The sequence below is a fragment of the Pagrus pagrus genome, assembly GCF_965226575.1.
Source record: "Pagrus pagrus genome assembly, chromosome: 3".
NCBI lineage: Eukaryota > Metazoa > Chordata > Actinopteri > Spariformes > Sparidae > Pagrus > Pagrus pagrus.
This window is the reverse complement of record NC_140187.1, coordinates 30361645-30433733: the sequence shown is the minus strand read 5'-3', so window position 1 is coordinate 30433733 and position 72089 is coordinate 30361645. Positions and strand designations below refer to the sequence as shown.

At 41.4% G+C, this 72089-nt stretch overlaps 3 protein-coding genes across 4 annotated transcripts in view; 2 read left to right on the top strand and 1 right to left on the bottom strand.

The window, feature by feature from the left end:
• snrpe (small nuclear ribonucleoprotein polypeptide E) overlaps positions 1–4109 on the top strand; it is a 5276-nt gene extending 1167 nt beyond the window's left edge. Inside the window, exons 4-5 of the mRNA XM_084347083.1 lie at positions 3447–3525; positions 3895–4109. Coding sequence (XP_084203209.1) covers positions 3447–3525; positions 3895–3950 — 135 coding nt within the window. The 3' untranslated portion in view covers positions 3951–4109. The remainder of the gene's footprint in view (positions 1–3446; positions 3526–3894) is intronic.
• Positions 4110–4886: 777 nt separating this feature from the next.
• On the top strand, positions 4887–20747 carry cdc42 (cell division cycle 42). 2 transcript variants are annotated; one of them, XM_084349869.1, is made up of 6 exons: positions 4887–4971; positions 13284–13424; positions 14236–14308; positions 14576–14685; positions 14973–15170; positions 18885–20747. In XM_084349869.1, the coding sequence occupies exons 2-6, from the start codon at positions 13320–13322 to the stop codon at positions 18972–18974; spliced, it is 576 nt and encodes a 191-aa protein (XP_084205995.1). In that variant the 5' UTR covers positions 4887–4971; positions 13284–13319; the 3' UTR covers positions 18975–20747. The 2 variants fall into 2 exon arrangements, with proteins under 2 accessions (XP_084205995.1, XP_084205996.1); XM_084349870.1 differs by lacking the exon at positions 18885–20747 and adding an exon at positions 16433–18082.
• Positions 20748–33292: 12545 nt separating this feature from the next.
• Positions 33293–56137, bottom strand: wnt4 (wingless-type MMTV integration site family, member 4). The gene is made up of 6 exons (XM_084347852.1): positions 55518–56137; positions 37506–37587; positions 36283–36436; positions 35736–35867; positions 35341–35483; positions 33293–34198 (listed from the first exon to the last, which is right to left on the bottom strand). The coding sequence occupies exons 1-6, from the start codon at positions 55592–55594 to the stop codon at positions 33728–33730; spliced, it is 1059 nt and encodes a 352-aa protein (XP_084203978.1). The 5' UTR covers positions 55595–56137; the 3' UTR covers positions 33293–33727.
• Between the last annotated feature and the right edge of the window lie 15952 nt (positions 56138–72089).

Genomic DNA, 72089 nt, shown 5'->3' with positions numbered 1-72089 from the left:
ACTGGTTGCAACATGCACCTACAAAAGAGGGTCGGTTACTTCTTACGGTTTGACTTGAGTCCTAATTTTTTACAGTAATTATTACTGCGCTCTTATTAAATCACTATCTTATAGTCTACAAGTTTTCGGACTCCATAAATGTAAATGGAGATCAATGATGAATAGTATTGTAATACCTGACCGATAAATTGGCTGGCAGATATCAGCTACCGAATTTGTAAGAGATCTGTTTTCTCTGTCCATGCGAAAACACCAGCCTGGCATCTTGGATTCATCCACAAAGTAGGGCACTTCTGAAGTGCTCCATATTGGGGCAGGGCTTAATTTTAGGAACACTGGAGAGCTTAATAAAAAATTTTTTTCGACAAAACAATTAATCTCTTTTTGAAAATAAAATATGTTCTGTGTGTATGCAATGCAAAGACAAGCTGATTTAATTAAAAGATAACTAAAGAATATTGAGATATAGGGTGTACATGGGACTTTAGAGGCTGCTAATTCTTGTAAGGAATTGCAGTTATTGTTGGGGTTTGATAGCATTTTATCCATTCTGAATCCACAAATCCACATACAAATTGTTGTGATGAATCGGCTCATTCAGTATGAATTCAGTCAAATCCCCCCCCTTCATTTCTTGAGGTGTTAAAAACACCTCAAGAGATGCAGCTGAAATCTGTAGGATGAGAGGACAGACACAGGTTTGAGTGGCAGCATAATGAATGTTCACAACTTGTACCTACAACTTAAAAATGAGATCAGATTGAACATTTTAATGTATAAAAGTAAAATGTTGATAGCAGGGGTAGGTTGACCCATTATCTGTCTGGCCGATTATCGGGGCCAATATTCAGCATGTTTTGTATCTGTTTTGTGTTAGATTTCCTACAGAATAAATACATTTAAAAATGCAGTACTTTGACTGTATTGCAACAGTCCTCTCTCTGTAAGTGGTCACCACTCTGTGCTCTGTGTCCACAACACTATCTGATGTTATGAGTCAATCAGCACTAAATCAGAATTTGCAAAGTAACTGGTAGCTAAATTTATCAAGTAAATGTAGTGGAGTGAAAGTATTAAGTAGCAGTAAATTAAAATACTGAAGCAAAGAACCTCAAAATTGTACATAAGTACAGTACTTGAGTAAATTGGAGTTGGAAAATGGTGTCCTGATGCTTTTCAACTTTTAGATTTTACTAGTTCAGAATAGTCTTGCCTTGCTGAAAGCCTCAGTGGTTGAAACGGAGGCATGTCCTACTGTTAATGAATCAATAGATATTAAAGACTTTCAACTCATCACCGTCTTGGGTGCCTCAGACTTCAACGTTGATTGAGTATATCTCTGGCACAATGAAATATTATGGCCTTTTGACTTTTGCCCGCCTTATTTTTTTTTTTACAAGCAACTTTATTAAAATACTAGAGTTTCTGATTCAGAAATATGGACCTGATGTGCTGAAAATATTTCTACAATACAAATCTATGAAGGTTTAACTGGAGGAGATGTTACTTAATAGAAGTGGCGATGGCTGAATGTCAGTAAATGCAGGAAGAGGGAGCAGCATCATGTTAAGTTCACTAAATTGACACAATGCCCAGTGAATGACATGGCATGGTGTGCATGGCATTGTTCATGTGGGTGTGTGTGAGAATGATGTGACTCACACACATGTTCACATGCATCATCATGCACGTGCAGCCAGACTGGCTACCAAAACAAAGAACAGAGAAGATCCGATTACAACAGAGACAGTGTGTGTGTGTGTGATGTCATTCTGTTTCAGGACAACATCACTCCACTGTATCTTTTTTACAGAAAATAGCTGTTTGCTGGTATTTTAAGGCTCAAAATAAAATATTTACCCTTTAAGTTGCATGTAAAGACAATCGCCTTCAGGGTCATCGCAGTCCAGGGTAACATCCTCTGTTGTGGGTGACCTGTTAGCCTGTTGGTAAAGACTCATACAACATCCATGGTCCAATTCTAGCTGGGGACCTTTGTTGCATGTCAGACCTCTATCACTCTCCTTCTCTATGTCTACTGTTGCTCTTTGCAAAATCAGCGGGCAAAATGCATAAGCCCCCATATACAGTGTATCAGTACTAGAGGTGTGATGAGATCACGTACTACGAGATCTTGCCATATTAAAACGTGACAATATTTCTCATGGAGGTGAAAAGCCTCAAAAATAGCATTGAAGATGCCCCCGCCATTTGTAAATCCTTTTCTGTGGCAGCATTTTTGGGTGCTCAGTGGAAACGATAAACGATAGAGAGTGACGGACATGACACAAACGGTATGTAAGTAAAAAATAAAAAATAGTGCTGTACACCGCAACACAATCACTATGCAAAGACACCTACAGAACCACCACAGCTCTCTACTGTGAAGAAAACACTGAAAGGCCAGACAACACTGATGAATGCCTTTGTATCTCAACTTCCACAGTGCTAGAGCCACGGCAATAAGGAAAGACGTGTTTTCATTGTAGCTGATATGAGGCAGTTTCCCGTGGTGGAAAATCAGTGACTCCTCCATACATTAGAACTGAAGTACACAATTCCATCACGCGCTCATTTTTAATCGCACAGTGGTCCCGAACCTCCACAAAAATAGCATACCTTTCCATCCCTGCTACCTCTGTTCCAAGTGAGCGTGTCTTTTCAACTGCAGGAGACATGGATAGTGGCCAAAGATGTCAACTGCTGCCAGAAAACGTAGACATGCTTATATTCTTGAAAAAGAACATGGCCATATCTTAGGCTGGGCAGTGTAGTTGTAGCCAGCTTTCAGCTTTGTATCATGCGTGAATAAAAATTTGGTCAGTCTGTTTGCACTGTAAGTATTGAGAGGGTACTACTTTAATAATGGTTGTACTTGCCTAAAATAAGACTAAGAAAAATGTTGTCGTATTCATTCTCAGTCAGAAAGTAGAACTGAAGTGACATTCATTGAAAGATGATTACTAGTTAAAACCTTTCATAATGGACCTGCATTGTTGTTTTCTTAAAAATAATGTTAAAATATTGCCATGTCTTGTTCTCGTGAACCCTGTATCATGTATTGTCTGGTCTCGTGAGCTGACTGTATTGTCAGAGCCCTAATAGGTACATAGTAAATATTGATAATGGGCTTAATTTGAGCATTAAAAGTTTTAATATAATTCAAACATTAAAATAACAAATAATGGCATTCGAATGGGATTATAAAGGAAGATTGAAAGCATTATTATACAGTGTATCACCATATCTTTCAAGTTTCCAGTCCAGCCCATACATGTTATGTTGTCTGTTGAAAGACCTGTGTAGACAGCAAATTTATTACTTGATTTTAAAAACAAACAAAAAAAAGAGAATTGTGATCACAACAGAAATCTTGGAGCCCGTGTATGTGGTTGACAGACATTTCTATAAATGAAACTTACAGCTCTGTTCCCTCTCTGTCTTAGGGTTTTGATGAGTACATGAACCTGGTTCTAGATGATGCTGAGGAGGTCCACATGAAGACCAAGAACAGAAAGCCGCTGGGTAGGAGCACAATGCATTAGAACACCTGTTTTTTGGAGCCTTATCTCGGTTTAGCTTTGCTTAGCAGTGATTTGGACACATGCATGTCAGCACACTTGACACTTTCACTCGGACATTTACTGACCTATGATGCTGCACAAATCATTTCCAAAGCAGACACATCACACCTGAGCTGTGAGGGGAAGGACTAATGGCGAGAAACCAAACATGTTACTGATCCTTCACGTATCCTCTGTAGCCAACATGCTGGGTTCTCAATGCTTTGTCCAAAAGTGAACTGACACTATGTATCTCTTTCCATCTATCATCCTGCTATTCTGATCCACCTCCACTTGGGTTTCTCCCTCTTTCTTCCTCTGTGTCTCCCAGGGAGGATCATGTTGAAAGGAGACAACATTACCTTGCTGCAGAGTGTGTCCAACTAGGACATGAAGACACCTACACATTTTACCTTTCCTAGAAAGACACATTTCCCCTCTTTTGTTTTTGTTAATGGTGTTGAGTATGTTTGTGTTTCTATAACATGAATATTGTTTCTTTCTATCACATGTTTTGATTTTGAGAATAAAGTTTCTTTTCTTACAGTTGTCTGTATTTGAACTCTTACTAAATGTTTCTAACTAGTCGTTTGCATGAGTATGTGGGTCATTGGGCTGAAGTGCCATCTAGTGGCAGACAACACTATTGCAATGCACGTATGTAGGTCAAACTTGCAGCTCCTAATACAGTTTACAGAAGCTGTAACCAGTACATCTACAAAGTACATCTACTTGAAAGGTAAATACAATTAACCTGTTTGTGTATTTTCTACTGGAATCATTTCCTATACTGTAAAATGTAGTGTTCTATAACAGAAGGGGCATTGTACTTCTCAGCACAGTGTAATGCAAGTAAAAAGGTTAAAAAGATGATTACTGAAAGAAACATGAAATCAGCTGAAATACAACAAAATGTGGCTCACAATTGAAGCACATGTCCAGATTGTTAATTCTCTGTACAGGCTACCATGTGTTAAATATATGTATGTGTGTATATAAACAATTGCCCAGTTTCGACAACTGATCCATTTTTGTGGATAATTATAGATTAATGTTACATTTTAGAATAATATTTCATCAAAGTGGGCGGAACAAGTTTATTACTATGTTTAAATCAAATATTGTAGTGTCTGTACTGCTGGAGGTGAGCTTCATTTTCAGAAGTTTAAATTCAGTTTTACATAGAGTACAATAAATCATCTCTGTTGTCTAATATTGAAACCACAGACTAGCTTGTCTGTTTGGTTTTTGGTATTAGTTTGAGAAAAGTACCTTGCTTGTAGTTGAATTGATTAACGTAATTACGTAGTTGTTCACTACGCACGCAACGTGTCCCTGTTCAGTTGACTGGGAAGCCCCTAGCGCGGAGCTGCCAACGCCCGGCGTAAAGACACAAACGGAGGATACGGTACGGAAAAAATCTATTATTTTGTATTTTTGGGGTATAACTAGTTGGTTAGAGTTTGAGTGTTATCAGTATCATTTATGCTGTACGCCTGTGGTACATGGGTTTTAATTTTCAAACTAGGCATCTCCTTCAGCAGCAGCATCCACTAAGGTTAGCTCACCCAGTTAGCTAACTAACTAGCAAGGGGAGGGTAGTATTTAGCAAAGCAAGCAGACAGGCAGTCTATAACATCGGACCGGCTTGTAAATAAACCACTTGGGGCCGTGTAGTAACCATATTCCACATCAAATATATTGTTGATTTCAGTGTGCGAAGAATGTGATGTCTTTTCGTTTTCAAGCAAAGCCAGTCGATAGCAAAATACGTAACTTAACTAGTTACTAGCTAGCTGTTAGCTGTTTGACGAGCTGAATAAAGAGGCGTAACAAACGTCTGGTACTGTTTTTATAATGTAAGAAGGGTCTCCAATTGCAGTTAAACTGAAGTGTTTGGGTGCGAGGATTGAGGTTCACATCGCTATGTTGGGTCATAAAATGGACTGCTCAATGGGTACATTTGTCGTCAGTTTAAACAGCCGGCAGGAAATTAGGCCAGATTGAGGCCGGGGATGTGGCCGAAATAGCCAAGCAGCTAAGCTAACAGTAACGTTAGCTTTGAGTGGTTGCTGTCTCTCAGGTATGATCTTGAAATGTATTTGATATGTGATTAGCTGTTATGACTAATACAGTCTCATAGTAACAAATTCGCTTACTGCTCGTGGCTTCATATTTAGACATGCCATAAGTTGTAAGTACAGTAGTGTGATATAAAGTCATTGTTAGGGCAACTCGTCACAAATTTTGTGTCGGTGTCAAAAGAAAATGCTTGTGATTGATGTCTTTGACTGGAGGTCTGCCTGTGTCAAGTATCAAACGGCCAGATGTCCAAGGATTTTTCCTCACCATGTTTGTGCTTAACACATCAGTAAGACAGATGAACTTGAAGGGAAACTGTGACCAACCTTTAAAGATATGTTGCTAAATCCGATGTAATTTCGGTCGTGCAGCTGTGTGGATGCAGTGATGTTTGATTCTGTGGTTGGTTGATGTTTTCAATATAAGTGCTCACTTGCTCTGTGGTGACAAGCGTCTTGGTAGATATAGTGCCTAACATACTGTTATTTTTAAATTAGGTGCTTTATGTTGTTTGGAAATATCAAACTGAATTTTACCAGCTTTCACTACCAATCTTTAAGCTGGCCTGCCCTCAGAACGCTTGCTGGCCTACAAACACAAATGCGTGGATTAAGTCTGGCAGCATTATTGCAGCAGCAGCCACCCTCTGTTGCCCATGGCCATCAGCTTACTGCAGTGTTGAGCTTAGAGTTTGTCAAATATTTCAGAATTTCCCCCATTCGAAGAAGTCTTTAGATTGTCTATAGTCACATTTTGTTCCATGAAAAACTTCGGGGCATTATGCTACTTAAGTACGTATGCTGTTGTGTGGATGTAATAGTGATCACCATGCAATGAAAACGAACTGTCCGTTTACTGTCTAAAGTGCTGAAAGGATTCCTCCTGACAATGGCAGGGTTTTTCCTTGCTCAACAGTTGGTTTTGTTGGTGCCCAAGGCATAGGTTTCCTTCAATTTGAGTGTTGTTAAAGCACTCAAATGCTCAACCCAGTAATGGACTGTCTAAACTTGTGATCAAAACAATAATTAATGTGACTGCTTTAATGGTAGACATTTTGGGAAACTCCTGAATTATGAGAACAAATTACAAGCATGTTTCTAACACTTACAAAGTATACTCCATATTTGGAACACCAGGATATTAAACCGTCTATGTAAAAGAGTGACTACAGATAAGATGACACTGTGATGTGTAGGACAGCAACATTTAACCTGCAAACAGAACGCCACTAATGCAAAGGTGAAATAGAGCTGAGGCTTTCAATTTGTATTTTAAGCAACTAATAGTCTGTTGATTGTTGAGATTAAATACTTATTTTGCCCATCACAAGTCACCAGACACATATATGTTTAAGACGTCCTGTTAACAGACGCAACTAATCCAGTTTTGATTTTAATTTCTTAACAATATGCAACAGGAAAATGAAGATGAAGGTTTCTGTTTTATCACTGTTACTGTATTATGTAAGTGTTGGCTCATTTAAATGCCCCCTTTAGACACTACTTCTCTCTGTAAATCAGAGCGGGGTATCACCAATGATGTTTCCAAATCAATATAATCCAATTTCCGATTCAATTCAATATCAATTCAGCTGGGGATATTTAAGTTACAGTAGTAATTTTCTTTTGGTATGAAAGATTCTGAGGGAACTAATAAAGTACATTGTCTGACCTGGTGAATTATTTAAAATATTAATGTTTACTTAGTTTAAATCTGCCTATGGAGAAATTAATTGGATATTGTTATGAATTAACCATCTAATGATTCCATTTCTTATTGTTACAAGACCAATGACAGATATAAACCTATGTATTTCAGTAATGTAAAATAAGAACAAATAATGGGAACTGTCCCATTATTGTGGCCATTCGAGTATAGATTTTTATGAGTTTATGAGGATTACCAGTCCCCATGCTGATGTTTGTGAAGACATAAACTTCATGCCTGTAAGTGACACCAAAATGCAGGAAAGCCAAAAGGAAAATCAACAGGTATTTGGAGGGTGTTGGAACCCTGACATCTGATGATCCCAGGATCCTATAAATCAGGTAGAATTATTTAAAAGACATCGATTTTTTTTTTAATCCAGCCCAACCGTAAAATTACTGGGAATTTAACATGTCGTCATCACATTCCTTGCCAAACCCCATTCATCAGATTTCCAGCCAAGTCACCCAAAATGTTCAACTTCCATTGATGGGAGTTACTCACATGATGCAGTCTGTGTTATTGCTTACTTCACCTGCCATTGAGAAGTTTATTGAGAGGTCCACATTATACAACCCCTCTTCATTCAGGCAGTGCAAAGGCCTCATGATCATCACACAGCAGCAATCACATCAGTCTGTCACTTTTGAACACAGTTGGTTATGGAAGTTAATCACAATGGCTTCATGTTTAGAAACAAAAAAGCCTTAAAAGATGTTTAATGAGCTTTAATGAGTTTATCATTTATTTTAAACATGCAATATAAAGGCCTGTCTAAAGTAATTGCAGCCTATTTTGCAAAGGGAGTACTATGTTGAACAAATCATTACCATTGTATTCCATGTGTATCGGCAGAACATCAACCTGTGTTCAGTTCATATTCACCATGTAACATTTGGTGCCTGCAGTTTTGTCCCTTCTGCCTCGCTCAATGACACCCCCACCCCCACACAGTGGTGCAGAGCTCTGCAGTGGCTCAGCGCATACTGTAACTTGTGGAGGAAAGACAGGGGAATACTGTGTTCCACATACTACACACAGTGTAGGGCTGTCAACGAAAATTCAAATGTATAGTTGACATTTATTTGTGAAAGTTAATATTGGACTTAAATTCATTGATTGAAAATTAAATGTCAAGCTGAAATGAGCTAATAATCCAACAACAACAACAACAGTGTGGTAATGATGGCAGAGTTCACAATCGCACGCACCAAAAGCTAACCTAGTTCCTGCCTGAACACCACAGTCTGAGATCAGAGCTGCTACACAGTCAGAAATAAACCTTCTGATTGGCTGACAACTCAGAAACACACCCTCCCTTCATCGACAGACTCAGTCCAAGGAATCATGCCAGTGAACGACTAACAACCATGTTAACAATAACTGAATCCCACCCGTAAAACTGGATAAATAATCACAGAAGACATTCAGTGCTGGATTTATCAGATTGGATTCAAAAAGACAGTCCAGTTCAAGTCTGGATTACAAAGCTGCTTAAAGGGATGCAATCGCACTGAAGCCCTCGTTTGTTGATAAAACAAAGCAGTTCTTTCAAATGCAGCTCTCCAGACATATTTAATATTTGTAACATTATGTCATATACGTCAACTGCAGAGTAAGCTTCTAGTATTATAGTGTCCTGTATGTCAGATGTTTCTAATTAGTCCTTGTCAATGCTTGGTGGTGAGACGGACTCACACATGCAGCTCAGCTGGTAAAGCTCTGCTTAAGCAAGACAGCTAACATTTTTATTTTCAAATAATGTTACATTTGACATCACATTTATTTTTTATTTGTCCCATCGTGAGACATTTCTTATGCCTAAACACAGAGTGCGTTTATGTCAAGAAATAAATAGGCTATTCAAGTAGCGATGTCCCTTGTTGTTTTGGTTTTCCCTCTTATGTACATATGGTGCAATAACTTTTTTTTTTTTAAAGGAATAATAGTGTGTCATTTTTGGGCAATCTTGTTAGCCTTAATACAGTTTGTTGTCTATAAATGCACAGTACATCAAGATGCACCACATTGCTACAGACATAGATTCAAGGTCAGTGTTAATTGTTTCACTCAACATGTCACAGTAGAAAAAGCACAGGTATGAACATTACAATTAATGATTGTTTCGGGCTGCAACTAACTGAAAAATTGCTACAACCCAAGCTTGCATTTTAAGATTATCTGTTTCGTCCAACCAACAACAGTTGCAGATTAATTATGTCCATTGAGTAATTGGAAAACACGTGAACACACGCTAATTAATACATAAATCAGGGTTTCCCCCAGTGTATTATAAGCCTGGGTTACTTGCCCACCCGCCAGGCTAAGCATCGTTTATTTATTTTTTTTAAATCAGTTTTTGCGCTCCATCAACACGTGATCAGGTGTCTTTTTCATCACCTGACAACGTCACAACTTCGTCACACATAACGGGACATGTCACGGACATCATGCTCATCAGACCGCTGCTTCACCAGCTGACCGAGAGGAACGCACCAAGTCGACATCGACCTCGTAGCCGTTAACGTGAGCCGAGCCGCGGCTCTAGAGGCTCAGCCAGCTGCTGCAGCGGCTAGTAGCTGTTAGCTGTCAGCACGTCGTCCCCTGCAGCGTCAGAGCTCCGGACTTCTGTGAGCCGAGCTGCTTTCACCAGATGTGAAAATGACCCAGCGTTTCATTTTTCAGCTCGTACGGTTCGTGTTTACACACGTTTGTTTTCTCTGGTCCAAAAAGTAGATTACAGAGTATCTTTGGTAGATCCGTGATTGTCACGTTTCCATGACGACTGACCGGAAAAAGACGCATGGTCATGTTCACGTGACTCCAGATTGTAAAAATCTCTGGAGACACCAGGCAGTTGTTTTTTAGTTTTTAGTGCAGACAGTTGATATTATTTATCTAAATAGTATTTTTATTATTTATTTATTTGTGTGGTTGGTTGAACAGCATTTCAAGAGTGCAATCTGTAAGACCTGGTGTTACATAAATGTCTTATAATAACACGATAATGATAATATTTTCAAATTTCCAGTCAACTTTTAACATTGATCTTAAAGCCTTATGGAATCACTCCCAAATTCTACTACTCCATTAATGAATCTGTTACCTATAGTGCCCTGCCATCAGTCGATGGTCAGGGTCAGGCCCCTGACACAAAAAAACACGCTTGGGCACCGGTGGGCCGCTGGTGGGCCACCCTACCACCGGGCTTAACAAGTTTTCTGGGGGAAACCCTGATAAATGAACAACTCTGTTAAATGCCACAATCATATAAACAAATAGCAAAATAGATACTGCTCACTGCTGTGTGTACCTTGTGCTACTGAGTTAGCTGCTGAAGGACAGTCTGTTGCGGCTTCAATGGCGCCGGGCTGTGCACTGTGTACTGACCATATTCAACTACCTCATGTCTCACTCACATGTAAGAAAACACCTAACGATATTGTAATGAATAGGGGTTTCACGATTTTGATTTTAAATCTAAAATCGAAATTGTGAAAAAACAAAAAAAACAAAATGCAGTATCCTGACCGAACTGCAAGTCATTTCTATTGATCAATAAATTGTAAGTAATGTTGACCACACAGTGAGGATATAGCTTGAGATCTTTTACAGAGATCCTGTCCACAGATGCATGTGGTTTTAATGTGGCTTATTTTCCTGACGTTGACATTGTGGCGATGTTAACTGCTAGAGAGAGTAGAGAGAGTGTTGTGCGTTGTTACTGCTGAGTTCAAGCAAGTTACACCAGAGAATTTTCTGTCGGCTACTAAAGTTGCAGATTTCTCCAGTACACAGTTCCTACAACTGCTGTAAATGTAGTTGGAAGAGTATGTGAGTCCAGAGTCCACCGAGCGCCACTGCTTGAGTTTCAGAGCAATTTTTCCCAGATTCCACTTAAAGAGAAATCACATGTTTGAATAGAATCGTTACTTCTCCAAATGCCATTACTGTTCTAAAACCAAAACCACACAGTCTAGAGATGTGGTTCTGCCTTCTGTGAATGGTTTGTTTGACTAGTGTGAGCGCTCCATACTGGTACTGGCACGGTTGGAAGAGGTGCGCTTCAGCACGGTATCATTCCTCATGCATGAGCACAAGCACGGGTTCGACATATTTGCAAGGGGTAACCGTGCTGGCCTGCACTCACATTGCTCTGGCAGCAACCGGGCCAGAGCACAGTTACCTCTTGTACATACGTCATCACGTTGTGGTATGGTTGCAGCACAATGGAGAACAACACAGAGAACATGACTGTACTGACTTTTTTGTGGCTTATTTTGTGTGGTTTTGGTCATAGACAACCCCCCTAACATTTCTTGATTATGCAAGGCGGCAGAATTGCTCATTATAATACTTCATGTCCACGTTGCGCACCCGTGCTTGTGCTCGTGCATGGGCAATCGTACCATGCCGATGCACACCTCTTCCACGGTGCCAGGGCCAAGAAAGTGTACCATGCTTGAGCGCTGTATGGAGCGCTTAACTAGTCAAATGTGCTTGGGCACAGCACAGATAGCCTAGTGTGAGTGCACCCTTAGTCAGTCTTTGTGCTGCTCTGTATAAATGAGCACAACTGACATTTGTTCATTTCATCTCTCATTAACAATATGACAATATTTGAGTTCCTTAACTAATTGTAAACCAAAACAAAAAAATATTAGTTTAAACTTATTTAAACTAATGTTGACATTAACACAACCTGTGTTTGCATACCAGTGACATGTTCATAGTAAAATTCAGTTTGACCATGAACACAAACTCCTGTCTGAAAATGTACACAGTTGAGAGGTCACCTGCTCATTTAACAGTTCTGGCTGTATTTGCAAATACTTCAGTGTTTGTTTTGGTATTGTTATTGGTCAGTGTTCTACTTTGTGTAGCCTGGCAGTCTGAACACTGCTCACTCTTACAATACTCCCAAAACAATCTGTCTTCACTTTTGTATCTTTCTTATGTTATGTTATGTTATGTTAAAGGGATGTTTTTTACGGCTTCATTACAATTCTTTTGAAGTAATTAGAAATAACAAATTGTGTTTGGTCCAATTCTGTTAGCTTGTTGAACTTAAAATACTTTTTCCAACTCTGCAGCATTGAACTTGAGTTCCATTGGACAGGACTGTCACAACATGTTGTGAGCTCTTTGTCAATGCTTTATTTTTTGTCAATTTTAAACCCTGTTAAATACCTGTCGAAGAGCATATGATCTGTCATTCCATGAAACCTCTATGGTATCATACCAATTAAGTAGTCAAATCCCTGTCTGGTGTTTTTTCCTTTGCTTGCACATTTGTCTCAATCCAAACATTTTGAATTCTCTCCTAGCACAGCCACAACATGTGCTCTGCCTTTGTGTGAAGCACATTTATACTATCTCATTTGTTCCCCAAATTGGTATCCAGCTGTGGGTCTGTACAATCCCTCAATCCCTTAAATTAGAAACCCTCATTTGAACATCTGGACACTTCCATTGACCCCGTGGTTTATTGGGGAGGTCCAGTTATTAATTGATGTCTGGACAGAGTTATCCCCTCTATATCAAGTAGATAATGACATTTTTACTTGGGTCATGTTAATTTCCAGATTCAGGCCAGGCTCCAATTTACAGTTACAGTTCTTGAAAAGTGCTTCACCAACAGTTCATCATTGACAAGTAATGATAAAAACATCTGGTGATGAGCTTTTTAAGGTCTCTCCCAGAGAATTGGTTTGTGAGATTCGAGGCTGTGACTGGTGGTGTCTAGTGGACCTTAGCAACAGGCAAATATTTATATGTAATTAATGATTTGTGTTTCATATTTGTTTATTTAGATACATTTGGAGAGATTTATTTTCACTTTTACATTTGCAAAAATGTTAACTTTTGTTCAGCCAATAAACAGTGTCATCGACTAATGAAGTTTCTTTGCTGTTTGTTTGTCTGTTCCAGATCTTGAATGAGTAGCGAAGACTGTAAAACGCAGCTATGCAGACCATCAAGTGTGTTGTAGTTGGGGACGGTGCTGTGGGTAAAACCTGCCTGCTCATCTCGTACACCACAAACAAGTTTCCGTCTGAATATGTACCTACGGTAAGTGTGTGGACACCTGTTAGTTATAGAAAGAGCTTCCACTTATATAAATGTAAATATGGTCTCTCTGTTTGTCACCACATGCTCACAGTCAACTGATTAATCCCCGACCAACCTAATATGTCCTGCCTTTGTAACTATGTTTGTAATTGTGATGAAGTAACTTCAGAGTTACAGTTGACTAAGTATTTAGTTTCATTCTGACCAGTTCAGAAAAGGATATTAAGTTTGGGATGTGACTGGTTTTGGTTTCATACACCCTATGAACCAAATTATTACAGTCATGCAAGCCTAATTACAGGCCATGTCATTGTACATGTAGGCAATGTAGAAAATCTAAAGTCTGAGTGGCATTCTGAAGCCTTGGCTGTGTGTTGGCCGATAAGTCAGGTTAGCTTAGCTCTTTTAGCTAGCATCACTGATGAATGTGAACGTGATCAAGAAGATAGCGTTTGGAATGGAAATGGAAATCTAGAAATCTATCCTATTTTCACCACTCGATTGAAGTTTTCCAGAATCTGGTTGACAGTCAGTGTTGACCTCTAGACACATGATCAAAGTTTCTTTCTGAATGCAGCTACCTAAAACAGTCTGGAGCTGTATAAGCTAGAACCTGATACATGACGATCGTCAGCTTAAAAGATAATGATTAATAACATGACACACAATAACTTTCTGCATCTACAATCAAATTAAATGCATATTTTAATATCTGCACAATATTTGTCAAACTCAAGTAGTGGTAAAATGTATACAAAATTACTTTTTGAGCAAATTTGGCTAACTATTGTTTCTGGTGTGTTTGTTGTAGGTGTTTGATAACTATGCTGTTACTGTAATGATTGGAGGAGAGCCCTACACTCTGGGCTTGTTTGATACAGCAGGTATGCTATATTCTTATTCTAACCTACACATGCTTACTTATGTAACTTTTACCCATTAAGTCATTGTCATTACATACATTTTGTACTGAGAAGAACATGAAATCATGGGAAAAATGTGAGTTTTATTTTAGACTGATGTGTTCCTGTGGTTTTGTCGCTGTGTTTCATTCTGCCAACAGAGATATTCCACTTTGTCCAATGTATAAGTGCTGGTAACACAATGGCCAGACTGCACTTGTTAAACATGTTTGTGTTTTCTTTCTCCAGGTCAGGAAGATTACGACAGGTTACGACCTCTGAGTTATCCTCAGACAGATGTGTTCCTCGTCTGTTTCTCTGTCGTGTCCCCCTCCTCCTTTGAAAATGTCAAAGAAAAGGCAAGTGGAGCCCTTCCTTTTATTCTTGTCACTGGTGTTTTGCCTCACCGTTATGAAATATGGATGCTGTGTTTTGTTGTTTTTGTAATTTGTAATATCTTTATATACTCATACTATATTTATTACTATACTACAATACTTATTATATCCTATATACATTGCCATGTGTATTCGAGTAGTCATCAAAATATCTCTTTCTTGTGTCATGAGTTACATTTTCTTCACACTTCAGGTGTACTTGTGACGCAGTGTTTTGACAGTAGTTTCCCCTGTGTTTGTGCATGCAGTGGGTTCCAGAGATCACCCACCACTGTCCAAAGACCCCCTTCCTGCTAGTTGGGACTCAGATTGACTTGCGGGATGACCCATCTACTATAGAGAAGCTGGCCAAGAACAAGCAAAAGCCCATCACTCCGGAGACAGCTGAGAAGCTGGCGAGAGACCTCAAGGCTGTGAAATATGTGGAGTGCTCAGCCCTCACACAGGTAATGTATACATATATGAATATCAATACAGTCACACATGATTCACATATGACACACATGATTCACACCTCAATGGCAAGAGCTAAGAAAAAGGAGGAAAGAGGAACATGTCCGTATTCCCCCTGGCCTGTGCACGCTGTGGTTGATGAGTTTTGTTCTGCATGGTCTGTTTCAGTGAGTGTTCTTACTCATGAGCTTAGTGGTGTTGCTAATTGTAAATCATCAGATGTTTTTCAAATGGCTTAAGAACCTTGTTTCAGACAACAGTGTATCCTGGGTACAGGCCTTTTGCCTTTAGCTATAAAAGCAGTTCAGGCTGTGTAGCCTGTGCAGTGCAGAGTAGAGACATGTCAGTTTCTTGTAGCTGTGGTTCCCTCTAATTGGAAAGTAAATTTGAAGCAAAATGTTTTTATGTAGCAAAAACAGCGAAATAAGGAAAGCGTGTACGACTGTGCAACACAGCAGCACAACGAAAATACCATGGCACTCTTTGTCTGATTCACAGCTAATGTGAAAAAGCTACCGTTTGTGAAGTTAGCGATTACTTTCTATATTTAGCATGGGGAGCTGTGGTTGTCAGAGGACCCTCTTCAATAGTGCGTCTGGCTTATTTTTTATTTTACTGTTAATGTTTAAATAGGACCAAAAGTAAACAGCATAAATTAGCAATTCTTTTGTTTGTAGTATCTAGTACTCTCTTGGATTGTCTTAATAAATCAATCAGTGCTTTTATGAGCTTAGCAGCTGATCAAGTCCTGAGTACTTGTGTTGGCATCAGTGCATCACTGTTGGGAATTTGAGTGAGGGGACATGACTCAGAGTAGAACAGATGAGCTCGGCCTCACTCAGGCAGGGAACAATAGTGTTGATGGAGTTGAGGTGTAGCCCCCACCTCCCTGCTCTGCTCCTTCCTTCCTCTTCCCCCCTCTCTCCCTGGCACAACTGTTGCATAGCTGCTGACGTAATTTCCTGTTTCCTGTCAGGCATCTCAGCAGTCGGTCCACACCTCACTCTCAGCTCACTGCTCAGCGACAGCCCTCTCTTTGCTGTAGAGTCAGTCTCACCAATCGCACTTCATTCTTCATCTTTGTGCCATGCATCTCCTTCACACAGTTGTCCTCCCACACCTTCTCTCTGTATTTCACCCAAACATGTTCCTCCTTGTTCTGCCATGTTCCTCTTATTCTCCTCTCCCATCTATCTCTTTCTGTGTTTGCTGTGCTAATTGTGCTGTTGTTCTCTTCCTTCTCCTATCCTTGTAGCGAGGGCTGAAGAATGTATTTGACGAAGCTATCCTAGCTGCCCTAGAGCCACCTGAGACGCAGAGAAAGAGGAAATGCTGTATATTTTAAACTCTTTGCCACTGCGCTCATATCTTCCTCCTCTGATTGCCATTCTTCTCTGCATTATTATCATTCCTTTACCCCATCTCTTTCCTCTCCTCTCTATCTTTACATGTGCTGCTCTTGAAATCTAGACCAATCTCAATTTCAGCCATCTACCTAACCAATCCATCAGTCGGCCACCAGTCTAACTCCCGACCCAAACTACTCATATTGAGAGTGGATTTACAACTAACTTTGTCTCATGGCCTGGTCACTGACTCGAGGCCTTCCTGCACTTCAGTGACTTGTTGCCTTTTCTAACTTGTTACTGCTGATATTTGGTTTGGTTGGTATGTTAATCTACTTTATATCTTCCTTCAGGAGGGGTTTATGTGAGCTTAGTTTTACATCACAAATGTAGCACTACACCACTGTATCATTCCTAGTCTTCCTACTGTGGCCCAGTGCTCATTAATGTGGTCCCTGGCCGACAGTAGAGCGGTATCTTACAGAGGATGTAGGACGTAATTTGGGATGTAGCCATTGTTATAGTTAGTCTTTCCCCTCTGTCCTGTCGCAGTAGTTAATGTGGGGAGGGTTTAGACCAAAGTGAGGGCGGTGGCTTCACATGGCTACACACTGAGATTGAACTCAACTCTAAATAGATCTTCCATTTCGTATGCTAATGTATTTTTTGTACAATTGATGTCTGATTTAATAGAACTTGGAGTCTGACTATGGTAACATGTAGGGGGTTTAAGTACTAAAGTCATATATAGGGAGTGTTTGGCCTTTTTGACAACATAACCACTAGATACAGTGTTTGGTACCATGATGGTACTGTGTTTTTGATGGGGTTTATAGGTAAGCTACACTTGATGTTTCATTAAGTTGTATGCTTCTGTAAAATGCTTTCTGACCTGTTTGGAGTACCTCTCCATGTATATGACTCTAATGTGCCATTGAAGGAAAACTTCACCCAAAATGAAAAGTGATTCATTAACTACTCACCACCGTGTCGATGGAAAGTCGGTTGAAGTTTCGCAGTATACAAAACATTTCTGGAGCGTCATCTACTGAAATAGATGAGGTCTTGTTTAAAAAAAAAAACACAAACAACAACAACAACAACATTAAAAATCATAAAATGGCTCCATACAGCTCGCTGGCATAACCCAAATCCCTGGAAGCCCAGATATCCCAAATTGATCTCAAAACACCCTTATTTAAGCTGGAGTCTTCACTGTAGCTGCGAAGCTAAAAGGGTTAGCGTGCACCCGGTCTAAAGTGGGTCATCGAGCCCGACTGCATGCCAAGGAAGTAAATAATGAATTTTCAAATCAATTTATTAAGAAATGCTGCAAAACTGTTTTGATGTGAAGATGAAGAAATGTTTTGTGGACTACAAAACTCTCTCTCGTGTTGACTTTCCATCGACATGAGGCTGAGTAGATAATTTTCCTATTTTGGGTGACCTTTTCTTAAACTGTGGTGCATATCATGCTATCCTGGAAGTCCAGATAATAAAGAGCTATAATTGTGTGAAATGACTTGTGAAATGAATTAATAAAGGACACATGAACTTGCTCTCCGTTCTGTGGCTCCCTTATTTTCCAGTGCTTTGTCGGAGAAGAATGTAGTGGGGTTAGTTGACTGAGTTAAGCAACACTGAGGGGCTTACTGCTTTACTGCATAGTACAGCACTGTGTCAGAGCAGCTCTGGTTACTTCACATGACCAAGCTTGTGGTGTAAGCAGCTCTGCTCAGGGGCAGACACAAAGAGAAAAGAAACACTCTGAGGCTGAGAAATAGACCTTATTTGTGGTGCTTATTATTTTTTGTTAAACGTGTTTTCTATGTTGAATCTGGATGTCCTCGTAGTGAATTAGTCGGCACGTTTAATCTGAAGAGTAGGGCCAATGAAGGAAAAAGAAAATAGACGGTGTGGAATGATAATGCTCAGATACCTTTTGTGTCGTGGTGTCAGGGGTTATGCTCTATTTTTCCTCCACTTTCTTGTTTGACTTGCCTTTGATTTCAGCACCCACAGTTCAGCTGCACTTCACACTCAAACATGCATGTGATTTATGTTGTAGACACTTGATCCCTGATCTGGCTCACACAACTGACTGAAACAGCATTTATAGGCAAACAGAAAATTCTCCTTTGTTGTTTGTTTCAGATATGATTTGATCTCCTTTCATATAATTGTTAAATTGTTTTGTCCCCGACAGCACGCTCACATCTCCCAGTTTCTAATGACACTCTACTAAATGATAATCAATGCTGCTTTGTTATCACCCAGCTTAATTGTGTTTTCCCTCTCCCTTTTTTATTTGACCCGTGTGTGTTTCATTGAGCCTGTTTGTTTGTGTGTTTGTGTTCACAGAAAGGCCTAAAGAATGTGTTTGATGAGGCGATATTGGCTGCATTGGAGCCCCCAGAGCCCAAGAAGAAACGCAAATGTGTGCTGCTATGAGAGGCTCCTACCTTTACAAAGCACACACACACAGAACACATACATACATGCAAACATCTTAAATACATACACAAAACACTCGCATTCACACACACACAGACACACACCCCTTTCCCTTGCTCTGCTAAGGCTGGTTGACAGCATTGTCCTCCACAGGGAAGACTAGAGAGAAAACAGCCGACCAAGTTTCAGATAATTGTCTGCAATAATATGAAGCTTCACCCCTAAATCTGAGTTTGGGACGAAGATCAACCTAACCTGGCCAACAGGCTGCTGTGGGCTCCGGGCAGGGTGGCGCGGCCTCGGACGGGAATCCAGACACCAAGCTTAGAACTCATTCTGTCGAGCTTTTGATAGATTGATTTTGATTCAGTGTTGTGGCCTAATCAACTTTTAGATGCCCCGCCATTTAGTCGTCCTCAGCCAATGTAAAGGTTTCATGGATATAAGCCCCGCCCCAGCCTCTCCCAGCTGCCCGATTGGTGGCTGCTCATGCTGCTGGTCCCGTCCCCTCTGTTGACGAGCACACTCATCGCCCGATCCCTACCTTCTTTCACAGCACTACCAGAAGAGATTCTAACAGTGTTGTTTTGTTTTTGTTTGCCAACACCCCTTTTCTCCTCAAACACACAAGTCTGAGATATTTATTCCATGTTCCAGGTAGACGCGCTTTTAACCACTAAGGAGACTGTGTAGGTCTGACAGGACTCTGTAATTCAGGGCAGTGCAGCTGAAACTCCACACAGCTCTCCCATTGAGGAAATTGAATTGGTAAATATTGCCGTCTAGTATCCCGTCCTCTTAGAGTGGACTTCCACAGTGCAGAGTCACAATCCATTTGGAGTGTGGTAATCACTTGAAGAGCTAAAGGCATCCAGTAGTAATGGGTCTGCTAGTCGACCGCAGGAATTGGCCTTTTAGATGCAGGGAACTTAAACAGTGTTAGCAGAACAAGCGGTGTGTTCTTTATGCGTTGCCAGGGACCATGGGAGGGTAAAGCAGGACAGTGTTTTAACATTGTCGTCACCTCACACTTCGAATGGGTACAGCAGAGACATCTGTGTCAAACTAATGATCCATGGCTGGCACCAGCAGCCAAATCTGGAGATCCATATTTAAACAGCTGATCAGCGAACCTGAACTTCCACCAGAATTCTGTGCCGGGTCAGAATTTGGTGCCTTCCTGTAGCGTGTTTTATTCAGGCTGTATGTCTGAGGTGTGAAGGGCTGTCCAGTCTGTTGTACCCATTCAAACTGTATGGTGCTGCATGTAGCTGAGCCTTGGTCTCTGTTCTAAATGATAGGTTTAACAGATGTAATTATAATGTAAGCTGGCACACAATGTTGATGTAGGCTCCAGGTGTTTTTACCAAAACGTTTTTTTTTTCTTCATTATTTCTGTTTGTGTTTTTTTTTATTTTATATATATAAATATATTAAAAAAAAAGGTTACTTTCACTCCTTTTACATTTAGGGGTCGGAACTCATCTGAACTCTTACCTGCCAGTTTATAGCAAGAAAACCTCTGATTGGTTTAGTTGAATAAAAACCTCCAATGGCAGAGATACTGTTCTGTTATAATTATTTGTGATTGGTTGGTTCTTGTTTTTCCTAACTGGTGGCTTAGAGTTGGGTTGATATCCAGTCCAAGTCAGTATAATTATTATAACCTGTTGTTGTTTTGGTGCAAAACCAAATGCTTTGTCTAAAGTCTTTGTTCTTTGTATATGCATTCTTTTCAAAAATATTAAACTTATACCTTAATTGCCTTTACCACTTTTCCCTTGCCATTCTTTTTAAAAAAAATAACAACAGCATAACCTACTTCACCACTGAACAGACTTGTTTTTTTTAACTGTCGTGACTGTAGAAAGTTCTTTCTGTGTTTTCTTACATATATTTTAATAGTGTCAGTGAATGAGTGAATCCTTTTTCATCCTCAACAAACTTGCTTTTAAGGTAATCTTCATATTGGTGGGCCAAATCAAAGTGGCTTACATGTCAAGTGTGTACATATATATTTATCAGGTAATATAAGTACAGTTGGCCTCATACTATGTCTTGGTGGCAGGAGGAGCAGGTTCAGCCAGCAGGAGGTGCTGTCCACCCAAATATCACCCCTGATGTGGCTGCCCCTCTCTGGGATACAGTGAAGCTGATAAGTATGGAAGAAACTGATGTTGGTCACAATCCACTTATGCAAATTGATTCTTGCTGCATAGTTGGATTTTAAAATTGGGATTGTATGTGCTGGTTGGATTAAGTGTGTACATGGCGTACAGTTGTGAGGTAAGATGAAAATCACCCAATAAGAAAATATGTAAAATAATAATAATAAAAAAAAAATAGTATAAACACATGTAGAACTATATCAGAGGCAGAGTCTGTGTGAAGATGTGCTTGTCTGGTTGTGTGTCATGGACTTCAAAGGATGTAGAAGTTCACGGGGTGTGGAGGGGTGACTGAAACTACAGGGTTGCATTATGGGAATTTATAGAGCATCAATTATCCATCTAAATCATTTGGTCATTTGGTCTGATAACTAGTACTTTGCAGTGGCTCAATTTAGGAGTTTACCCAGAATGAGTTTGAAAATTAGAAGGTTCATGTGAATCTTCTTTTATAATTTTAGTCGGGTCCGTCCAGCTAACATATAAATTACAGCCATCAAGACAGATAGCCGCCCATGTCCAAGGTTTTCTGCCTGTTGAAAGGCAGATTTTCCTCACCACTGCCGCCAAGAGCTTTCTCATGGAGGAATGTTGGATATCTGTCAATAATTTTATACACAGAGTACGGTCCAGACTTCATCTATATGAAAACAATGTCACGAGATAACCTATGTTGTGATTTGGCTCAATATAAATACATTCAATTTGAATAAAAATTGACTTGCAGAGATAAATAATAAACATGATGCACAGAAATGGAAACAAAAACCTAGATAGTTGTTGAACCATCCTAATGCATGTGTACTGAAGCCACTTTGCTTTAATCTTTCTAACCTCTAATCTCTCCTATCAAGTCAATGGACACAGCTGCTGAGTGCTGACTGAAGCAATGACATCATCAATAACAAATGAGCCTGCTGATTTGACCAGAATTAAAATCAGTTCAAATCTGTTTCTTTTGAATCTCCAGCTTTATGAAAGTGTGTGATCAAAATTTTCCACTCTGCTACATCTAAAGACCAATAATAACCTTTGATTTTTAAAGGTGCACTTTGTAGTTTTGGGAAAGACATTTTAATAAACTGAATGACTGAAACAAACTGATTTGGCTTTGTTATTTTATTTTATAGGTATAATCACAACCTTTTCTAGCTTCAGTCAGTGTTCTGGGACCTTATTTTCCTCTGAGAACAGCTCGTTTATTCACTTATGGAATGTTTCCTAATTAATATTGTAAATATTAAAATTCTGAGTTTGAATTTCTTCTCCAAAACTATATATCGCCCCTTTAATCAAATATATTTTAACTCTGAAAATGAATATCAGGAGCACAAAATAAACAATATAGTTTATGATAAAATCAAATTAGTTTTTACTGGATTTGTCTCTCAAGCTACACTAATCCTGCCTTTCTATCTCTAGCGCACACACACACACACACTCTAGTATATTGCTGTAATGTTGGTGTTGACAGATCAGTATCACTTTCACACAGCTCACACAGATGTCCAGGAATTCCTCAAATGGCAGCAAATGAGGGTGATGTCCCAGGTTTGGTGACCTGGATCATCTGCCACAGACGGTTGGGAGGGATGTTGCACTGTACCCCCCCTCCCTCAGCTCCCTCCTCCACCCTCATCCACCCCTGTGAGGCGTTCACGCATTCCCTGCGTTTCTGGAGTGCTGTCTGTCAACGCCTTCTTCCACTAAAGAGACGCTGACAGCCATTAATTATCACACAGGCTGAACGAAGGGCATTCCTCTCTGCTGAAATATTGGTGTGCACAGACACACACGCACATGTGCTCCTCAGCCCTCTATGTCAACACACAAAAGCAGAGACACACCACCTGGCCTCCATTGGTCTTCATCATATTTGACAAATGAGTTGAAATGTTTTGTCCTCTGGGGTCGTCCAATCACCATCCAGCCTGGCTGAGTGTTGTCTGGGCGGGACGTACAGGCAGAGGTGAGGATGTAATGACCAGGCAACCCGTCCAGGACACTTGAGCAACCTGAAACACGCACACACAAAGCTGCCTGTGTGTCTGCTGCACCCGATTTTATGAGACGACTTTATGATGATCTGCACAGATACTGACTTTTGATGAAAAACACGCTGAGGATTTGAGCAGTTTATCAGAGCTCAGCAGTAAATCAGTGTTCAGACATCTCAGCTATACACTGTACAGTGCAGAGGCATGCCTGCTATGTGTGTGCATGAATATAAATCTCCAATGCTGGCTAGAGATAGGACACAGTCTGCTTATCCAGGCCGGGACTGAACCTTTGACAGTCTCTGCCGTTCCAGTGTCCAAAGCTCCTGCCAACACATTGAACCCAATGTGGTTTTCATGTAGATGTTGGCCGTGATGTAGAGGGGCAGGTTTGGCTCAGTGCGCCTGGTCCAAATGCTCTCCAGCAGGTAGGATGAGGTGGTGGGGTAAGAGCAAAGGGGCCATCATTATTTTTAACTCAGCCATGTTGTAAATCATGTGTGGAAAATGATCTCTCCTGAAGGACGTCCTGTCCTCCTCTGTGCTCTGTCTTCTTTTCACAATGTGTGTTCAAGTTATAGAAAATACCCATGCTATATGATGTATTGCTATAAAAACTGCTTGTAATATCAGCACAGACGGTACAGTTTTCAAGAGTTGGTTCATCCATTTTACTGAAAAATAAACCTGCCATAGTCTTGATTTTATGTGCCGAGGTGTAAGATGTCTGTCTTCACTGTAAGTGAACAGATTGTCATTTGTGGTGCTCAAAATGTGACCTGTCTTTCCTGAAGTACACCCAGCGTTTAAATGGTAAATGGCTGCATTTATATAGCACTTCTTACCAAGGGGCTTTACAATTTGCCTCTGATTCACCTATTCACACACACACACTCACTAATAGGGGTGAGATACATTGCAAGGTGACCATCAGAAGCAACTAGGTGTTCAGTGTCTTGCCCTAGGAAACTTTGACATGTGGACAGGAAGAGCTGGGGATAAAACCACCAGCCATGTGATTAGAGGACGACCCTTCTAAACCAAAGCCTCACATCACATTGAAACAGAAGTCAGGCTGATGTGCGTCCCAGCCCACAGGGGCATTGAGGGTAATGAAATGGAAGACAGGCTTTGGAACAGGATTGTGGAGGTGTCTTTCAGTAAAGTAGACGCTAAAGCTGTAACAGCAGCAATATTATGGCTGCATGGCAAGAGCATGGAAATGCAAAAGCAAAAAAAGCAAAAAGTGGGAATGAAAGCAATATGGAAACCTCTAGAGAGAAACATGTTGATGAAGGTTCTCAGTCATCCAGGTCATGGTAATTCTAAGTGCTGTATTGTAGGCAACCGCACTTGATTCAGTTTCTTGAAGACGTGTCACCTCTCATCCAAGAGGCTTCTTCAGTTCTAACTAACTGGAGGGGAGTTGCAGGCTTTTAAACTCTGTGTGGGAGTGTCCTTACAGAGTCGCTATGGCCACTTGTGGGTCGTTGACCCAACCGGCCTTCATGTGGGTTGCTAGGGCAAGGTGAGCCCAGGTGTGAATGGCTGTTAAGCTGTCTGGGGAGAGAACTCAGTACTGAGAGTAAACAATCATAGCGAGACTGTTTATAGTACACACATGGTTAAATAATACAATGTGTGGAAACATCCATTTCATTAGGAGAGGAAATGTCAGGTGGGAGCATTGAATCTTAAGAATTTACTCAGTATTTAGGAATCAAATGCAAAGCCTGGGTTAATGAAGACACTCTTAATGGAAATAGGAACCTCTGCCCACACTCCAGCATAGTAGGTGGCAGTAATGCACCTTAACCCGCCATTAAAGAAAAAGAAGCCTCACAATCTGCTGTTGATTCTTACAATATGTCTTTGTATTTTTTTAATATATATATTTGTAAATTTGGGGATCTATCTATCTCTAGGCAGTGTGGTTCATTCATTTATATTTCATAAATAATATTGAGAAATATTGCATGCTCTGCCTATCCTCATCAAAAAAACAATGCAAAACTATGCAAGCAGCCTATTACAACCAATACGTACATTTATTGTTAGGCGGCAACCTCTAGAGGCTGTAGTTATTACTGTAGCAGCAAAGGAGGAAGTCAGGTGAAGTGTTATAAAGAGCAACAAAGTCTCCATAGGGGGGAGGACAGTTAGGACAAACTCACTCTGCAGACGGCTGTTTGTGCCATGTGAAACCAAAAGTCAACAGTGAGTTATTTTACCTTCCCAACATAGTTAACTTACATCACATACATGACGTAGCTCAAGTTACTTACGTGAAATACTTGTGCACTTAATTTAAGTTACGTAATTAACATAGTAATTTCAACCCAACTATGATCTCTTGCTGATCGAAGTGGTTGAAGGTTGATTTTGCTGCGGTTTGGGAGTCACTAGTAATACAGTCGCTTTGGTGTGAGGATATGTTTGCATGTTCACTGTGTCATGTTTGACTGTCATAGAAACACATGGTTTTGGTGAGGTACATTTTAAATAAAGATCAGTATTCATCAGAGACCTGTGTTCGCTGAGAGCAAAGAGCAATGTGCTGATTAAATGTATGGACTAAACCTGTTTACCTTTAGGATAATACAATATGAATATGGTTCAGGGATGTTCCCAGTTGATAGGTGGTATGTTTAATGACAAAAAGTTTCAGTGGTGGTGGCTACAACCAGACAGTTTCTGGCACAAAGCCTTGAAGATGAGAAAAAAAGCCCCTCGTCACATTCGGTTTGTGCCTTGCAAACCCATATAGGAGTGTTAAACATTGACATGGCACAGAAATTAAAAGTATATTGTAGATCCAGGTTTGCCTCTAATTGAATTTAGGCTTTTGGGCACTGGGCAGCGTGTTCTTCCTCGATAGAAAATGATGAAGACAACCAGTCTGATGGGACGGCACCGACAGTGGCCAATTAGAATCCAAGAGGCGCTCCATGAGATCTCCCATATACTATATTTCATTCTGTTCTGTTCTATTTTCATGCTGCTGTCAAAAAATATATTTGTCTTAAAAGAAGCCGATCCAAGTATTGCACTCATCATCAGGCGTTTTCCATTCGTGTGTGCATGTGAGTGTGTGTTTTGTGTGAGTGGAGTACATGTCTGACAACCATACGACCATCAGGTGACGCTACCACTGGTCACTGAAAGGATTATTTTGACACGGCAGGTTGCAGTTGGCTAATAGATACATGTAACGCACACGCTCCAGCCCCTTTCGCCCGCATACACACACCTGTTTAGTGTCCAGGTGTTAAGGGAAAGTTCTTTGCAGTTCAGCTGAAATCTCCTTGATGACAGACACATGGCTATAACCACCTGTAGAGAGGTGTGTGTTAGTGTGTGTGGAGAGGTAAGTTCACAGTGATCCTCCATACCAGCATCTAGAGATGAAGCTGTGGCAGCTCAAGCTCTCATCAGCAGCGTGTTGTCACTTTCACTCCTCCTGACTGCTCCTCCCTCTCTATCTGATCCCTCCTTATCTGATCTGTCTGTGCCGGGATAAAATGTAGCCCGAGTGGCCTCGAGATGAGCGCTTGGAATTCACTACTGTCAAAAGCAGCCTCAGAGAGTTTGTATGGACAGATGTGGAAAACAGGCCTGGTTAAATTTCACTGTAAATGTCTGAAAATTGAAAATTAAAGGTCCGTCTGCCCAACGTTTAACCCTGAGCTGTCTTTGGTCTTTTCAAGTCCAACTGAAGTGTTTTTGAGCAAATCTGAAGCGTTCATGAGCGATTGCAAGTATTTCAGCTTTCTGAACACTAACCATGCTAATGTCATGTTTGAGTCCTACTCATATTGATGAAGGTGCTTCCCAGGCATTCTGTGAATTAGGCCTCCTCCTGTTCTTGATGCAGCCCATAACACAGAAATCAGTCTATAACATTCAAAGATACTCCAACAGCTCCTCCTGTCCTTCCAGCAAGTAACTCAAAACAGGATGTATTTATGTTCAACTGACAAAAGCCCTGTAGTGGTCAGTGTTGGGGGTAACTTCTTACAAAGTAATCCGTTAGAGTACTCGGATTACTTTCTTGCTGTAACGAGTAACGTTAGTTCTGCAATTAAATTAATCTGTTATTTAGTTAGTTTTTCATAAAAGTTATCCATTACTGGAAAAATAAATTGCTGTCTTTTCCTTTTGTCGCCACAAAAGTAAAATAAAATCCCTGAAGCATTTGCTCTGTTTGTGTTTTCTGAGATTTCGAGAATATATTGGTGATATTACAAGGCTGAAGTCATAGTTGTAAGGCTAGGGTTAGTCCCTATGTTTTTGAAGAGAAATATCAGAAGTGCTAAAATGAGGAAGGATTCAGTTAGTTGTAGTTGTGAATCTAATCTAAAATATAATTTACAAGATGCTTCACGTTCATCATTGAGTGCATGCTGCTGGCTGCTCTCCTCATACTCTCCTCTAAAATAACAAAAAGACTAACTGTCGCTTGAAATTACGACTTTTTATCATAAAATTACAACTTTATTATTGTAATATTTATTTTGACTCTATGCCCCTGGTATTACAACTTTTTTTTCAAAATATTACAACATAATTCTCTGTACTTAATACTGTATGCCTCTGCCCAGTTCACTGTCAGAGGTAAACGACAGGTACATCCGATGCTGAGATTTTTTTATTGGATGAACCTGTTTAGAAATTGGTCAGCTGCTTTAAAAGGAACAGCCGGGTACAATTCCCCCGTCCTCGCATCACTTCTTCACATCTGTCTCTTGCATCCATCGCTCGGACGTGCTAAGAAGCATCTAAGAGCTGCAGATGAGGGAGGCGAGGAGCCACATGAGCTAAATGGTAATTGTACCCACACATAACACAACCGGCACGGTTAACTAATGTGTATAAAACAAATAAATGATTTTCATGATGTGCTCATGTCACAAGGTTTCAGGCTGCAGCTGTCTGTCTGTAGTTGATTGTCCGAGTCTCTGTCATGGCCTGCAGGGGTTTACCAGTACAGAGTGAAGGAATGCAGTCACTAAGCTGTGGATCACCTCCATCACTCTTCAAAGTCATCCACCAACCCCCCATCATCCGCCTCCCCTGTGGTTGGTGTCACCACTCCCTCCCCCACAATGACTTCAGACTAGTCAATGATCGACCGTCTTTACCTTCTCTGCTAAATGTTTCCTGCATAACTCCTCGTCAGCCTGCTTTTAAACCTGTATTTAATGTACATGAGTAAAGTTCTACGTCATGTAACAACAACCCTTCATCTCCTGTGAATTATGATCATATTTGCCTAATCAGTGTTCCTGAGTTACCTTTGCAGCTGCAGGAAATGGATTCATTCATGTCCCAAAAACAGAAGTGACAGAGTTAGTGAGTGAACGTGTCTTAAGATTAATGGCTCGGACCATTTTCATACCTGTAAATTAAATTTGTACTGACAACACAGCATGAGAAGGCAGCTCATAGAATATAATGCTGTGTATGAACACATCAGGACATCAGTGTCAGATGAAATAGAGTTAATAGAAAGTCCTCTGCACCAGCATGTAGCCACGATGTGTCCATGTCTCGATGCCCACGAGCCCGACTCTCACGGCCGCTCGGCTCGTGTTGCACAACGTGGCCGTTTCAGGGCAAAAAACAGCGGAGACACCAGAGGAAAGCCGAGAGGGAAGAGGAGGGGAGGAGGACTGGAGGAGAAAGAATTGCAACTGTCATCACAAACAAGAACCATCTGTCTCATTTGTGTAACTTGTTTTCTTTTAATATGAGAAGTATGCTGAAGAGATCTGGGAGTTTGAGAGAGGCCTGGGAGGGCCGGGCCCTGGGCTAAAGCCAGCCTTCTCCTGGGTTGCATGAGCAAGGGGCATTATTATCCAGCCAACCTGCACTGTTAACCCTTCACACTCACACAACACACACTGAAGGGGAGAGAGAGACAGCATCAGAAAACCTTTAACCTGAGGTATGCAGAGGTACCCGAGGTGTAATTTGAACTATTAGCCGCCTGTCTGGGAGAAGAATTGACTGGAAGATTTATGTAGAAGGGTAAGATCACACCATCATTATCACATTACCTCTCATACCTTCAGGAAGTGTTTATTAGAGATAAATATTCTGCAGGTTGTGAGTCACACATGCAATTTAGACACACAGGTTAATGCACGGTGTGCCACAAGCAATCCATGCTTACACTGCTGTTATTACATCAATGTTGATATACTGCATAAAAGTTAATTCAGTGTAATCTGCAGAATTTCTTTATTATGTCTGCCCCGGAGACGCCTGTCCAAAAGTCAGTATGTAGATTTACAGCCATGCTAACAGTGTGGCTACAGAGAACTACGATCCTTTGAACAAACCCTACTTAACATTATGCTGCTGCATGCTTCATATGTTTAGATCAGATAGGTAATTTAACAATAAAATCATATTGGTGTTTATTTAACAGTTCTGTTTTAGCATTCTTTGACAAAACCCATTTCCTGTTACCCTTAGACCATCCCCAGTTAAAACTCAGCCCGAAAGAAGAGGTGAGTCTGTGAGCAAGTTTGAGGGTTTACAGTTACTGTAGCTTAACAACAGCACAGAGAGAAGTCCAAAATGTTGAAAAATGTGTTGAAAAAAGTTGAAAAATGACAGTTGAAGAGAACGCTTGTGAATTCTGTGGATAAAGGCAGAGGAATGTTTTGAAGACCAAGTGCCTATGTCAGCAATTTTGGTAGTTTATCATGGGCTCTTTGTCTGCTTACAAAGTCGTTATTTTCTTTGACCGAGACGTCATGACTTAGCCGCTCTATGGCTAACTGTGCTTTGATGGCTAGTCAGTAAGTGTGAGAGTCTTGTCATCTTATCAGTTTTATTACAGAGTATATTTATTACAGACAAGCTAATAATTGAATCAGTTTTGACAAGTTAAATGAAAAAAGGTTGGTTTGGGGGGAATTTGGGAGCCAACAATGCCTGTCACTGTGTGTATTTTACTGTTCTGTTGCAGTTCCCCTCAAAAAAAAAGTTTAAATTCTCTTCTAATGATTTATAATCTCTCTCTAATTTACATATTAATGAAGATTTTACCTTATTTATTTATTTTTTTTAAGTAAGTGTGCTAATGTAGAGTACCTTCATAAATCCAATCTGATGCTATACGCTAAGATTGTTCTTTGTAGTTGAGCATATGATTTTGTGTGAATTAATGGCAAAAATCAACTGGAACAAAATATGAAAGAATATAATGTTAGGTACTCTATTGCAATATGTGGAACCTCTTGTGTGACAGCTTGTAGTAAACAGTGAGGAGGATGACACTAAGAGATGATGAGTTATACTCTTAACAACTGGCCTATGAAAATAGAAATGCAGGCTAGCAGTTAGCAGTTAGCTAATGTTATACAAACAGCTTGCTCTCTGCTCATATGTGTGAATTTCCGTTAATTCACCACAGTACACAGCTGCTACATGTAGCTCGGACCACTCAGCTGTTCATGAAACACTGACTGCTCTTGGTGCTCTGCTGTGCTGTTCCCAGGGTGGTGCTCTGAATAACTAAATGGTGTATTCCAACTGAGTTTACGAACGATCCAGTTTGTGCCAGAGCCCCCGTTACTTTCGATGGAGGCCAACGTGGCGTAGTGATGATTAGGTTAATGGTGGATAATGGAGGATAATGGTGAATGCTAAACCGTAGAACTTAACTGACTCAGAGATATCAATAAAACAGCAATACCTTTCAAAAGTTTGGTAACATTAGCGAACAATAGTCAGCTGTGGCAGCAAAACCCCGGACTGTTAATTCATTGAGAACGTGTGTGTTTTATTGCTTATGAATTTAACTCTGTAGCCTACAGGAACAATATGTACAAATACAAAATAAGCCATTTTATTGCGAGTATTTCTAACTACTTGTACAAACATTTGTCTGTCTGAGTGGACTGAATACTGTTTGAGATGTATGTATATCAAAGGTGTGTGTATTTAACAGGTGGAAGGTGGACGTTTCATTCCACAAATATTTGTACCAGCCTTTATAAACCCAAATTTGTTGCATCATAATTCCGACACACACTCCCACACACACAAAAATACACTAAGTGGTAAAACCTCACTGTCAGCCTCTTGTCTCGTGTCTCGCCACAATTGCAGCAAAACCACAAAAGGCATTACAGCTCTCTGACTGACTGACGGACTGCCTTACTGTACATCTGGCTGTTTGGCAGACTGAGCGCGCACACACACACACACACACACACACACACACACACACACACACACACAAACACACACAAGCCAACAGACATTCCCAATCAGTGTGGCCACCACCACCCACCTCATCTATGCCATCATAGTGGCTTAATGAAGGACAGATCCCCACCGTCGCAGACCAGGAGTGGTTAGGGTTACACTTTCCGCAAAGGGGGAGCGGATTGAAACCAGCCTAATTCAAAGATATTGCAGGAGAAAGAACTAGAAAAGCTGTAGGGGGGTAGTATGATATTGACAGAGACAGAAGTAGGGAAAAAGCTTGTGCCATGTGGTCTGCATTTCACTGTAATCCCTGTTCTAGCCCGGTGTTCCTGCCTCTGTTCCCTCTGCAGCCCAAACCCAATCAGGCGGTCGCTGAAACCCGAGCGGCCACTCCGGTTCTTCCCACAACCAGACTACCAGATTCCCAGCGCCGCGGGAAACACGTCCATTTATCGCTGGTTAATATACTGTATGCGGTGATATATGGCGCATAAATTATGTTTATAGGTGTCAGGGGTGCAGGGAAGGCCCTCGGGGTGTAATGTACCTCACACAAACAGCACGCACACACAAAACGCTGCACAGTGCACACTGTGGCCACATAATAATGCAGCTGAAAGACACGGGAAATGGACGATTTTATTGAAATATGTGTATGTCTGTCAGCGGGGCTGTGTGTGTGTGTGTGTGTGTGTGTGTCTCAGAGCTTGGTGGTGGAATAAGATCTGCTCCTTTTCACTTTCCATCCTTCTATCCTCTCATGTTCTTTCTTTTCCTTCTGGGCAACATAGTTTTTGTGGCATTCTTTCTCTCTCTATCACACACACACACACACACACACACACACACACACACATAATTCTTTTGAAAGAAGCGACAACAGTCATTTTTGACACAGCATATATTCCATATTAACATACATTCATAGGCAGTATAGTCTTCTTCAGTGTATAAGTCTTTACAGATCTACAGTATGTCTTTATAATGATAGCACGTTATTATAGGAAAGCTTGGCTTTATTGTGGTGGTACAAGACAACAATAGAGTCCTCACAGTGGCATGGGAAACTGTTTGTGTGTGTGTGTGTTTGTGTGTGTGTGTATGAGATGAACAGGGATAATTTCAATATGTGGTCAGATGTTTGTTTCTGTGGGGCGAGGGCTCTATGTGCGCTTGGAGAGAAAGTGCTTCAGTCATCATGCATGGTGAACATGCTCTGCAACCCTCTGGCGGACCCCTTTGTCGATGTGTGTGTTTACATTGTGTGTGTTTGCTGGTGCATGCATGTCTCTGTGTGTTTACTCGTGTTTGCATTAAGCCAACTTGGCAGATGGCGATGTACGGGAGGAGCACAAGATCAACATCGATCCAGATGAGCACGCACAACACGATGTTCTGAAATGGTAACGAATAAAATCTGATCTGGAAACTGTTTTGTTATAAGGTTTCCCGTCGCAGGTAGCAGCTGTGGATACACAAATGTCGTGTTTGCTGGGTATGTGTGTGTTTTGTGTGTCTCATGCCCATCACCTGCCAGTGCTACGGGCCTACAGAAAAGACAGGAAGCAGCTGACAGTGGCTTTCACCTGTCCATCATCATCCTCCCTCTGACAGAAAGAGAGGGAGTGTGTGTGAGTGGAGCAGCATCAGGGCATTGCAGGGGGCAAAATAAATGACTCAGCCGCAACTGAACCTCAGCGCAGCGCAGCCATGTACACTCAGGAAGCCAATCACAGATAGTCCGTCTGCGATGCGTCCCTCTTTGTTGTTCAAGTCCGTCCTCTGACAGACTCTCCCTTTTTGTCATCCAGCACTCAAAGTGAGTCCCCGAAGCAGCAGCAGCAGCAGCAGCAGCAAGAACAGAGGGGAAACAACCCTCCTCTTGACCCCACCCACCCATCTGCCCACCCATGGGTCCAGTTTGTCCCTTGTCCCCATCGCCACTCATCTGTCCCCTCCTTCCAGGTTCACCCCCCGTCAATCTCCTCAGTCTCAACAAATAAGTTAAACATTACAAAAATAAGAAGCATCAATGACAAAGCAAATATGAGAGTGAGGGAGGGAGGCAGAAAGTGAAAAGACGCTTTCTACTTGAGAAGAAACAAACTGCCTCTGTAGCTTTGTAGGAAATCCCATGCATAATCTATTGATATCCATTACGGTGGCATTAAATGAATAGGATGACATTTGACCTCTCAGCCACTCAGTCTGTTTCCGTTGACCAGTAGTCGGAGGGTGGGGCGGTTTCAAGCAGGAGAAGATGGAGTTACACAAGTCGTCCTTGCTCCCTGGCCTTGGAGTAGGAGTGTGGGGCATTTGTTTAGTTCATCAGCAGTGCCCTCTGTGCAACCCACTCCCATCACCGGCAAGTGTGCATCTCTACCATTTTGCGGCACTGTTTGCATTTGACATAACAGCACCAGTGGAACTTACAGCTGCACCTGTCCACCACCTCCACCTCCTGTGTCTGGAAGCCGCGGCCACAGCACATTAGCTCGCAGCCGTCGATGGCCTTTGAGGTTCTGTTACACTGGCGGCCCACTGTGCCCAGCATACCCGGCGTGCGTGGGTCATAGTCGCAGAAATCTGGACTGGGGTCCAGGTAGACCAGATCTTCATCCGTGTGAGGTTTGAACTGGGAGTTCCGAGGCACCAGGACTTTGGTGGTTCCCACCTTGCGCTGCTCCACCTCAGTGGCGCCGTCAAACTTCTCCTTGATGACGTTGCCCACCTTGCGGAATGGCGGCATGGCTTTCCAGCAGGTCTTTACCTCACAGGAGCCTGACACACCATGACATTTGCACTCCACACGCATGTGTGACAGGATGGCCTGCAGAGATGCCAAAGAACCTTTGGTTAACAGACAGAACTCAAAATAATGTGATTACAATGCATAATATCCATAGAGAGTAGCTGCTTTGGATATCAGCATCTCTCAAATATTGGCTGTTTGTGGTGACAGTAACAACTACAACAAGATTCTCAAAAGCATAACTGTATTTCAGGCCTTTGTTCTCGAAGTAGAAGTCGACTTGCACTTGTCCCAAATAACTTTACAATTGAGCTGGACTTATCTTGAGTGACTTGAGATTTAGCTTGAGCCTGTCTCAATTGACTTAAAATTTGAAAGCCTGGACTTATCTTGAAAGATTTGAGACTTGAATTCTGCATGTCCTGAATTACTTGAGACTTGCCTTACATAACTTGACACTTGACCTGGACTTATCTTGAACTGGACTTATCTTGAACTGGACTTGAGTGACTTCAGACCTAACTTGGAATAGTCTCATATGACCTGAGACTTGACTTGGACTTAAATGATGTGAATTAGACTAGAAAGTTTTAGTCTTGAACTTCAGTGACTTAAGACTTAAGTGGAGTTATCCTAAATGACGTGAGACATGAACTTCAACTTGTCTTGAATTATTTTAAACTTGCCTTGGGCTTATTTTAATGTCTTGAGACTTATCTTGAATGACTTCAGACCTAACTTGGGCTTGTATTGGTTGACTTGGGACTTCACTTTGACTTATCTAGAAAGATTTAAGACTTGACCCTGGCTTACCTTTTTTTTTTTTGCATTATCTCATACTGTAAGTTTTGAGTTACCTCTGATTCAGAGAGAGGCTGAGTTGTATGATAGGATGATTTAATACAAGTACAGGTTCAAATTCTGTCTGGCTAAATGATGATTTCTTGGTTACTGTTAATAGGAGCAGAAATGCAGCCTGTCTGAGCAACAACCATATCCACAGCCACAGCTTCAACCAGCACAGCCTGCTGGTTGTGTAAAGTGTCACATCATCTCCCCTTTCTGTAGTATCTGCATATTTTTCTATTTCTCTAAACTTTAGACGTGGATCAACACACTAACTGTTCCTATGGATCTGGGGAACGCAAAGCTTATGGCGAGGGAGAAGAAAAGTTCTATAAAAGGTCGTATTCACACAGTACAACAGGGCAGTGAGTTACCTTCCTCCCAGCCTCGTTGTTGTGCAGGTTCATGAGAGCCCGACTGGAGGACTGGCCTTTACTCCGCTCCCTCACATCCACAAAGGACTGAGAAAATGCTACTCCATATGCAATGTTATCACTGCAGCCCGACCACTGGAACCCTATGAAAAGATATGAAGATAAAGAGGCGGTCATGTTGATGGCACTGTCATTGTCTGGCCACACACACATGGAGATAAGACAGCACAATTAATATGCTACCTGTGATATCTGTCTGGCTCTTTCAATAAAAGCATTATTTAAAATGTCACACTGTTCAGTCTTTTTTACATTACAATGTACTGGATCACCTTCTGTTTCTTTTGCATGTGTGTGTGTGTGTTTGTGAGAGAGAAAGAGCGAGAGAGACCTACCTTCTGGGCTGACTCCATGTACATTGTGGTCACAGCCACATTTTTCCAGCTCTCCGCTGCTGCAGGCTCTTGTGACCGCAAACGCCACACTGGCTGCTGAGATGGCATACACAAAGGCTGCCTCACGGGTGCCTAACACACACATCGCACATCACACACAAACACAGACACACACACGGACACAAACACAGTCATATTATTTCATTATGTAACTGAAAAGACAAGTCATTCTAAATGGCAAAAAAACAGTTTGTGTATGTGGATAACGAGCGTAGTCCAAGGACGAAGGCCAGATGTCAGCATGCAGGAGCTGGTTAAACCACTAAAAATGGAAACAAGCTCAAAAATGTCAAAATATTTTAAAATGACATGAAATAATCCAATATTCCATATTTAGTTCCCAATTTTCTAAAGAAATGCAGGTAGAAACGGACAGATGAGCTTGTTTTACTGTCAGTCAGCTGTAGTGCTCTGTCATATAAGTGTCTCGTCTGTGTCCAGGTGCTTGCAGGGAGATCTTCATTAACAGAGAAGTGTCCAAACTTACCCTGGGTAACCACCTTGCCAAACACAGGCATGGTCTCCAGAGTGGAGCAGTTCCATCGACGGTTGCGAAACTGGAACTGACACTCGTCTATAGCCAGCTGGGCTCCCCGACGCACCGCATCCATCACCTCCACACTGCGCTTACAGATCTGAACCTGGAGCGGAAACACACAGGAACTACATCAGCCACAAACACAGTGCACATTACACTAAGAAAATACTATTTAATCCATCTCATAGATGTTGAGATATTTCACAGGACAGGTATAAATTTTGAATTCCTTGCGGCTTGGAAAAAGTAAGAGGATCACCAGAGTCATCAGGATTCCAATGACTTTGCAGATCCTTCCAATATTTGTTGAAATAATTCAGTCCGGACCAAACTGTTGGACTGATCGACCAATAGAATGAATTTGCCTTCCCTGGAGCCATGTTGTGCTGTTAGCATTCCCATACAGTACAAAAACAGTTCCTTAATTAATTAGATTATTCTATTTGTAGTTTTCACTGGAGAATATTAGCACATATAGTCTTTTATTTTCTGTCATCCATATTGGATGGCCAGCCGGCTCGGGAGGAGAAAGTTGGGTGCAGATCCATTCTGGAAGAATAAACACCCGGAGTGACATCAGATTCTTCTCTCATCTGGAGCCGTTTACTGACGGGAGGAGAACTCAGAAAGGACTTTTTAACTTTCGGGATTAAAAAAAGGATTATCTTCACTCCTGTTTATCAACCTGACTGCAGCAACTATCCACAGAGGTGACATCAATTGTCATGTGTCGTGACCGCCAACTGGAGCTGGAGGGAAATGTACTTTACCTCACAGAAGAGAAAGAGGGATCAAACTCCCTTTGCTGGTGATGAACACACTATGAAAAAATCACCATTGCTGAAGAAAATCTAATGCAACGTTTTATTCATGTTACGTTTAGTCTTTAGGCGACCAAATAAGACGCTCTGTCAATTGAGTAAAGTTGTGGATTTCTCTGAGTTTGAACACTGTTGGAAACGTTAGGGATAATGTATGTGCACGACTCAACACAATATATAACAAAGGTCTAGTCATTTTTGGACATTTTAACGAATGATAGTTCCATTGTTACATATTATATTTTCTCTCACAGAGGAGTCTGTTAACTCTGTAAGTGTAGTGCGTGTTTATAATGTATCAACTGTTATGGAGTTATAATATGTAAGTCATTGTTGTCAGTAGGTGTGTACCTGTCGCTGAATGAGGCCTCGTAACCTCTCACATGTCTCCTCATCTCTGATGCTTCCCACTGACGACAGCTTGGCCAGATACCTGACAGACAAAAACACAACACAACAGGACCTGTTAGTGCACAGTGAACATGGAGGATGCAAAGGAACATCCAGAGAGGTAACTGGAGGTACCAGATCTGATCTGATGTAGAGGTTATGTATTAGCTCCTCTATAACTTCACTTTGGGACAGCACAGTCACAGCTGATGTTCCCCTTTAAACCAGGGATGATTGAATTTGACGACATCATTCAGAAGAAGCAGAGCTTGTGTACAGACGGTTGGTTCCCATGACGTTGTGGGAATGTTTGGGATAAATGTCTGGTTGTGAGGACACTGAGAGGAGAGAAAGTGGCTTATCATACACAACCACCTCCAGGCCAGACAGGTCAGGGAGATACACTACACACACACACACACACACACACACACACACACACACACACACACACACACAGTCTAAGATGTGTGAGAAAATGGCATCAGTCTGGATGCCCTGACCCTCACACATCCACCTCACATCACTTCAGTCTCATATCTCCAGTCCCAGCTGCACCTGACAGAAATAGGTTTTCTCATAAGCTGGCAGTGAGTCTCACACAGATGGGGCAGCCCTGACCATGTCCTGTCTACACTACTCATTTAAACAAATGTTGCAATAGAAAGTTTAGTAGTTTTTGAGATGCAATAACTAATTTCTAGTGCAGTCACGTATTTGAAATATCTTCAAACATGGTAAAACAGATCACTTTAGAAATGCTTGATTCAGAGAAACAGTTCCAACAAGCTGTTTTCACTGTAAAAAGTGAAAATTAGTGTTCCATTTTCTATTTTATTGTTGTTAATGCTTAGATTCTTTTATGCAGCATCAAACACATTCACACTGTTGTTGGTAGATGTCTCTTTTAGGATTCTACACACCTCTTAGAGCATGGCAGGTGTCAAGGGGGGAGAAAACACATTCTTTCTCACAAATGTGTAATGCTAAGACCCTCATATTACTTATTCGTCCTATCGTCGTATAGTTCCACATTCTTTCTGACAACGAGATGAGAAAATTGATACTGCAGTCACGTTTGTGTGTCCAGTGATGGAGTCAGGAGCTACTGTAAGCATAGCATAAAGGCTGGAAGCAGAAGGAAACATGCCCAAAGTGAAAAAATGCCAACATAAACATAAAATATCTTGTTTTAGGAGGAGAGACATGCTGGCACTGGTGATCAGCAGGTGGTTGATAAGGACTGTGAGCAGCTGTCTTGAAAGGGAGGTTAGCAGGATTGTTGCCATTGTGTCTCTTCAGAGACCACAAACTGTGCCGACATATTGGGCAACCCAGAGTGCATGTAGGTAATTCATTTACATTACATTTAGCAGATGCTTTTGTCCAAAGCTACTTACAGTAATTCATACATTCATACACTAATGGCGGTGGCTGCCATGCAAGGTGCCGACCAGCACATCAGGAGCACTTTTTGGGGTTCAGTTTCTGCCCAAGGACACTTCGATGTGCAGACCAGGGGAATTGAACCAGTGACCTTCTGTTAACAAGACGCTGGCTCTACCCATGATCCACAGCCACCCTACACATAACTCATCCCAAAACCCACAAATTGTCCATTTTACATTTCTGTGATGAAAGCAACATTATTCCTTGTTTTAATACGTGAAATTTAGAGGTGTTGGTGGATCTCTTGTCTGCAAACTGATGTAGAATTTCCCAAATTCTTCTGTTCTTCCAACTCTTTCTTGCTGCCTTTAGTCTTTTCTGGCACAAAGTTTCCCTCCTTGCTGTGACAAACAGCCACATACTGAGAATCAGGAACGGCGTCCCTTCGATATCCTGTGTTCGTGTCTTGTTAAAGATGATGTCACTGCAGTTACATGCAACGTCGCTATAGTGATCAGCTGAGAATTCCGCCTACTTTTAGGGAGTATTATCTGCAGTGGGAAACCCAATCAAGAGAAGTACGTGGTACCAAAAGCGAGTTGAGCTGAGCTGTACCATGCAGTGGAAATGAGGCTTTTGACTCCAGCTCCACGCTAAAACTAACTGACAATGACAATGACCTTCTCATCTCACTCTCAAAAACAAAGCAGATCAATGGACTTCCTAAAGTGTTGAACTACTCTGTTCAGGGATGGTAAAGATGGCAAAATCCGAAGTATATTCAATTATTCACATCCAACATAAAAAAAATTTAAAAAATACGTGAAATCCAAGTTTTATATCTACATTAGATTGTCCACAGCCTGAAATTTGACTCTAGGCTACAGAGTGGTACATGCTCACTAATGAGAGGAACTAAAGCTGGCATCCATTGTGAAATGTTGCACCACAACTGCGTAACAAGAGTCTTGAAGGCACGAGGAGAAATGTATGAATATGATAACCGAACTCTATACGCACAAATGAATTCAGTATTTACAGGCTCCTCCGTGCAGTGGACAGAGTCTGAATATCAAAATGGCCCTTCAATAATAAAGTCAAGCGAATTCCAACCAAATTAACTTTCAGGCTACCATTCTGCACCAGCAGACATGTTTCTCCTTAAGGTTTCTCGAGCTTGTTTTATGAGTCTTGGGTTATGAGTTCCCAAGACCACACATACCTCTGTAAAGCCCTGTTAGCCCGTCTCAATCAAGCTGTGGCACACATCCAGACTGCACAGAACTCTGCTGTCAGATTATTGACAAAGCTATAATACACAACACAAAGTCCTGCTACCAACGTTTTACACCAGCTGACAGAATCGATGTGTACGAGACGGGTTTATGACATCCTGATTATTTATTTAATTGTCTATGTATGAGCTGTTTGTTACATCACAGGAGAGATGTAGGGAGAGAAGTAGTTGTACTGCATGTTTATCATTATGTTTAGTACTATTTGTACATGTGGTTGTATAATTAGGGTATCATCCTCTCAGAGGTCAAACAGCTCCTCCTCTCCATTCACCCTCTCATCTCCTCCTCTCAACAGTTCAGATAATCTTTCTCTCTCTGTCTCTTTGATGGCCTTCCTGTGCTCTTCCTCTCCAGACAGTGTCAGTATTTTGCACTCATCACTGTGATAACCTCCGCTCTCCTCCACTCCACCACATCTCAGCCACATCCGCTCACATCCACCCTCGGTGGTGACCTCACCCTCTCGTAAGAGTGACTCAATTTCCTATATTTTGCATCGTGGACCTTTCGTTGAAAGTTGCACTAATCAGTATTTCCTTATTAACAGTGGATTAAGTGTGCGTAAGGGGTTCGCACACAGACAATAAACAGCCAACTGTTACTGTCAGCTCCATGGAGCATTCAGCATGTTTTAGCTCACTGAAAAAAGTGTATCATTTGAACCTTTGGGTTCTCTATTCTCAGTTCCTCAGAACCTAGGTGATAAATGATCAGCTGTTCATTGTTTATCGGACAAACTGCAACTTTACTGTTTGTTTCACTCTCATTTTCGACCGCAGCGGGCAGCTGTTCACAAAGAAAAAACTGTGAAAACCAACTGTAGATTACCTGCACAACACCAAACAGCAGACAGGCACAGTTCGAGAACAGCTGGGGAACATAGTGGAGAACGTGGCAGCTAAAGAGCCAGAACTTGCAACTTGCAACTCGTTGAATACTGACGCTTTGGGTTGGTGGCTGGCCCATCCTACTACTATGAAGAGTCAGTATTTGACAAGTTGGGAAAGAGACTCAACTATCAACTATCTTACACATTGGACCTTTAATATTGTGAGATTTTTAGACGTTTTCATTCATTTCTCAGGGAATTAAGCATGGATAAAAAATCTGATGTATTTATGTGGCTGGTGTATACAGTATGAGTGAATGGAAGAGCAGACTGTTGGGTCTTAGCGGAGGTATGCACTCTACTGAGATCCATTCTAGAAGGAATGGAACAGGAGTGCCTCAACTAAGATATGAAAAGCATTTCCAGAGTAATTTTTCCATGAAGGACAGTGATATAAAAATGTGGAAAGACAACATTAAGAACAAGGCCTGCTAATAAAATGTTCAAAGTCTCCGGATCACGGACATTTTTTGTGAATTGATTTGCAGTGAATCTGAACTGTTGGGCAAATCCTGAACCCCACTGTCTGTCTCTCTCCAGCTCTCTGTGAGGTTATGTCTCCTCTGAAATCTACAGGTCCTGACCCCCCTCCCTGTGTGGATCAGTCCAACTCAGGCCTGCTCTGATTTACTCCACTGCAGTTACGAGCTTTCATCAAAGCCATGTGCGGCGTTTGATCCCTCTTTGTTGTATAGCGTAGCCTACGGCGGGGTGCTGCGTTTAGGTTGAGGCGTCCTGCAGGGAGACCATCAGACAGCGATAAAAACAACCCAAGGAGAAAACACAAGATGATAGAAAGCTGCTGTCTGATGGGCAACGCCGTGCTTACAGAGACACTGTGGCATCCCACTGCCCTGACAGTCACCCTGGAAACATTTAATAAACATTGGATAAGCTGTTATTCAGGTGATTTTCTGCGGTGTGTGTGTGTGTGTGTGTGTGTGTGTGTGTGTGTGTGTGTACATGTGGGAAAGGTTCAGCACAGGCCTTGGGCGAGTGTGAGTGAGTGCCCTGTCTCACTTTATCTGATCATTCTGCTGTGTATACCCTTCGCTTCCCAGAGACGAGGTTAACAAAACACCTCAACAAGGAGACAGAGGAGTCAACCCGTACAAGGACACAATGACACACACACACACACACACCCACACACACACCATCATCCCACGTCTCATCCTCATTCCTCTCCCTCTTTCCTCCAGCTCTCTCTGGCCTCTGGTGGTTGCGTGCTTAAATCCCAGGGGTCTAAGCCCGGTGGAGCCAGTGGTGTTGTGAAGGCTGCGATGTGTAATACAACACAAACACGCAGCGGCCTGCGAACGCACCACAGTCCAGGTGGAATGCTCCATACCTCCCACCCAGAGCCCCCCCACGGCCTCACGGGAGGCTGAAACTGAAAATAAGAGATAATTCTAAATAGAGGAGACGCAGGTGGTTACCTCCAGACAGGAAATAAAGGACAACGTCAGCATGGTGAATACCACACAAAAATTACATTTACTAACTGAAAATGCAGTCATTCGTGAGTTATGCATTAAAGTGGTTATTATTATTATTTAGGAATTACTGCATTTTCAGTTCGTACCGGACATCAGTACTTTTGTGTAGTGCAACAGACATATATTAGTTGAGTGGCATAAAATGTATCAAAAACAACTTTGATAATTGATCATTAGTTGATCGACAAGCTCAAACGTTCACTCACAAGCCTTCAGAGACTGAGGCGTGGTTGAATGTTCTGAAACATTGTAAGTGGGCCTTTGAGCTGCGATTATTTTGTTTCATAGTTTGTTACCAAAGGTCCAGAATGGTTCCAATGGTTAAATTAATAGTTTGATTTTTTTGGGAAGTACATTTATAGCAATATATATCAATACAACTCTCATGTTTTTATTGTAAATAAATGGTGCATTATACTTTTGAAAGTCTGAAGATGGAGTTGAGAATGACATCATGCCTGAGTTGACCGCTTTCCAGTACAACAAGACAGAAAAATAGTTCTGGTCAGGTTAGCCATCGTTAGCAATACCAGTTGATAACGATGCAGTGCGTGGTATTTTGTGCATACAAACACCTAAGTGGTGTTTCCAGAGATATAAGTTGGACAGTACTGTGTTTGAGACTGGTTTGATTGGATACAAATAAGATTTAAGTGCTAATAAACAGTATATTGTACAACTCTCACAACTGTTAATGCACAGAGCAGCCATCTTGGATTATAAAGGTCAGTGTTGGGGAGGTGTGTCAGACTTTCCGGGTCAGAAAGTTCGGCTCCAGGGGACATTCCAGCAGGGAATTCAGAAATTCCAACTTCAAAGTTCAAATAGAACGCACCATGAGAGAGATAGGAAGCAGTTATCCTAGCTTAGCATAAAGACTGGTGACAGCTAGCCTAGCTCTGTTCAGGGGCAACAAAATTCTCCCACATGTACTTCTGAAGCTCACTTATTAAAATAGTTCACAAGTTGCTGGTTGTCTTGATCGGGATCACTGACTTCAGTCGTATCAAACTATTCCCATTTCTCAAGCAAAAATTCCAGATAATTGATGATTTCTGCTTTTTAAATGTGAGCATTACCTTTTTCTGTGTGTGTTATTTTAAATGGACTATTTCTAGGATGTAGCAAGACAAAGAAAAGTAGGAACACAACACAACAGAAAAAGGTGGAATTGCACTGATCTGTCCTTTGTACTTAAAATGTCCTTTTTGAACCCTGTTTTTACCTGCCTCACACGGTGCAGCACTGTCCAGCTGTTTCGTCACTATTTTCATTCAAACTTGAATATACTGAAAATATTTTAAGTATAAATAAAAAAATAAAATAATTATAAGTATCAAGGCAGCTGAGATGAGAGCCAATGTAAGGGGAATTAGGGAAAGCAGAGGGAGATGTTCAGGGCGGGAGGGGACAGAAGCTGGACACATCTGCATGACTGCCTTGCGCTCCGGTAAACGTCTCAGCGTTCATGCTCACACACATACACACACAAAATGACACAAATGCTCACAAACTGCAGCACGGTCTCTGTGCCTCCATCACCTCTAATGTGTATTTATATGAAAATATCCTCATGTTTGCCTTTCCAGCACTGAGCACACAGCAGAGGTACACACTGACAGGTAAATATAGCATGGGATGGGAAGCGCAAGGAGGAGAGCTGCAAGAAAGAGTCTCAGAAACATCTTTTCTGCTGAAGCACTGTGTGCAGACCTGCAAACACCGCTGTAACAAGTTACTGTTGAGCTTCTGATGTATGGACAATGTTTTTCTTTCGCTTCAGGCCAGTGAGGTAAAGTGCACAGAAACTCTGAAACACTTAGTTCACTAGCAGAGAGCCAGCAGGTAGCGGAAATTTAAATCGCTCATAAAGACAATTGTGACCTGAGCTAACCCTCCCTGCCACCTCTGTAGTGGACACTTACAGTATGTAAAGCATATAGTGACCTGTAGAGGGCACTATTCTCTCAGTTTATCTTCAGCCGCAAAACCACAGCGCAGCACTGAGCTCTTCTTCTTCCCTTCTGAAGCTTTTTGTGGCTCTCCTCGTGGCCTCAGATGATCACACTGCTCTGAACAACCACTGTTGTGTCACATAGAAACACCATTGTTGAATGCTTGATGGTTAAGTGGCTGAAATATGGAAAGATTGAAAAAGCCTGTGTATAGTTTCCACTTTCCTAAAAGTCATCTTCGCAGATCCAGAGAGTTCTTTCATAAGTTTGGATCTTTAGTGTGAAACCAGTGACACATTTTAACATCTATTAAGTATGAATTTGGAAAAAGCATCTTAACACTAAAGATCTGCACATCTAGAAACCAGCATGCAGGTGAAACATCTGAGCAACGTCAACAAGTCCATAAAATGCCTTCGTATGCCACCCGGGTGAGGGACTGTTGTACAAGTCACATCCAAGAAAAGTTGACAGCAGACCTCAGTTATTTCCAGTGGAAGAAAAAAAGTTCAAAAGAAGTTTCACAGAAAAAATATTGAATTCTGACCGGCTGTAACTTCATACTTTACCTCTGAGCCTGTTTGAAAGTGTTCAAGTCAATGTGACACGTGTCAGCAATCCTCAACTTTTAGGACATTTACCAAAATGTTGGTAATTTGGTAAATCTGCAAGAATCTACAGTATAAATCAAACATGGATGATAGATTGAGGCTTTCAAACTAGTGCTGTCAAGATACTGGAATTTCTAACTTTGATACAACACAATACAAAATTATAACAATACAGTAATATAACTATAATATAACAATAATATAACTTACATTTATCAAAAGATAAATATAACAAGGCTGTCTTTAAGAAGAACTGCATTCACTTCTGACTTGAAAGAGTGGGGGGATTTGGAACAATGTGGGCACTGCAGCAGTGTGTGTGTGTGTGTGTGTTTGCAGCATGAGGGAGTGGTACTGGTGGATTGATCCTGCAGATAATGAGCACTGAAATGATTTTTCAAATATTCAGAATCGTGATGTATCAATTTATTGATATTTTTGACAGCAGCTTCTCAAACACCAAAGTGAAGAGTGTGTGAGTGAGTGAGTGTTTGATCTACACTGTAAAACAAGATTTCCACATAATGATTTTAAATAAGTGTATCTGATTGGCTGGCAGGTTTACAGATATGTAATGGATGAAGGAAATTTTAGAGATTAACAGTAAACTTTATTGATAAAAATGACACAAATACTGATATACTGTATGTGATAGGTCAGGCTCTAAAAAATGTATTGAGCTGTTCAAAATGTTGAAGAGAGGAGTGAATATTCTTTAGAAAGATATGATTTGAAAACTAAACTGTGCTTTGAAATATAAATATAAAATAAATAGTGACAAATGAAATAACTGTAGGTTGGAGAAAGATACGATGGATGAGGGGGGTAAGGAAGGAAACATTTTTTCCATTCACTGTCTTGCTTTAAATTTTACAGTGAGACAGTGACGGAGCAGGAAAACTGAGGCAAAGCAGGGAGGAAAACAAAACAGAGCCATGAGAAGGCAAAGCGGTGAAAGTGAAAACTATCTGTTGAGTTCAATTAACACATTTACTGAGCAGCCAGAGGCTCACACTACGAGAGATTGTGTGTGTGTGTGTGTGTGTGTGTGTGTGTGTGTGTGTGAGGGTTGTGGTGTTGGCAGAGCATGTTATTTTTAGGGGGAAATGAGCTCTAGTGGAGCCAGCAGCATATAAATACACCCAGACACACGCGTGGGCACCCACACACACACATTCACACACACACAGCTTACACAAAAACACACTTTCAAACACATTTGGGAAAAGAGGCAATAAAAGCCATGAAATTAACCTCCTGCCTGGTGTTAGTACCGTGGTCCCTAAAGGCGAGGAATCAATTAGTGTGTGTGTGTGTGTGTGTGTGTGTGTGTGTGTCAGTATAACGTTCATGCATACCAGTCTCATCCAACCATCTTTTTAAAATGTCACTGTCCCCTGATTGGTTGCTTCCTCGTCATGTTTCGGTCTCTAAAGGTCTTTCAGGTGATGTCACAAACACTCCGGCGGCGGCGGCCGTGTCAGAGGTCTGTTGCTCTCAGGAAACAATAGCTGCGAACAGCTGATTGTTTCTAAATGCAGGACTTGGCAGGAGATGGTTCCTGTGCTGTGTACCTGTCACCATTTCTTCATTTAGGTGAAGTTAGCTTATTAGCTAGCTAACCATATGGCTAAAAATTGGTATAAATGTATCAGAACACCAAAGTGACACAGGTGGGTTTGGCAAAGATGACAGCCATGCACGGTCATAACAGCACAGTATTCTCTCTGTAGTTTCTCGTGACTTTCTTAAAGCTGAACCATATCTTCTCTTTTTTGCTGTTATAGGAGTATGATTTTGCATGCTAACATGCTCACAATGAGGTAACACTTCATAATAATAATTAATAATTCATAAGCGATACATTTTTAGTAAATAGTTATTTGACTGTTAACAAACAATGAAACAATTAATATACCATTTAGAAGCAATTGTTTATTGTAAAGTTGCAGCTGATATTTATAATACTGTGTAGTTTACCAATAATCATTATTTGGATGTCCTGACATTGATAAATTAACTAAAGTTTAATGAACTATTAATTAACCATTTATTAATGATTATTATTATAAAGTATTACCCACCTTGAACATGCAGATGTTAAGCAGTTACAATGTTTAGCATTGTAGCATGCAGCATTTGCACAGCAACAACACGTACAGCTGAGTCTGATGGAAATGTCATCAGTCCTGCAGGTGTTTGGTCGATTGTTTGTCAATTGGACAAATTGTCATTTTTACCTCGTGATAGAGGAAAAGTTAGAGGATCACCAAAGTGATTAGGAGTCATCTTCTTGGGACCATGAATGTCTATACAAAATCTCAGTCCATCCAGTCGTTGTTGAATTATTTCAGTCCGAACCGGCAGGTACTCTGGCACTGCCATCCATAAAGCTACGCCACTAACACGGCTAAAAGGAATAACTTTGTATCCAGCCAGCTTCCACAAGTGTTATCCAGATAAAGTGTAAAGGGTTCAGAAGCTAACTTGTGGTTCTGATATATAAGAAGATAAGCTTGCTTGTAAAACTGAATCATTCATAGGCAGAGGGCAGGTTTGGACATGCACCATTTACACTCCTGCTTACTATTTACACAGTTAACACACATGTATCGACTGTGTGTTGTACACAAGTCTGTGTTTATAAAGAACTCTCTGTGTACAGGCTTCTAATATTCAGCACGGTTCTCACCTAATGGCTACCTACTACTGAACAGAACACCTTTCTTTTAGAAGTTTAAACCACCTTAAATGTTTTATTTCAACTGAGATGAATTGTGTATGTCAAGTCACTGAAAGGGATAAAGTGGCAGTGAATGTTACCTTAAATATTATTTCAATTATTGCACTTCCATTACTCCTGGACACGGACTTAATTAAGGGACCCCTAATCTTGCCAAATTTGTTAAGCCTCTATCTCCCTACACTCGGTAAAGTGGCATGATTTACAGTAGGCTAAATTAGCTATTAGCAGACCCTGTTAATGGATGTACAGACAACCAACACAGGACTTACTTACTTTGATACTGCAGAAAACTTCAGGATTCTCTGCGGAGTTCTGGGGTAATAAGGAGCCTCTTCTTTCTGAGATTTCTAAGTGGATTCATGGAGTTATATTCTCAATGGAGGTCTGAGTTATCCTTCTAAAGTGTAGATAAGATTGTAATACGTGTATTGTGGCTGTGTTCAGATTTGAGCATAAATTATGGCAGCTGGGTGCTAGGGGGTTTTCTGATGATCCCCTCCGATTATGCATTAATGCATACACAAACATTCTCTGATGATGTGTCTGACATGTTTTTTCCAGAAAGAAAATTAAATGTACCTGCTCCTTCTCCCTCATTAATTAATACCAATTAATTAATACCAGAATATATCAATATGCTTATAGGCCCGCCTCTTAAAATCACATTTTTAATGAGCTTAGAGAAAATTCACACTTTGAGTGATAAATGTGAGAACAGCCTTCTAGTGTCAGACTCTGCACGTACATCATTCTACACAGTGAAGCTCAAACATTCAACTGTAAGAACAAGAAGAAGAAAAGTCATTTTTGATTTGAGGGGGGCTTTAAGTACTGTCACTGCCGCTGTGAGTTGAGTGTCACATACACTGCCTCAGTTTGAACTGCTGACCATGTTGGTGAGCGGGACAAACTACAAGAACTAAAACCATCGCCTGCACCTGTCCCTTTCATCTCAGCAGCATCTTCGCCTTTACTTCAGGCCAATGTGCATACGATCAAGACATTTTCAGAGTTTTTATCTGCTGCTGCCTTGTTTGATTTCCTCACTCCCCCATGCATCTAATAGACACTGTAGTATACATTCAGAAATGCAATCAGCTGTTCACAGCCATTGTTACCCAGGACCACAAGCCTACCAACATGGCCGCCAGAGTGTATGTTATGTCTCCTAAAAGCCTCGTGCACCTCTCTGTGGATCTGCCAGAGCTGTCTCTCGTCTTTCAGCAACCCAGGTGTTTCCTCGCCACCCCCGAGCTCTCCTGGCAGTAATCTGGTCATCCTGAGCGACTCCCAGTGGCTCCGAGTGTGTCACGATAATTGTACACACTCTGGTGACAAGAGGGCTCGAAATAACATGCCACAGCTTTACCACATTCATGTGTTTGTCTGTGTGTGAAAGAAGTGTTAGGCGCCAGCGTCTAGAGCAATGCCAAGGTCTCTGCTTTCTCTGGTTACCCATCAGCTGCCCTCTCTTTAGCACCTCACCATGGCTGGTCCAGGACGTATGCATGTACATTCACACACTTACACACTAACACACACAAAGAATCTGAAAGACAAAGAAAGACACACTGGAGGAGACGGAAAGAAAGAGCAGTGTGTGTGCTTTTTATCCTGCAGTGAACAAACATATATGTGTGATATCTGTACCACCAGGACGCTACTGACAAGATGCTGAACGTTGTATAAGTTTAGAGGGAGAATCATTACAATTCTGCCTAAACCGGAACATTTCGTAATAATGTGAACTTTCAGCCATGTTGGTTTCCACATTGCGGTTGCTCTACTGCCGTATCTTTTGCTTCATGTTGACAGTAGCAAACAGCATCCAAACTGAACGCACTGTTCTCTACTGAAAGTGAGTTGAGTGTTTAAAAAGCAAACACTCGACTCTTTCTAGGTTTTAAGGGGCATGAGCTTTCTTGAGCAAATAAATGAGGATTATAATCCTTTCTCCAGAGCAGATTCATGACAGTTTAACCAAACAAATAAATGAAACCAACGCCACTTTCATTTTCGGTCTTTTCTTTAGACACATGCCAGACGTAATCCTTCTTTTGCCATAGCGGTGGCAAGAGTAATTATTTACAACCACAAGGGTTTTTCTTTTCGTAGGTCAGTGTCAAAGGTTTCTTTACTTTGTAAGCAACCTTTGAAAAAACATCTGAGTCACATTTATTAAGAATTTATATCAAAAATAGTCCTTGTAGTAATATAGTAGAATTGAGACATAGGGCTCTGTGTTCATTGGATCACCAGAGTCAGTAGGATTCATCTCAAATCATGAATGTTTGTACCAAATTCTATCTAATAGGTGTTGGAATATTTTACGGGATATGGGAGAACTTTGACCCACAGGAAGACGGGAAGTCATCAAGGTTAATTAGTGCAATAGTTGTTGAGATATTTCCATCTGGATCAAAGTGGTGGATCAACCAGCTGACCGTCAGGGCCAATGCCATCCCTTGAGCCATGCCCCCAACTTTTCCTGGAGACTGTCCTCCAAGAAAATCAACAGCATCAGTTGTTTCAACAACTGCATCAAAATTACATTTGTTAACATTGAACCAACAAAGTCCTGTAGCTGCCACAGGAGTTAAGATTCTTGTCCGTCAGCAGCAGAGTAGGAAGTCAGGTGACATATTATGTTTGTCTAACCTTACTTAGTAGTACTTGAATCCAAACCACGATGTTTCCCTGAACCTAACCAAGTCTTTTTGTGCCTTTACCTAATCAAACTTTAACCACATTGCTGTTGTGGTTGGCTACTTAACACCATGGAGATGACTCCAAGATTTATATTGGGTTTATGTCCTTACTGGCAAATCAGAAGACATTACTGCTCAACTTCTTAAGGAAACTTAAGGAGCCAGGTTCTCCTCAGCGTTTACAGAGGAGTAACAGAAAGCATCCTGACTGGAAACATCACAAACTGGCATGGTTCATGCATGGCCCAGGACAGCAAGGCTCTACAGCGGGTGATTAAAACTGCCCAGAACATCATTGGTACCATCTACAGGGCATCAGTGACATCAGTGAAGTGAGCTGTCTGCACAGAGCCCCAAGATACTAAAATATAACACCGGCCCAGCCACAGCCTGTTCACCCTGCTGCCATCTGATAACAGATACAGATGTATCCGCTGCCGTACCACCAGACTACAGAGCGGCTTCTTTCTTCAGGCAGAGAGACTCCTGAACTCATCCTCAACACCTCAACATTTTTTTTCAATTTTCTCACTAGTCAGTACATTCCTTAATTCTTTGATTTTGATTTTATGCATACACACACAGCGGACACACAACTTTCCCTGCCTCCCTTTTAGTTGTCCATGCACATGTCTTTCTGTGAGTTGGTTGGTACACAGTAAGTTCTTCTCCGGTTACTGTGGTAATGTCTGCATGTGTGCCACTGTTGGGGAACGTGCCAGCTTACACGCTTCATCACAAACAAATCACACACTCACAGATACTCAGAAGACACGCACACACACGGCAGACCTGGAGCAGCGTGCCGTGCAGGTGCAGCAGAACCAGTCGGAGCAGGGTAAGAGGAGGAAGAGGAGGAGGAGGAGGAGGAGGGTGATGACGGACAAATTAATGAAAAGTAGCATTCAAATCCCCATTCGGCAGCGGGACACCAAACATGACTCAGCAGCCACAGAGATTTGGCAAAGTGATCACATCCTGGCTCAGGGGCTAAAGGTGACAGGCACAGGCAGAGCCACAGGTGAGGTAAACAAACCGGCTGCGGTTTGATGTGACGTAAGAACAGCTGAGAGGTGTCAGAAACATTTGAGCTATTCTGAATCATAAGCGGTGAACACAGAGAAACGATCTGTCAACAATCCAGAACTGTGTCTTCAACTAACAGTTATGTCCATTATCTTCAGAGCACGTTCATGATTAATCAGTTCAGGATTGAAATGTCAGAAAATAGAGGAAACATGCCTCCCACAATTTCTCAGAAGAAGTATTCAAAGTGCTTCTTTTTTTGACGAACAGTCCAAACCCCTGAAGGTATTTAGATTACTGAAGAAGAAAGACGAGAAGACAGAGCCAGTTAATGTTAACAGTGCAAAAAGCAAACAAGACTGCAGCTGTGCAACACATTTCATAACCACGTGTTGAGTGTAAATTCATAATCTTTCAAATACTGGCTATTTTTTTCAGCTTGGACCACACCGGGTTTAATAACAAATCAGATTTCTATTAATTGTGCATTAAATTTCATCTATTTTATCGAAAAGTTACAAGGAGCATAGAGCCCAGCTGATTAATTTTAATTCAGATATCCGTATATCGGATAATATATACACATTTTTTGCAACGATCCCTCAAATGTGGTTATCAAACACTTGTGACAAAGATATGTAATATAGGCAGGAGATTTCTCAGTTAAACAATAAACTTTACTGTCTAAAATGGAATCCATGCACTGAAGCAGTACACTTCACCAGGAATTTAATGATTATAAATTACACCAAGCACCTGTGTCATAACCTCTACAGACAAAACTCTTCATACCCCTGCATATCAGACAGCATATATACCAGTCCTGACCAATAATATCAGCCAGCCGACACATCGGTCGGGCTCTGTAAATACAGTACATAAGAGAGTCTCTGCACTGATCGATTCACGCAGCCTGCTATACATTTCTCACAGTTGGGAACACACTTACACGTCTATGATGGGGTCATACGGACTGACAACAACACAACCATCACAGATATCAGATTAATACGTGCAAGATTATGTTCTGCATGAATGAGTTTACAACTAGAAGCAGCTCAACTAGCTGAGTTTGGGGTCGCAGCAGCAGCTTGATGTTTCTATGGTGAAAACTTCCAAGAGCTCAGATGCAAACGTATCATGATGATTAAGGTTAATAAGCACAGTATGACCCTTCTTCACAATGATGACTAAAGCAAATGATAAGCTGATTTATCAAAATGACTATACACTTTTCTCGGCTCATTGCAATACAATGTAAATGTCACTGTTAGACTATACTTTTCTACACAATAATAAGCCCGTAGAAATGAAATCTTGACTATGTGTAATAGTCTAACTTTCTGGACTAAAGAGCTGTTGTATTAACACACGTTTTGAGCAGCCACACTCACATCTACTGACAATATCATATTGTTATAAACACATGATAAAAAAACAAATATAGCACCACTGTGTATATCAGTCAGTGTCTAAATAGAAGTTTCTCATTGTCTTTCAGCTCTGTCACTCCTTCATGCTGCGTGTTAGATGCAAAGTGATCACAAGCAGCAGATGCCAACGACACCACATGGCACACATCCAGTGAGAACAGGAAGTTACAGCACTAAAAAACAAAGTCGGCCAACCTTTTGATGAGACACAGTGTCAGTTCCTTATTGTCACGATTATCGAAATGTAATGCAAGAGGCCTGACTACAAACAAACAGCTTGAGCAATGCACGGTTGGCCTTCTCTCCACCTCGTGTCATTACGATATTTGATTTATGAATATATGATATGTGAGTCGTGGCGAACAGTTAGCTGACATGTGAGAGATGAAGAAAAACAAACAGCAGTGATACGTTGAGGTGTTCATTTGACTGTTGGACTGATATAAACAGTCTTGGTATACACAGCAATGATATGTCTCCTAATTGCCTCCCATGCTGTGACCCTGAGTGTACCTGCTGCTGTGTGGAGGTGAAAGTGAAGCTGGAGGGATTGTGGAGGTGTTGAGGGCTGACATACAGCAGCCCCGCACACATTCTCCACAACAGTGCAGTCCCGTCGAGCAGACTGGCAGCTCGGCAGCCTGCCTGTACATGTCTGCAGAGCTGCTGTTGTCACCACGCCTTCAGCCCCGAACAGCACAATTAGCCTGCACTCAGTGACAGAGTTCAAGGTAGGCAGAGCTGTTTGTCGAGGCTCTAATTTGATTTATTCTGACGAATCTGTCAGCGATATCAGTTAGGCCGCCTGCAGCTCTATCCACATGTAAACACACAAGGCTGTGCTCATCCTATTATAAAATGTGTTAACACGGGGAAATAAATAAGTGAAAATACAAAACACACGGTCACTATTTGGTACAGCAGACACTTTGTATGCACCTACAGGAAGCCTGGAATTGTGTCATGTCAGGCATTCACACCGCCGGAGCGTCGACTCTCTGCGGAACAGAAAGGTCCTCCCTGAATGATGAGCGCTACTTGTACATTTGCAGAAGTTAAGAGGAATGAATGGCAGCAGAAAATGGAGCGGAGCCTGCGGAGGAATGCAGAAACCCACCTAACCACCTCCCACAGGCTGCCGGGAGAGCAGGCACACACATGCGACCCAACCGACCAGCCCCAGGAAGAGGTGGCACCGTGCTCTCCAGCTACAGAGTCACACTGTGTGTTACGCTCCGTCTGAAGGCTCGAACATCCCCAATCACATCAATATAATAATGAAATATTCTGCTCTGTTATGGGCTGCCGTTGGTCTGTGAGCTTGTCGTGACCTGGTTGAACTTTTCACTTTTCCTCGTCTCCTATATTTTTACTGTTACCTCCACATACACACTTGGTGTCCGCCTGCAGAATTTAATGGAAAATATTTCAATATTTTAGCGTTGCTGTGATATTTGTGTGGTATTCAGGCATTGGTAATATGTTGGGATATCTAAGGATTTAAGGATGCGGTCAGGATTTTATTTTTGGCCTTTGAAGGATTTTAAAGTGATAAATTGTTCAGTTTGGGAATTTTTTCTTACCATTTACAAGAAAATAAGCTGATTAAAGGTGCATTATGTAGTTTTGGGGAAGACGTTTTAACCAGAAGAGAAAAATCAGCATCAAATGATTAATTTAACGTCCGAATAAACTGAAAAACCGACTGTACTCAAAGGACAACACAATATCATTCTGTTTCACTTCGTTCATATGTGCAGGACCCGTCTAAGCTGCCACCTTTCTAGCTTGAAACAGTGTTTTGGGGACCTTACTGCCCCCTGAGAACAGCTGGTTTATTCAGTCACGGAAATATATATTATTTTCCAGAACTACACCGTGCATCTTTAAGTTTTACAGACATCATTTCCAAACTTTTCTGAAGAAATGGGGTTGAGAGTTACCAAGGCAAAACTTTTTTTTTTTTCAATATTATTGTCACATTTCCACTTGCCATTAAACATGTTATTTTCATACATAAACCTCTTTCACACGTGCAAAATTTCACGTCATTTTCAATCAAGAATATGAGGTTTCACCTTTATGGAAACCTGCACCTTTCCAAATACAACATGTGCGTTTTCACTTGTGGCTAACTCTTTTCGTAGGGGGGATGTAGCGCTGTTGGTAAGTTATTAAGTCAGGGGGAGAGTGTGTGTGTGTGTGTGTGTGTGTGTGTGTGTGTGTGTGTGTGTGTGTGTGTGTGATGGTTAACAATTAACCTGCGCGGCCACTGAGCTGGAGGGAAAGAGGACAGAAGAAGATGAGCGGACATGTGAGGATGAGGAGGGACAGGAGGAGAAGGAGGTCAGGTGAACGATAAGAAGAAGTGAGGGATGAGGTCCACTCTCTGAATGGAGGATGAGAAAGTCCAACTTACAGCCAGTTACTCGCGTTGGCCGAGAGGAGCGCGCAGCAGAGCATCAGGACGCACCGCAAAACATATTCCTCGGTCATCTCGAGAGGGAGGGAGGGGAGGCCGGTGAGAGCTGAAATAATCCCGAGGTGGACAGGGGGTCGGCGGTGAAAAAAAGAAGCAGCTGCGGGGTCCGGGGGAGGCTGTTAATCCATCGTCCCGCATCCAGTGGCTCATCCACCGGGGAGGCGCGCAGCTTCACGGTCCGTCCGCCCGGTTCTCCCGTCCCTCCCTCTGTCACTCCGCGCTCAGAAGGGACGGGGAGAGAGGGGGAAAAGAGGGATGCTAAAAATACGATCAAAAACTCTGGAGCCGCTCGGGGCTGAATCGGAGCCTTCTTCTTAATCAACTTGTTTGCTTTCCTTCTCCAGCTGCGCGTTAACGCCAGCCGAGAGAGCGCGTGGAGAGGCAGTCCAATCACAACCAAACGCACGAGCTGTGAGGAGCTTCTTCCTCCTCTCTGGAGGCTGAACACCCGCTGCCGGCTCCTGCTCTGCTGTCAGCGCGCCGCGGGCTCTCCAGCTCTCCCCGGACACATGCACACACTCTGAGCGTAAATACGCACGGGTCCTCCTCACACAGCACCGTCTCTCGGTGAGTCTGGCTGAGGAGAGAGTGTGTGCTGACTTTAGCTGAGGGGCGGTGCGAGGATATAGAGGTATGGCAGCGAGATGGGAGTTTTTTGGGGATGAAGGAGGCGGGTTTTAGTGCGCTGCTAAGGTAGTGTGTGTGTGTGTGTGTGTGTGTGTGTGTGTGTGTGTGTGTGTGTGTGTGTGTGGAGACGGGACAATGTGTGTGTTTTAGAGGTCTCCTGGGAGGATGCAATAGCGCAGCCATTCACTAATGCCCTCCCCAGCCGCCCTCCTCTCCTCTCCAACACACACATACACTCACACACACACTCACACACACACACTCCTCAAACCGCACACACTTCTTGGCAGCACCTCACTCTCCCTGTCACACACTCAACCAAATATTCTGCGGTCAACAGGCTATTTAAAGCTTGGCTGCAAAATGTCTGCATTTGAAACCAGCAAATCCCCAATAATATGACAAATGTCAGCTACACACTATTGATTGATGAAAACGTTGTAGGAGGATAATAAGGTGAAGCAGCCGCGCTGGGCTGTAACACCACCGAGGACTGTATATGACTCACCTGGTCCTGGCGAGGAGAGGAGAGGAGAGGAGAGGAGCGAGGTGGAGGACTGAACACTGAAAGATGAGATTTTATTTACATAACAAAAAAACCCTCATGTGTAGAGGAATCAAAGCTGCCGGGCCCATCACTACACGTGACTGCTTCAAAAGCCACAAGATTTCATGTTGAAGTTTCCAAATATACCAAATCTGTCAGAGTGAATTATGTGGAAAAGGAAAGGTGTATAAAAAGATGCACAAACATGTGGAGTATTTCTGTTTAGCATGTTGCTGCCATAAGAGACTCAGCAATGGATTGAGTTTGAGTGTTCAGTCGGTGTAAGCAACAGTGGTTTGAATGAAATGATCCAACAAGCAGAACAGACAGGAGATACTTCTCAAAACCAGAGTCTGAGAGGTACATTCAAGAGAAGATAGAACATTCATTTCACCCCAAGGAAATGTGTGTGTGCTCAACATCCAGACTGAAACAAAAACTGTACCTGTACATACATACATGTAAATTAGAGCTAATACAATATATTGAGTTATCATGACATGAGCCTACATCGTCTTAGATTTTAGATATCATTACATTGTGAAATGACATGTGTTGTCTTGTCCTGGTTTTAAAAGATGCATTACAGTAAAGTGATGTCATCTTCTGAACTTACTAAACACATAACTGATGATTGTTTAATTAAATCAATCTCATTATGTTAATATTTTGAGAAAGTACCAGTAGTCATCCCTATAATATTTTTGCAATATTAACATTGAGGTATTTGTTCAAAAATATTGTGATGTGTGAGTTTTATCCCCCAGTCCTGATATAAATGTGAGATGTAGATTAGTAAGTGAAATAAAACAATAAGAAATAAGAATATATATAAAAGAATATTTCAAAATTACAGGGCTACAGATATATACTGTACATACAATACCCAGGAGCAGTGTTAAACATAGGAATAATGCACTGCCATAGTGATATAGTGGTGTGACAAGTTAGCAAAATGGACTAGAGAAGATATGTAGTGTAGCTATATAAAGATCACATATGAGATATTATATTATATTAAATTATATTATTATTTGCACATTACACAAAAAGTATTACACAAAATAATTTATGATAGGATAATTTAATGACATTGTATTTATAAATTATGTTACTGTATGTAACTATTTCTGTTTCAATTACATGATTTAGTACTATATGTTATATACATTATAGAATGCAATAAATATAATAAATATAATTTTAAAAAATTGGAAGTGCTGCCACTGCTTTGTACATGTCGACATAAAGCAAGAGCTTAGTATTAGCATCAGAAGGCTGTTGTAATAACTGATACAATCACCGGTTCTCACAATTAAAGTGAACAAACAAATAAAGAAGTTGCAAACAAAACACCATGAATTAAGATATACCAAGACATATTAATGTCTGTTAACACCATTTATCCGGTGGTGGATGAGTGAATACAAAACTTTTTCAAACCCACAAAATAAATTCTCATGAAGTCAGGAGGAGAAAAATGACCCATGATGCCAACAACGTCGGGCTAATAAAACCAAATGGGTTTGAATATTTCACTCAATGTCAACATCATAGCCTCAATGAAGAGCTTCAACAAAATGATATAGAATATACAATATGTTACACTGCCAGATAATGTGAAACAAAACTTTTTTCAAAGTTAGTTCAGGAGGAAATAAAAAAGGAACATTTCACATGAGGTGGTTCAGAACAATGAACGTGTGACAACAGAGGTTTTTTCAGTCACAACCTGCAGATGTGGAAACAGAAAAAAGTGAAGGACGGGAGACTTCAGCAGCAGCCTGTCGTCACACATGGCTCAGTCATGAGCTTGTGTGTGTGTGTTCATGTGTGGGTGGTGGTGGTGGTGGTGGTGGTGGTGGTAGCGGTTGAGGTTTGGGTGATGTGTGTGTCTGTGTGTGTGTAGTCTAATCTCATTTCACTTATTGGGTTTTAGGGAGCTAAGAATACACCCTGCTGGGACGAGACGCTGCAGCCGCGCCACCAGCTGTGTGCAGTGTGGCTCCTGGCTGCCAGACACACAGACACACACACACACACACACACACACACACACACACAGACACACACACACTGTAGCGTTGAGTAAGACAAGTCATCTGTCTGATTTTGGATACTTAAAGATAAGATAAATGTGTGTTGATCCCTGTGGGGAGATGTTGCTGCAGCAGCCAAACTAAATGAACTCAGCAGTGGAAAAAAGTCAAACATGAGCCCAAAAACAAGAGTATCAGCTAAACACTGAAAACACCAACTGACAGGGGCTCTAAAGTTCTCTCCTCATCTGAGCGGAAAGTCTGCAGGTTCTTCAGAAAAAGCCACAGAGTCGAAGCTTCTGGACAGCAGAGCGTAGCTGGTGTGGGAACCTGCTGACCTACATTCTGGGTTGACAGCCTCTTCCAAACTTCTGCTCCCACTGAACCCGTTGCTGCTTCACAATCAGACAGATGGCACCTGCAGCGAGCTCAGGGGAGGGTGGAAACCCCACCGCGCATTACAGAGCGAGTATACGAGAGCTGCTGCTGAGCAGTCTGCTGCTGTGAAGGCTTCAGCGTCCGGCGCTGACATGAAATGAAGTGAACAACGTCCCTGAGTGCATCAGTGTCACTTCAAAGATGTCACCTGTATCAGCCCTGCTGCTGATTGGCCAACAGAGGGGGGAAGTGAGTAAAAGAGCTTGTTAATGAATCAACAACTCATTGAATGCTCTTACATAACTGAGATATGCCTCTTTATCATATCACCTTCTTACTGTAAACAGCCATGTGTGAGAAATCTGTTTGTGAGTAAGAAATGGAGGAAAATGTGGAAACTTGTTATATGAAGCATGGTTGGAGGTTCATACCAAAATAAAGTTTGTTTTTTGGGAAAATTGAATCAACGTGAATTAAAAAACAATTAAGTATTGGAAATATTTAACAACATTCTTCTTCTTAAACTGATTAAACTGACAGGTTGTTGTAAAAGTATTTTCAAGTGAAATAGACAATGTTTAATATCACATATCTCTTTATATGGACGAGCACAATGTGTAAAATGTGATAAATGGTATATCTAAGAGCTAAAGGCAACTTGACTTGCTTGAGTTTCTCCGTATTTCTAAACACTTTTTTATTTTTTTATTTAAAAAAAAAAGACATTTAAATTCAATTAAAATGCTAAAGTTAGAGTCTATATATATATTTGCACCTATAAATAAATGAAAATAACAACAAAGATTCTACGATCTGAAACAGGAAACATGCTACAAGTGATTTCGCAGCTGCCTGAAAAGTTCTGATTTCTGAAAACCACAGTGCACCCTGGGAATTCATGCTTTAAACTACTAAAGTACTACAGATGGCTTGGTCAGGTTGACTTCAGTATAATTTTGCGCTGTACCATATGGCCGGGAGGACTCGCCTATTGAAGGGTTAAGTTGTACAGCTTCCACATTCAAGCTTTCCCAGAGAAGAAAAAAGCCTTGATTAAAGGAAATCCTTTCAATGAATTGAGTTGCAGCAGAAACTCATATGAGACCTGCGATGTCAAAACCAAACTAAATGGCTTGTTAATGGAAACAACATGCACACAACATAAAAACAGCAGCAGCCAAACCAGAGTGAAATGAGGTGCAGCAGAGAGAGATACAGCGCCCAGTGTGTAAACTGTTCTCAAATAATATATCTGCTTTTATGGACATTTTTACTCACAGTTCATTATCAACAGTAGTGGAAGAAGTGTTTAGATTATTTAATTCAGCAAAATTAAGCAATTAACGCAACTCAAATACAACATTATAAGTAAAAAATGCGCGTAAGTCTCATCTGAAGAAAATGTGTTTTCTCAACAGAATGCAATAGGCTAAGAAATAAGAGAATAAAAGTGTTCATGCAGCAGAATATGTTGTTTAATCTTCTTATTAGAAACATATATACTTGGATTATTATCTTTTAACATCAACACGATAGAAACTTTTAAATGTTGTAGAAGGTGCAGGTGGGACTAACATTCTCCTATCTAATACATCTTGACTCAGAAAAATGCCAAATCCTCCCCTCCAAAATAAAATAGTGTGGCCACAAATGATATGTCAAGTTTACCAAACACTAAGGCCACGTTATTACAGAAGCTAAATGCTACTCCACTGTTAAGCATTTGTTCTATGCATAAATCAATTTCTACATACAAAGCAGATACACTGTATATATATATATATATATATATTTATATATAAACAAAGCCTCAAGTGTCTCAGTTACAGTTATTTTAACTGTGGACAATAAAGTGTGTTGAATGTACTATTGGACATATTAGCTACTTATTTGATTGTTATGGGGGAATAAGCCTCAGTACAGTGAACAGTTTCTACTATGGTTGTGATAAAGTTGTGGCTCCAAATAATTCCTTGTTGCTGTGGTTTATTGGTGTATTTTTTGTGATGTATAATCTTTTATTTTTTTTTACATCTTTACATATGCTGGTCTGGAAGCATTCATTAATCAGATCAAACATTTTACTTATGCATGTTTTCAAATAACACAGTTTAAAGTGTTCCTTGTCAATTATAATAATATTTAAAGTAAAATTCCTATAATATATTAACACATTTTTATCAAATTAAAACCCTATTTTTAATACCTTTTCCAGCTAGTATTTATTCTGCTGTAGCCATGACATGTGTTTATATCCATCAGTTACCTCTCTATGTAGCATTCCCACACTGGATTCAGAGCCCATGCACATGTACAAAGGGTTCAAGGGAACCTCTGCATGTTAAATGCTGCTGAAAGCCCATTTTCTGCCTCTGATGATTGATGAATGGGTCTTTTCTAATAGAACTATGTGACAGTATTAACAAAACCTTTTCAGTGTTACGACCAGTACCTGCAGGTGTAGCCAAATCAGCCAGGACTTAAATCTCTGAACACTAATTATCAACTTGGGAGGTATTATTTTCTCTGATACATTTATAATATGTGATGAACCTGCTGTATTTCAGAGTATGTATATGTGAAGCAGTCACACAGCTGTCAGTGGACGTGTGGAGTTTTGACTGAATCCTCCGTCTGCAGCTGTGAACTGAACTCCTGCTGTGTCCTGAAGTATCCTCTGCTGCTCACAATCAGGATCAAATCTAATTTGCACAAAACACACAAGCATGCGAGCACTCGCGCCAGCACTCGGCAGTTTCAACCCACTGCTTCCTCTCCAGTGCTTTGTTTGTGTGTGTGTGTTTTGTAACTAACTTCCATTCAGTTTGTTGAAGTGAGATCCCTGCGAGCATGTGCCGCTGCTGAGGGAGACACAAGCTCACACACTCATGTTCATTCAAAATCTCTCTCTGTCACACACACACACACACACACACACACACACACACACACACACACACACGTACACCATTGCCTGTGAAAGAAACCATTATCCCCCATGGAGCCCCAGACATCTGGGCTCGCTACACACACTGTGCAGGCAGCCCACACACCCACACACACACACACACACACACACACACATCTGCGCATGACTGTGTGTGACAGATAGAGACAGTGAGAGAGAGAGAGAGAGAGAGAGAGACGGACAGCATGGACGGTGTGTGTTCTCGCTGGACACATGAAACACACTGAAAAGGGGGTCATGAGAGAAAAGGTCCGAGTCAGGACGTGTTACCCCAACGACCCCCTCATCCCCATGGCAACAGGAGCTGGCACACACGCCCGGCACAAAGGCATTCTGGGAAAGCACAGGTTTTATATTGCCCCTGGCTTTACACTCCTGTGCCATCACCCCGGTAACACTAATGCCGCTCGGCCCTCTAACATTTACTCTCAGGCGACACACACAGTCGTGCACAAATGAACTGTTCACACTCACACACACACAAAAAGAGTGTGTGTGTGACCCCTGGAAGAGTTATGACAATTCTGACAAGTCTCTTCCTCTCTCCTGGTTTCTCGAGATGGACCTCATACATCATGCTGCCTGAAGGGAGTTAGAGAGACGGGAGATGTTTGAAGAGGAGGGTGAGGAGGAGAGCTGGTGTTGAGGTAAACTGTACATGTGCAGTAGGATCCTGTTAAGATCAGGTTATGGCAGAATTGAGATTTGATTTTGTCTTTGCATATTTAAGCACCATGACAAGCTTTCAGAAATCTACATAAGTGCTTATCCTGGATTTGAAAACCTGAACATTTCTAGTACTTGAGTACAAGGGTTGTACCAGAGTACCACCAGGGTAGTGTAGCATTAAAACCCTTCAGCCAGATTTCTGATCATTCTCTAACTTGTGAACGACTTTCATACCAGTTGGAATGAAAGTGAAAGTCTCTGTTAATGAGAAGGATAAACTATTTGATCGTCCTGATCGACATGGAAAGTCAAATCCAGCAGAGTGGTAAATAAAGACGTTAAGAAACCAAACTGGACTCATCCTCATTTCCGTTGGGAGGAAATAAAATATGGGATTATATTTAATTCATTTGACGTGAAATTAAAACTGAACTGAAAGTGAACTTTGGTGCCAATTAAACAAGTGAATGGATCCTGTCTCAGTACGCTGGTCCGTTCCATCGCACACTGGAGTGGTTTGTCTGCGGTATGAAAGCAAAGCAGACCAACACGCAGCCTATTATGATACGTGATTTTAGCATGAATCCAACAGCTGAACTATCATTAAATCTGTCTCCTGTTTATGGCCTGTCAAGTGATCCGTGTGCCAGTAAATACAAGATCATCTGGTAACCATGGTAGCTTGCAAGCACATCAACACATTTGTGCAGGGACTTTTTCCTGATCAGTCAGAAAGTGAAAGGAGTTGAAACAGAAGTGTGTCCAAGTCAGTGTGTTTTGGCAGCTCCTTAAGAAGAAGTGAATGAATGAAGCTGATAAAATAATTTCTTTGGGAGACAAAGAACACAATTAAACAAATCAGGTGCAGTAAAGTGCTGTGTGACCTTCTCTCAGTCAGGAAATTAATTTTGAGGACACACTGATGATGCAGAATTTCAGGACCAAAACTGTCCAATCAGTGAGTAACTTTTCAGTCTACTGATTGACTAAGTTGGAGCAGGACACTGGACCAGAACTGAAAGGCAAAAATCTATTTTCTTTTTATTTTAGAGGGTGTCCTGACTAAATGAACCAAACTACAGGTATGACAATGACCACAGACATTCCTGCACTGCTGCAGATAATAAGAAAACTTCATAATGATAGAATCATGTATACAAGGAGATGAATGAGCAGGTCTCTCTGTAGCCTGTGTTAATATCTATCCTGAAATATATGTGAAAAAATAAATAAATACAAAAAATAAATAAAATAAAATAAAAGTCTTAGAGCAGGTTAAAGGTCAACATGTTGTGTGCATTCCCTGCCTTCTCTCTTCCAACACAAGCTGGATCAATGCTGTTCAATATTGACTATAGAGATCAATGATGACATCATGTTGACTTTCTCTCTGCACTCTATCAGCCATTTATCACACTGATGAGTCCTGAAGTCTAATTTTCCTCCAATCAAGTGAAACATATTCGGCCAAAACTAATCTGATGATGGTTGTGAGTAATTACACAGAATAATAGCTTCGTTTTTGTTTTGATTCACGACTTGATTCATAGCTAAGAGGAGGTAGGGATAAAATGACTTCTAACTTGTTGATTCAGTTTTCTTAATGTGATCTACTGCTGTATTATTACTTATTTGAAACATTTCCTTGGCCCAATTTATGTTTTTCTTCCTGATGGACCCAATTATTACTCTGCTTTAACCTCTGTAGGGACCCACTGATCTCAGAGGGAATCTGTTGTCTTTGTGTTTTATTGCCATGATTACAATATAACTATTATTGTTATTTCACTGCTTTTACAACACAGGTTCAATTCCCGTCACACAGATAAATCAGATTTCAGTGGACTGGATTTGTTTTGTGCTTCTCTTCTGTCTATTTGTATGTCGTATCTAGCCCGTAGTTACTGATTAGCCTGGGTTGTTGCGTCCTCTGACCCCCCCGTGCCCCAGCCACAACACAAATGTCAGAGGTCAAACGCCCTTTGGCCTCCTCCCTCCCCTCCCTCGCTTTGTTACCCTTCCTCCTCATCCTCCTTTTCGTTTCATCCTCTTCTCCTTTCTCCTTCTACTTAGCAGAAAGAGATTTTCACAGGGCTGATGTGGACATGGTTCCTGGTGATAGAAGTGGAGGGATGCAATGAAGTAGAAGAGGATGATGTTAGAGGTGTGTGTGTGTGAGAGAGAGTGTGTGTGTTAGGTGTCACGAGGGCTGTCTGGGGTTAGGCCAGTAAATGAACAGCTGAGAGTGGTGATTTAGTCTGTATAAAAGCAGCCCAACTGTCATAACAAAGACACTCTGACAGCAGGCCAACCGGAGACAAAGAGGAGTCACTGGCCCCCAGGAGGCCTCCAAAGACCCCTTTGGACACACACACATACATACACCTCACACACACACACACACACACACACGCACACACACACTTACACAGACAATGGGGACTCAACAGCGGGCTCCCAGAGGCCTTGCTAGGGTCCAGGGGCCAGACTGAGCTTGGTTGAGAAGACCTGAGAGGCGTCCATTACAAAGCCTGGCAGGCGTCATAGGACAACAGCAGTCAATGGGTCACCCATGGGCCCTGTCCCTGGCACCCTCAGTCTGTCTCACAGGGTGATGCTTTATCAGCAAAAATCTTAACCAACAAGTGCATAGTCCAGTGATGTATAGGACTGTTTTTGACTTAATCACTCAACGACGCTAATATAGCTGATTAAAAGGGTCCATCACCAAGTTATTACTGCACTGCTATAACACTGTCAGACTCACTATGGACAGTTTAAAACAAAAAGGAATAACATGAATGTAGAAGAAACAGATTTCTTTAATTTCTCACATTCTTCTTTCTTGTCAAAACCTGCCACTTACATTACCAGACTGCAACTTCACATTCGGAGAATAGTGTGTTATGCTAATAGCGGCTAACATAGTCACGAGACGCTCATTGAGTTAGCAACTAGCTGAGTAGACAGACAAGGTTAGTAACTAGCTGAGCAGATAGATAAAGTTAGTGTCTAGCTGGAAGCACAGTAGACAAATATGTCCTCTAAGTAGTTGAATGACAACTAGAGGAGGATGAATAGTGTGCAGATTTAGCTTCTGCTAAATGTGTCATTAGGCTAATATTTGCTAACCTGTTCACCCTAACACATTTATAAGGTGGTAATATGTCAATAATGGCCATTTCACTGACCCAAAGTGTGCTCCTAGTTTTACCCAAACTGCTATGGGTCATTTTGGAAGACAATAACAATCTTCTGCAATTTCTGTATGAGCTCTTTCTCTCACTTAATGAAATGAAAGCAGTGTGAATACATCCAGGCAGGAACTTTTTAACTTATATCATCAAGACAGTAATAACTCTCTCAATAATAATACTTGAAATGAATTAAAAGTTAGACAGGGCGGAGGATAGCCTAAACATTGTTCTTTGGGAGGTTATTAATCTTCAGTCTCATACTTAGAAGAAAAATATATACTTCTTGTTATTTGCCCTGTCGATTTAAGGTATTATTTTCCCAAATCCTCTGAAGTTTTTCTCCTCACTTTCTCGTCTGTCAGTCAGCCGGTGTCCTGCCGGCCTGTCCAGCATCAGTAAAAGGATGAGTGTGGCCCCTCCATCCTATTAGGCTCCGATTAATCAGCCCTTTCTTCAGAGTCGAGGAGCGTGATGAGGAGAGGCATTGAGCCCTCTGTAACCTCCCGCGCCCCTCCCTCCTCTCCTCCACCCTGCTACCCATCCACCTGCTGTGGCTTTGTCTGTGGCTTTGGAAGAGCTTTGGCTTTCAGCAAAAAGGCAACACTGACCACACACTTCAACCGACGTGCACACACTCAAGCTGGCATAAAGGCTGGAAAAATCTGCTGCCACAGAGTGCTCCTCTTGTGCCACTGGAACAGGGTTCTGACCATGAAGGGACACTGAAAGTCATACTAGTGAAATTTTCTGAGTTATGATTGCAGACAGGGCGAGGCGAGTTTCACTGCAGGTTTTATAGACTTCCCACACCACAGTGGAATGATGTCTCTGCTCAGACATCTCATACAAAAATAATCAAAACACAGTCCTGGACAGTCGGGTGGAATCTGATCAAATTATAATTAGACCTTGAAAATGGCTTTGTCTCCATGAGATTAACAAGCATGAAGGAAGTCTGGAGACAATCTCATCTGAAACAGTGATATAATGGGAACTTCAGTCTTTTTACTGCCTCTGAGTAGTGAAACAAGACTTTCCCATACGCCCTCTTAGCCTACAACATAAGCTAAGCTACAAAGCTAACTTGTATGTACAGTTTTGCAAAATTAAGGCTCCAGTCTTCTCTCACTTTGATAATATTCAAAAAAAGCCTTGATAGATGTAGGCTAACAGCTATCTCTCTGACAAGACTAACACTCTACAGACATGCTAGCAGCTCTTTGAGGCTGAACTTAGGCACAGTGGAGATCTGAGCTAAATGCTACTGTCAGCATGCTAACATGCTCACAATAACATGCTAACATTCTGATGATTAACAGTTATAATGTTTACCATGTTCGAGGTTCTGGGTTTAAGAAGCTGCTCTGTAGTCTGGTGGTATGGCAGCAGATACTTCTGTATCTCTTGCCAGATGGCAGCAGGGTGAACAGACTGTGGCTGGGTGGGTGTTATCATTTAGTATCTTTGGGCTCTGTGCAGACAGCTCACTTCACTGTTACCACTGATGCTCGGTAGATGTGTACCAGTGATGTTCTGGGCAGTTTTAATCAACCGCTGCAGAAGCTTCTTGTTCTGGCCCGACACGAACCAGTCAGAATACTTTCTGTTACTCCTCTGTAAAAGTTGACGAGCACCAGGATTTAATCTTCTTAAGTTTCCTTAAGAAATAGAATCTTTTCGGTTCCTTTTTTGTTGTTGTTACCAAGGTAAAAAAATGTAGATTTGCATTTAAACCTGATGAGAATGTCATTCATTTTGCAGCAACCTAAAACCTAAAGTTTGATCAGATAATGGCTGTAGATGAAAACCAGGGGAACACCAAAATTACGACAAACCATTCAAAAGAAGCCACAAATTATCTGTACCAAATTTCATTACAATCCATCTAATAGGATCCTCTTGATTTGCAAGGATTTTCAGGGTCATTGATTTACCTCATCTAGGAACCATGAATGTCTTTACAAAATGTGCTAATGCATCATTAGATGTTGAGATATTACACAGGATAAGTGAAAACATTGATGTGCTGGTGGCATGAGAGGAAAAGTTTGGGAATCACCATAAGGATTCATCATTTGGGCGCCACGAATATTTACACTAACACTTGGTAGACTGACCAACTGACTGACTTACCGATGGTCTGACTTTGCCATCCCTACAACCATGTTGCTTGCATTACTAAAAACTTAAAACCTGGTCTCTTAAAGGGTCGAGTCTAGATGGTAACCCCAGACCTGCAAAAGATCTCACGAGAGTTTACCTAACCCTAGTTTACCTAAACCCAATCAGACCTTAACCACAGTGTTTCCACATCATGAAACACAATAAGTTTGTACAATGTGCACAATCAAGAAGCAACATAAAAATCTTGTACGAGTTACGCAAATCTACGGTAACACTATGACCCCCATATAGTACCCCTTCACTTCTATCCTACCTAGGTTACACACACTGGTTATTCCACACTAAGGGAAAAAGTTGGAGAGAGAAGGTCGAGGTCATCGACTACATAGGTGCTGGCTCTGGGGTTGGCTGGCCCTCTCTCTCCCCACATTTACTGGCTGTGACTTCCTCCGTTTCTGGTGACAGAAGCCACAACTATGTATGTGTTTATTCCTCTGCGTCACTCAGCAGTGAACAGTTTCCTCACGAGTGGAAGGAAAGTGAGGAAAAACTGTGTGTGTTTGTGTTGAAAGTACCAATTTCCCATGTGCATGTTGACAGGACTGTTCTATACCATGGTTGAGGCGATAAGCAGCATATTGCTCTGTAAGCGTGTGTGTCAAGTTGTTGAGAGGTCCAGGTCCTCAGGGTACGCTCTCCTACCTTATCAGAGGCGTTTGTGCAGCACACAGGAAATCAGATAGTTGCCTTCAGCTGTAGAAGGTTTGTCCAAGTATTCTAGGCATTAACCACAGTGCTGGTGTGAAAACAACAACAGCCGACAGCTCCAGCCTGCCGGGCCTCGCTCTCACCACGGGTTTCCCTTCCCGGTCCAGCCCAAGTGTCATTTTGGCCCACACATAAACACACACACACTCACACACACACTTGCAGCTGAATTTAATTTAGTTCATTCCCCTGTTTTCTGAGGGTGCTGAACCACATCACCTCTCGCTGTCACCACGACTCAAGGATTTACCACAAGTGTGCTCCTCTTTGGCTGCCCAGGCAACATCGTGCACGCACATACACACTCATACAATTCATATGCACATACATACAAAGCTATGTGTGTGTAACAGCAGTATTTACTCTCTTTCCCACATGCTCGGTGACCTTTCAAAGATCTTGAGACATATTCAAGAACTTCAAGATTTCAGAAGGACCCTTGTTGCAATAAGGAATAAGAATAGAGAATAAAAGTTATGAGCATCTTTTGCATTTTAGAAATAGGGAGGACACAGCAAAGTCTGGGATGCTTCAACAAGGCAAGGCAATGATAAATGTATGTAGATGCTCTTTATTTATACACATTCATATTAACCTGGAAATAACTTATTATATTCTCTAATTTAATCAGGCAAGTATGATGTAATGCTGTAGGTCTTGGGTGCTCGGACTGTGTGGGCGTTTCTATGCACACCTGCTCTTTTGGTTCACATACTGTATGTGCAGCAGGGCGAAGTGCAAACGAGCTGGTATGTAGAGGTGTACTGATTGGAGGGTGGGGTGATTAATATGTACAGTACACTCTCAGCAGTCACATCTCATTGCTCTGAAACAACTGAGCCAATCACAGTGATCAGTCCATCAAATGAAGAAACAGCCTCTACTGTTGTCTGGATGGAGCAGAGCAGCACGATGCAAGGCAAATGGTGTGTGGTTTTTAAAGGTCCTATCTGTAATAAAGGTTGATTTTCAAATACTGACACTTTGGTCATCCCAAAGAGCTGGAAATTAGACTCAAAAATCAACTTTTCTATTTAAAAGTACCTTTAAATAAGAAAATACTTAAGTAATACCTTGAAGCAATTTTTATGATTGCATCAATCTGATGCTATTCTGCTGTATTTCACATTGTAAATGGTTATATCATATCTTGTTTATATAAATGTTTGCTTCATAATGCAAAGGAGACTCGATGAGTCAACTGTAATCCAACATCTCCTGCAGTTATAACAGACCAGCCTCATGAGTGGAGAGGTTGTTTTTAAAGCCCTGGTGTCATTTGTTTGTGATGTCATCAAGGTAAACCCAGTGGACTGTTGTGTGTCACGACGCAACATGCAGAAGATTTACCAACATATCATCAGTACATTTTTTTACCATAATAATTTTCATTTTTTAATACCAATTTAAACACATTCACTGGATAGGGAGTGCTTAATTAAACTACTTTATGTACCTCATATGCATTATTCTGATATTTATGCACATTTGCTGAAAATATTTACCAAAGTGAAGTGTTGTCTATTCTCAGCAAGACACACTTTCCAGCAAACTACCAAGAACTGCCTCATTTAAATGGAACTCCGACATGTTTGTTCCTCCCCTGCCACCTGCGCTGGGCACCAAAATACCACACAGACGGCAAAACCAATTTCAAGGTCGGGAAAATACCAAACTGAGAACTGCTTGTGCTGCTCATTGCCCTGCCCCATAATGAAATTGGTCTTTGTGCCTTCTATAAGTCTAAACAAGTTCAACGTATTTATGCCTTATCAGAAGGAAAATACTAGTTTTCAATCTCACAGAAGAAAAAACTTCAATGATGAAGACTAAGTCGTTGGTGTAGAAAGTCTTCCCTGGGCTTTTACTACGGGTGCCATCCAGGTCTCATCTGCTGCATGGGAGTACTCTAGAGCTTTTCCACAGTGCCATATTGAACACCTCTCTGTCTTCCTTTTTTGCAACATATTTTACACTCTTGAAGATACATGAGTATAATAAAGCGTTCTGTCATTTGAACATATGGTGAACATTTATGTAATGTTGACCCTGATTACCGGCCGCTCATCAGCTGTGCCCCTACATCCCCAACTGTCCACCGGTCTTTGTGGTTTTCCTCTGTACACCTCAGCGTGTCTCTGTGTTGGACTATCAGATGGCAGACAGGGATTTAGGGTCGGGGATCTTTTCTGTGTGAGGTCAAAGCTCTGGTATTTCCAGTCGGAATCACAGTTCCACGGAAAAACCACAGCGCGAACCCCACGATCCCCAATTACCAGGACACACACGCACGGGAAGGGACAGCACATGTGAGAGGCACACACAGATCTGGTATGTTCACTCTACTGACCTGTTGTGGCTAAACTCAGAGGTACAGTATATCTCTCAGTACAGAAAAAGCCAGGGGATTCTGTTCTTGGGTTCAGAGGTGAGGGGTAGTAATACAGATAATATAAAGAATCTGTAGTTGTACCATCAGAAATCAGCCATAGCTGAAGAGGAGAGGAACTTCATGATGCTGCTGATGTGTCAGGCCATGCTCACTCATTTCTTGTCATTTCCATGATTTTATGGATGAATAACCTGAATCTTGATCCTAAAATATGAAGAAAAAGAAAATGTTGTTGAAAACACTATCAGATGTTTAAGTAAAAAATAGACATGTTAAGTGTACAGTATAATAGTATGATGAGGTTGACTTACAGTATCAAATCTCAAGAGGTGTCTGTTGTCAGTCAGCCTGTCCCCATCAAGTGTCCAAAGAAGGTGAAAATTCCCTCAAAAACTAATCCCGACATATAAAAAACATGCTAATCCACCCAATCCTTGGACAGCTGTGGCTCAGGAGGTAGAGGTTCACCAATCGGAGGGTCAGCAGTTTGACAAGATACTGAACCCCAATTTGCTCCCAGTGGGCTCTTCCTTCGGTGTGTGAGTGTGTATAAATGTTTATCGCTCCTGATGAGCAGCTGGCACCTTGTATGGGATCCTCTGCCAACAGTGTGTGAATGTGTGTGAATGGGTGAATGCTAACTCCAAGTAGTCGGTAAGACTACTCTAATCAAGTAAAAACAACCTAACCAGTAGATACCAGAGCTGTGTGCAATACTGTGTGCTCTGCAGTCTGTATTTCAGTCCACCACTTTGATGAAAAGTGACTGCAACAGATTAGATGGGTTTCCCAAAAAAACC

Bases quoted from the DNA above. Each gene is read 5' to 3' on its own strand.
- cdc42 (XM_084349869.1), top strand. From the start codon at position 13,320: ATGCAGACCATCAAGTGTGTTGTAGTTGGGGACGGTGCTGTGGGTAAA. The intron at 14,309-14,575 runs GTATGCTATATT...TTCTTTCTCCAG, and splicing joins GGGCTTGTTTGATACAGCAG to GTCAGGAAGATTACGACAGG. The intron at 14,686-14,972 runs GCAAGTGGAGCC...TTGTGCATGCAG, and splicing joins TTGAAAATGTCAAAGAAAAG to TGGGTTCCAGAGATCACCCA.
- wnt4 (XM_084347852.1), bottom strand. From the start codon at position 55,594: ATGACCGAGGAATATGTTTTGCGGTGCGTCCTGATGCTCTGCTGCGCG. The intron at 35,484-35,735 runs GTAGGTCTCTCT...ATCTTTTCATAG, and splicing joins ACATGGAGTCAGCCCAGAAG to GGTTCCAGTGGTCGGGCTGC. The intron at 34,199-35,340 runs GTAACTCACTGC...GCATCTCTGCAG, and splicing joins ACAACGAGGCTGGGAGGAAG to GCCATCCTGTCACACATGCG.